Source organism: Chamaea fasciata, unplaced genomic scaffold, assembly GCF_029207755.1.
Source record: "Chamaea fasciata isolate MVZ Bird 193981 ecotype frontalis unplaced genomic scaffold, bChaFas1.0.hap1 SCAF_15, whole genome shotgun sequence".
Classification (NCBI taxonomy): domain Eukaryota; kingdom Metazoa; phylum Chordata; class Aves; order Passeriformes; family Sylviidae; genus Chamaea; species Chamaea fasciata.
This window is the reverse complement of record NW_027094100.1, coordinates 15,010,071-15,065,078: the sequence shown is the minus strand read 5'-3', so window position 1 is coordinate 15,065,078 and position 55,008 is coordinate 15,010,071. Positions and strand designations below refer to the sequence as shown.

The window sequence follows — 55,008 nt, the reverse complement described above, 5'->3', positions numbered from 1 at the left end:
AAGTCCCGGCCCAGCCAGGCCGCACGGGGCTGAGGGGACGGGACGGGCCTGAGGGGACACGGGACGGTTGAGGGCACGGGACGGGGCTGAGACCCCGCCGGCCCCGGCGCGATTTCTCCGCCCTGGCCGCTTGTGGAGCTGCCGCACTCCTCACCCCCCGCGATGGGGCTGGTCGGCCCCGAGGCCCTGTGCTGGGCAGGCCGGCAGTGCGCTTGGGTCAGGCAGAGCCCTCGTGGAGCCCTTCAGTGGCCGCAGGGGTTACTGCCTTGCCTTGATCGAGCCTGTGGCGGCTGCTCCTGGCCCTGGGAACCACAATTAACGTTAAATGGCACTGAAAGCACCGCTGGTGACAGTCTCCCTGCTCCTTCCTGCTGCCCGTGTGCCCAGGTGGGGTTGAGGGTCTCTGGCCCATGGTGGGCTCTTGTCAGGCTGGCTTTGCTGCCAGCCTTCCGCAAGGCTTTAGCGTTTTTGGAGGCTGTAGCACGGGGTGTATTTCGAATTAATTTCTTCTCCCTCCACATTTGTTACGGAGAAAATAAACCACAATTTCGTAAAAATGCCTCTCTTTGTGTTTTTTTTGTTGTTGTTGTTGTTTTGTTTTGTTTTGTTTTTTTTGTTTTGTTTTTCCTCCCAGCTTCTTTGGTTCATTTTGTGGCTTTCCTGCTCTTTTCTTTCCCGTTCATTTTGGAAACCCTTTGATTGCCAAATTCCAGACGGCCCTCCACAACTCATCGATCCGATGGGAACACACCCTTCACCCTGGAAAGGCTCAAACACTGATGCCAGGCAGTCCTGGCTCTTAAAGCCAATCCTGGGTTCGGGTAAAGCTGCTTTTCTTCAGCGTTTTCTGCTTTCCTTTTGTGTGGCCCCGCCAATGCCTGATCCCACCACTGGCAGTGACATCACAGATTCCTTTTCCCTGGGAGCGGCTCCTGTGGTCCCTGAGGGCGGGACAGCCCCTCGCTCAAACCCGGGCAGACAAGCATCATGGCTGGGACCATATTCCGGGGCACAAAAGGCTTCCCACCCCTTGGGAATATCTCTGGAACCAACTTTTTCCCGTTTCTGGGGCAATTTTCTGAGTAGCCTCAAGTCACAGCTCTAAGGACTTCACGACAGCCATGATGAAAGTTTCCTTTTTCTGGTGTTTGCAGGAGGAGTGTGGGATTTTGTCCCCAGAAAGAGAGAGAAAAATGGGTTTGTTGTGGTACCAGGGATGATGATGATCTGCTGTTCGCTGCCAGCTGCATGCAAACTGCTCCACGAGGTAAGAAATGGAAGCAGGAGAGTCATTTTCATAATGGTTTTTCACAAGGTAACACCCAAGACATCCGGGCATGACATTTCATGGAATCTCAGAGTCACGGGCTGGCTGGGCTTGGATGAGATCTTGGAGATCATCCCAGTTCTACCCCCTGCCCTGGGCAGGGACACCTTCCACTGTCCCAGGTTGCTCCAAGCCCTGTCCAACCTGGCCTTGGACACTGCCAGGGATGGGGCAGCCACAGCTTCTCACACAGGCCCTCATGGCATTGGAGGAGATTCCATCTGCAGCTTCCTCCCTTCTGTCTCCCAGGGCCAGAGCTGCTCCTGCAGACACTGTGGGTGTGGCTGTCCCCATCCTGGGGGCACTGCTGTGTCCTGAACTCCTAAGGGAGGTACTGAGGGACCTGCCAGCACCATCCCATGCCAACATCTGCTCCCAAACATCAGATCCCATCAGATCCCATCATCCCAACCAAACTGCTGGAGGAATTCTCTGAGTCCTGCCCTGTCCTCAGATGACTCCTGTCTCCCTCTGCCTTTCCTTCAGCATCTCCCTCTGATCAGCTCTGCTCTGCAGGGTCAAGCTGCAGTGCTGTATTAGGGGAAAAAACCCTTGAAGGGCTTAGGGAAAGGCACGGGAATTTAAAGGAATAAAAACTTCCCAGCCAAGCTGGCTAAATATAGTTATTCCATGCTTTGATAACTTATGAGGCCTTGGTTAGAAGGTGTGAAAAAGTCACTCTAAAGGAGGAAAGACACGACTGGAAAAGGAGAAGCCTCCAACACTGGGCACACAGTGGTGGGTAAGATTCAAAGAAAAAAGAAAACTCCCAGAAAAAGGGACCAGGAGCAGCTCCTGTCCCAAAGATGCTCTGCCCAGCAGTACCCCCCAGTCATGGAATCATGGAATGGTTTGGGTTAGAAGGGACTGGAAGCTCATCATGTTCCAATGCCAGCCTGTGACAGCTTCAAAATAAGCAAAAATAGTTTTTCCACCCAACATGTAAGTGGGGACTCAGTGCCGCAGGACACTGCAGGTGCTGGCAGCTGACAGAAATCACAGATGGATCCACTGACATCTATTAAATTCAAAGTCTCTTTCTCCTGGGAAAACTCTGGTGCTCCAAAAGAAGGCAGAACCTCAGTGGGTGAGGGGTGTGCAGCACTCAGAGCAGCCCCACAATCCAGGGATGGAGGGATGCTCAATTCTGCCACCAGGATTTTAAACTCCCCATTGCTGAGAGGTCCAGGCTGGGGTCAGGGTGAGACAAAGGATCTCCCAAGCTGGGCACATCCCTGGAAAGGCATCATGTCCCCATGAGGCCTTTGTGAGCTGAGATCAGACAGAATCTGGAGGTCAAGGGGGAAATTCCCAAATCCTCAGGCCAGGACACCTCCCTGGCCCCCTTGACTACCACCTCCTTTGTCCCACAGCAAAATGCTTGGACAAGAAGGTTGTCCAAGGAGTATTTGAACGATGCTGTCAGGCACCAGGTGGGATTCCTGGGGCTGTCCTGTGCAGGGCCAGGAGCTGGACTTGATAATCTTTGTTGGTCCCTTCCAGTTCAGGATATTCCATGATTCTGTGGTCTGTGAAAGTGCCTGGCTCAGCAAGTGAGTGGTGATGTGTGTTTAGGAGCTTCAGGAAGCAGCTCTCCTGCTGCCCCCAGATCTCCCGCAGCACACGGTGGCTCCTCTCTGCACCAGACACTCTGGCCTGGTTCACACAGCCCAAGGCCACACAGAATATTGCAGAGCACTTTACTTTTGCTATTTTGTGACAATAACGCAGCCCTATCACACGGGACCTCTGAGGGACACTGCTGGTGCAACTGCAGCACTAAAAACACCGACGGCAGCACTTTTAGTCAAGGGACCAAAGCCACTTTTGACACCAGCCTGGCACTGGAAGCCCATCCCTGCAGGTATCCCTGGTGAAAGCTGTCACTGGGCAGCCTGCCCTCTGCATGAAGCCAGCAGCTCTACCTGCTTTCACAGGGGAATGGAAAAAAAGGGAATTAAAGGAAGGAAGCGCTGCTGCCGTGCCCATCCTGCAGCAGAGCCAGCTCTGTCACAGTGCCATGGCCTGCTCACAGCCCTTCACCCCGGGATGCCAGGGAAAACACCCTGTTCCTGGCCTGGCTTTTGCAGGCAGGTCTGGGCACCACAATATGGGAAAGATCGAAAGTTAGAGACCACCCAAAGGAGGGGCATGGGGATGGTGAAGAGCCCAGAGGGGCCACACGAGGAGCTGCTGAGGGCACTTGGCCTGTCCAGCTGAAGCAGAGGAGACTGAGGTCAGACCTCCCCAGGGGCTGCAGCTCCTCCCGAGGGATAGCTCCCATCTCTGCTCCCTGGGACCAGGGACAGGAGCCAGGGAATGGCTGGAGCTGTGTCAGGGCAGGCTTAGGCTGGGTATGAGGAAAAGGTTCTTCCCCCAGAGGGTACCGATGGGCACTGACCAGGATCCCCAGGGAATGGTCACAGCCCCAAGGCTGCCAGAGCTCCAGGAGTGTTTGGACAACGCTCTCAGGCACGGGATGGGATTGATGGGATGTCTGTGCAGGGCCAGGAGTTGGACTGGATGATCCTTCAAACCCAGGATATTCCATGACTCCTTGGCTCTCCTGATCTCAGCAAGGGCTGCAGGGCTTGTAGGTTGCTGTAGACAGAGCTGATCTCTGTGCCCAGCTCAGCCTCACACAGCCCAGTTGGAGGTGCCATGGTGCTGGTTCACAGAGGTGCCTTGCTGGGGTTTTTTTATGCATCTAAAATCTTCCAGCATCATGTGTGACTTCTTGTTTCCTCTGCTTGAAGGAATAACAGCAAACAGGGACAGAGGGAATGTCAATTAAGGCACGATCTGGAAAAGTGAAGTGTTGGCCAGAGGAAGGCCAGGGAGGGCAATTGGGGCAGTTTCAATCCTGCCACTTCTTGTTGGCTGTGCAGAGCCACAGGGTGGCACTGGGCAGCACTGGGCTCTCTGCAAGATGATGTTGCAGGTGTCCACAGGAGGCCACAGAGATGTTTTGAGGGCTGGAGGCCCTCTGCTCTGGAGCCAGGCTGGGAGAGCTGGGGTGCTCAGCCTGGAGAGGAGAAGGCTCCAGAGAGATTTTAGAGCCCCTGCCAGTGCCTAAAGGGTCTCCAAGAGAAGACTTTGATGCACAAGGGTCTGGAGTGACAGGACAAGGGGCAATGACTTCCCACTGCCAGAGATCGGTGTTAGATGGGATATTGGGAAGAAATTTTTTCCTGTGAAGGTGGGGAGGCTCTGGCACGGGGTGCCCAGAGAAGCTGTGGCTGCCCCATCCCTGGAAGTGTTTAAGGCCAGGTTGGATGGGGCTTGGAGCAACCTGGTCTAGGGAAAGTTGCCCCTGCCCATGGCAGGTGTTGGGAATGAGATGATCCCTTTCCACCCTAACCATTCCATGGTTCAAAATTCCATGAAACCTCATTCCTGGAGTTTAGACTCACCTCTTGTACCATAGCTCTGCTCTGAACAGAATTGAGACAGAAATACTGCAGGTGTTGGTGTGCTGAGGGTAGAACTGAAAGCCAGGCCAGGCTCTGTGGGCTGGAGAGCCACCAACTGCTTGGGGACCTGCAAGAAGGTGTCTGGGGAGCCAGGCAGCCCACCCACCCCACTGAAGAGCCAACCAGAGCAGGTCACTGAAGCCCAGCTGGAAGGGGACAAGCTTTATCCCAGCGCTGGAGGAGGAAGTGATTCACTTGATGTTTTAGCCAGCCTTTGTGCTGACGAAGCAAACATGTTGCCTGTATCCACAGGCTCTCCTGGGGATGGGAATGCTGGCCAGATGGTTTGCTGGGGTTTCTAAGGGACCACTGAAACAAGCAGCTCCCTGCCAGGCACTTCCTCCCACTCTCTGGGTTTGAGGACGCTTGAGTCGTGTCCACAGAAGGGCAGCAGAGCACAGGTCTGATGAGGAGCAGCTGAGGGAGCCTGGGGCGCTCAGCCTGAAGAAAAGGAGACTCGGGGGGATCTTCTCTCTCCACAGCTCTCTGACAGGAGGGTGCAGCCAGCTGGGGGTGGGCACTGCTCCTAGGGAACAGGGACAGGACAAAGAGAAATGGCCTCAAGCCAGCACTTCTGGAGGAGCTTTATGCTGGATGTCAGGGAAAATTTCTTGACCCAAAAGGGCTGTCAAGCACTGGCCCAGGCTTCCCAGGGCAGTGATGGAGTCTCCATTCCTGGAGGGGTTTAAAAGAAGTGTGCACCTGGGGACATGGGTTAGTGGTGGGGGACTTGGCAGTTCTGGGGAAATAGTTGGACTTGATGGTCTCAAGGGTCTTTTCGATCCTAAATGATTCTTTAATTTTAGGATTTTAATTAAATGTGAACTGTGGGCATGTCTGAATGAAGACATGTGCTGTAAGCCTGTGACAGCCTCCAGAGACCCTGGCACTGTGTGGGGACTGTCAGGGTCTCCTGAAACCCTGGGGCATTCCTGGACAGAAAGCAATGGGAGCCTGAGTGTGTTCTGGACAGTCACTCCCTTTCCCAGCCTGTATCTGGTTTCGCTCTACAGAGGCCATGAGTGACCATGCTGAGGGCTTTGCTGAAGTGAAGGTTCTCCCCTCATCCCTACAGCCAGTTTTCTTGCCATTTCAGGTAGCTGGGTCCATCAGATGTATTGTGAAATCCCTGATGGCTGTTCCTGTCTCATCCTTCAAGTGTTTGGCAGGGATTGCCTGGATGATTTGCTCCATCACTTTCCCAGGGTCAGAGGTGACATTGAGCAGGTTGCAGTTCACCTCCTCAAAGCTGGGTGTGAGATTTTCTTCTCCCACTCACCAGGAACCTCCTGATTCCTACAACAATCCAAAGAGATCAGAGAGAAACCTTGCCAGAGCCTCATCCATCTCCCTCAGCATCCTTGAGTGCATCCCACCTGCTCCTATGGGCTTACGTGTGTGTCCCCTCATCCATGTTCTTCCAGGATGGAAATACTTCTCCACTGCTTGGAAAAAGGAGCTGGAAGTCTTGAGGGCCTCACTGGCCGCCAAGAGCCTGGCTGCAGGAAGCCCCTGCTGTGTTGCCAGCACTCATGGGCACTGCTTCCCAACCTGGCATCTCCTGGAAATGTGTGGGGTGGGAGCATCCAGGACACTGTGAGTCACCTTCTGCTTGGTGGAACTTGAGTCTGTTTTGCCCCTGGCAACCTGCTGAGCTGAATCAACGCAATCTTTGAAATTTACTGCCCTTGACAGTTTAAATCTCAATAAATTCTGGTTTCCTTCCTCATTCCACTCAGACCATGTCCTGGTAGATTTGGGGCTTTCCAGGATGTGCAAGCTCGGGATATGGAAATGTGGCCCAGCCACCAGTGCCTGTATTTCCTGTGGGCTGAGAGAGCTCACGGATGCTCTGTGTGGGAGAGCTCTGGCACTCGACAGGCTGCCCGCAGCTGCCTGTGCTTCTTTCATTTTCACTTTTCTGCGCAGCTCCACCCGTGGCTCCAGAAGCCCGCACGTCGCAGAGGCTCCGGGTGTGTGTCCGCAGCAGCCTCTGGAAGGAGCCCCAGCTGCCCAGGCGGGAGCGCAGAGCCCGGGAACCGCAGCGCAGGAAACCCGGGGCTGGCGGCTGGAAACCGCTCCGGTGAGTGCGGCCAGAGCAGTGACAGCCCTGTGGCTGCGGAGCAGCCCTTTGGGAGCGGGGTGACCAGCCAGGCTCTGTTTTGCCGAGCCCATCTGGGCACAGGGGACAGCCCTAAGCGCAGGGGAGCCTCCCCAAAGGGTTGTGTGCTTTGCGGTGTGCAGTGAGCGCTGGTCGCACTCATCCCCCTGATCCGCTCTTATCCGCTCCCACAGTGCTGCCGTGGGTGCTGAGGACAAGCTGCTGCTCTGGGCGCTGGGGAGAAGTTGCTGCTGCCCCCGCTGTCCCCGCAGATGTCCCGGGAGCCGTGGCGGCCGCGGCAGCGCTGTGCCCCGCGGATCCCGCAGCCCCGCGGCGGGCGGGCGCAGCGCGCCGTGTACCTGCTGCTGGCGCTCTGTGCCGGGGCCCTGCTCCTCGCCGGGCAGCCCCTGGTGCCCACCGCCCGCAGCCTCACCTTCCACTTCGCCACCCTGCAGATCGGGGCGCTGCTCAAAGGCACCTGCTACCTGGCCGAGGAGATCTTTCACCTGGAGTCCAGGTGAGGCAGCGGGGCTGGCTGCCTGCGGCGCTCCTGGGACCACCTTGGGGTCAAGGGCGTCGCACCCTCGGGGTGCGGTGGGGTTTGCTCCTGGCCTCTGTGCCCACACGTGCCCTCTGTGGCAATGATGTCCTGTGCCTTCTGTCACCCTCCTGTCCCTCTCATCTCCTGTTCCCTCTCCCCACCCTCTCCCCCATATGTCCATGGATGATTGCTCTCCGTGGTAACTTCCTGGTGTGCCCTTTCCCTCGGGAACAGATCTTGGCCCGCAGCCTTTCCCCACCACCCAGTGCTGGAGGGCAGGGGGCTGTTGTCTCCCTTTGCTGTGCAGGGTGACATTCCATCTGCTCCCTCTGAGTCCCAAGGGTGCTGCAAGGGACCCAAGCCCTCTCCTGGCTGGGGGCACTGGGGTGTGCTGGGCAGGGTCCCACACTGCTCTGTAGTGCTCTGGAGGCTTGGTGGTGCTGGCCAGGAGATGGGAGCAGCCCTGGCCACAGCTGCTGAAGGTGGGTGGGTGACCAGCCTGACTCCTGTCTCCCTGTCCCACCCAGGCACCACGGCAGCTTCTGGAGGGCCCTGAACACCTGCTTCCCCCTGCGCTGGCACGGGGCCATGCTGCTCGTCTGTGGCTCAGCCTACGTGGCTGTCCTGGGTGATGGGCAGCCACTTGGCCTTCACCTCATCCTGGCCAGTCTGTGCCAGCTCCTAATCCTTGCCCTAGGGCTCCAGGTGAGGTTCTCACAGCTCCAGCCTGGTCAGCTGCCCGAGGAGCCCTTCAGCCCTGAGCAGCTGTGGGGGCACATAGCCAGCTCTACATGGCCTCTGTATGTCCAGCCCACCCAGAGTCAGCCTGGTGGGAGGAACACTCTCAGCTCAGCCCTGCAGAGCTGATCTCCCTGGCCCCGTGCTGCCTTCTAATGAGCACAAGCACTCCAGGGGATGGCACAGCCCCCCCGACATGAAAAACAGGGGCATTTTAAATCTGTCAATCAAGCTGGCACTTGGGGGGAAAGCAGAGCCTGTGTGTTCTCAATTATCAGCGTGGTTGGGGGCAGAGCCAAGCCCCAGGTGCCTCTGCAGCATTGGTAGGGCTCTGCTGTGCCCCAGCAGTGCTGGAACGGTCACACAGGCTGCAGAAGGTGCTTCTATCAGGTGCCTGTGGGACAGGACACCCATCTCCACCTAAATGCACACACAGAGCTGGCAGAGGCCATTGGGAATCTCACCCTCAGGCACTGGGGTGCCTCCTCTCCCATGCTGGAAGCACAGGGCAGATGCACAAGTTGCACTGGGACACACGATCCCAGTGGAAGGTGCAGCCAGGGAAATGCCTGGCTCACTGCAGCCCCAGTCCCCTCCTCTGTAGGGGCTTTGGGGGCTGTCAGGGACTCTGCCCCACTGGAAGGGGCTGGTGGGGTTGTTCACTCTCCAGATCTCTTTGGAGTTCTCCAACCCCTTTGGAGAACTGACTGTTGCAGAAGGGCCCAGGTGGCTGCTGGCATCACCTGGTCTGTCTGTCCTTCCCTCCACAGAAGCCCTCAGCAGTGGAGATGTCGGAGATGTCCGAGAGGTCCAAGCAGAACGTCGCTCATGGGCTTGCCTGGTCTTATTACGTTGGGTACCTAAAAATAGTTCTGCCACGTACGTAGCTGTTTCCCTGCATTCTCCTGCCTACAGACAGAAATAGCTCCTAATAACCATCCTCCCACTTTTACAGTGTTAGCAGGGAAATGGGGAGCAAGGCAGAATGCAGCTGTACTCACACCAGGCACCTCTGCCTGGTGCTCTCTTCCACCAGGGATGAAAAAGTCCATGGAGGAATTCAGCAGAGCCAATCCCAACATGGTGGCATGCAGGAAGACCTGGAAACTCCACATCTTGGTCCCTCTGAGCTGTGATGTCTATGATGAGCTGGAGAAAGCTGACAGCAATATCCAGTACGTGACAGACCTCACTGAAACCACCCTGGCCCGAGCTGGCACCAAGAAGAGGGTCTACAAACACAGCCTCTACGCAATCAGGGATGAAGAAAACCAGGTATGCTGAAAGCAGCATTGGGAGCATCATCCCAAAAGTCTTGCTGGCCCCAGAAGTGGCCATAAGGACAGGAGGCTGTCACTTCTCCTATTAGATACTCCCACCTTCCACCAGGCTTCCACGAGATGGAGAGATCCCATTCCTGTACCCCTTCCTGCTGCCTGCCTCCTCCCAGGCTCATATGGTGGGTTTGCTTAACCCCTCCTGGAACTGACTGAAGTCCAGAAAACAATAGAAAACTGAGCAGAAAAAAAACCAGATGTGGACAACAGAGCATCGCTTCCCACAGGAGAATGTTTCCTTGTGTTGTGAAGAGGTGCTTGAAGATGTCTGTGTGAGTCATTATTTGACTCCCTCCTTTCCCCCAGTCACCCCTTTTCTAGGCTGGTGAGCCCTAAATCTCTCCATCTCACATTGCATTAATCTCCTCCCACATCTCGTGGCAGACTGACCCCTGTCCCTTTCCCTTGGAGGAGGGAACACCCCGGTGCCAGGGCAGTGCAGGGAGACACTGGCAGAGCTCTGCTCCTCACCTGGGTCCCCTGATTTGCCCTTTGGCAGTGGCTGAGCTCTGGGCTGCAGTTTTTAAAGCCCTGCCTGCAGGGACACTCCTAGCCCTGCTCCGGGGGAAGCACAGTCGGCGGGTTTTCCCTGCACGCACTGATGCCGTGTTCCATCTGCCAGCCTCCTGCTGAGTCACTCTGCTCCCCGGAGCTCCAGCAACTCTCAGCCCGCACCTGGCCTTCCAGTGAGATCTGCCCCTCAGCGGCCTGCCCAGTCCCTCGCAGTAACACAGTGATGGCACCTGCCCCAGGGCGCAGCAGTACCTGCCTGCCGAGGCCGGGAACTTCCTGCTCCTCTGCATTTACCTGGGACCACATCCCTCTTCCTTCTACTTCACTCCATTAAACTTTCCAGTTTACCCAGTGTAAGACATACTGGTAACACTGCTCCTCCTTGGCACGTTTATGGCTTTATCAGATCTCTCCTTGTTTCTTTGCTCAGCCTCCCTCCAGCTGTGCCTCCACCTTTCTAATGCTTATGCTCTGCCCTCCTGCTCTCTGTTAGGATGCTCAGACTTGGAATAATGGAATCACAAAATATGCTGGGTTGCAGGGGACCCACGGAGATTATCAAGTCTAAGCCCTGGCCCTGCAGGGGCACCCCAACAATCCCACCCTGTGCTGTGTGTTCAAATGCTCCTGGAGCTCTGGCAGCCTTGGGGCTGTGACCATTCCCTAGGGAGTCTGTTCAGTGCCCCCCAGTACCCTCTGGGGGAAGAATCTTTTCCTGCTTTCCAACCTAAGCCTGCCCTGACACGGCTCCAGCCATTCCCTGGGTCCTATCACTGGTCACAGTGAGCAAAGATTGGTGCTGTCCCTCCACTTTCCTTTGTATAGCAGAAAGCCACCAAGCAGGTGGGATCACAGGGAAGGGATGTCTCCCTAGGGGACCAAATTCCATGGGGACAAGCTGCTCTTGGGAGCACTGACAAAGCCAGTGGCTGCCCCCCATGGACAAAGGCAGAGCCCACCTGGCAGAGGGGACACCTGGACCTGTCAGGCCAGCTGCTCTTTCCCTGCTCTGCAAGGAGGCAGGAGACACTGGGGCCAGACCCAGTATCCCTGTCCCAGTGTTCCCAGTGCAAGGCAGGCCAAGGAGCCACCAAGAGGTCCTGAGTGCTCTGCCCGGTGCCAGGGTCTCCCAGCAGCCCTTTGCCCAGTCCTCCTGTCCCCATGTCTTCTCCTTCCGTCCCTGCAGCTCTGGCACTGTGTTGTGGAATACGCCACCCCACTACAGTCCCTCTATGCCATGTCCCAGGATGAGTGTGCTGCCTTCAGCCGGGAGGAGCGCCTGGAGCAGGCCAAGCTTTTCTACAGGACCTTGGAGGAGATCCTGAAAGGCTCCAAGGAATGTGCAGATACCTACCGGCTCATTGCCTATGAGGGTGAGTGAGGGGAAAGGGGTTGAGGTGCCCAGGACAGTGGCTGTGCTCTTCTAGCCCCAAGTGACCTCAGATCAGTGTCTGTGCAGGGCTCAGCTGATGTCCCCAGTTAGGGGACCATGGTGACCCCTGCTGCCATAGGAGGAAGGGAGGGGCTGCATTCTCACATGAAATAGGAATGTCACTGAGCATGGCATCACTGGCTAGGTGAGCGAGGGCATTGTCTCACTCTGCTCTGGGCTGGGGCGGCCTCACCTTGAGCCCTGGGGCAGTTCTGGGCACCACAATATGGGAAAGATCGAAAGCTGTTAGGGAGTTTCCAAACAAGGGACATGGGGGTGGTGAAGAGCCCAGAGGGGCCACATGAGGAGCTGCTGAGGGCACTTGGCCTGTCCAGCTGGAGCAGAGGAGACTGAGGTCAGACCTCCCCAGGGGCTGCAGCTCCTCCCGAGGGGCAGCTTCCATCTCTGCTCCCTGGGACCAGGGACAGGACCCAGGGAATGGCTGGAGCTGTGTCAGGGCAGGCTTAGGCTGGGTATCAGGAAAAGGTTCTTCCCCCAGAGGGTGCTGGGGGGCACTGCCCAGGCTCCCCAAGGAATGGTCCCAAGGCTGCCAGAGCTCCAGGACCATTTGGACAATGCTCTGGGACACGGTGTCCGTGTGGAGCCAGGAGCTGGACTGGATGATCCTTGTGGATCTTTTCCAACTCAGGGTATTCCATGATTCCATAATTCTAAGGACTTCTTTCTGTGGGCCTGAGGAGCAGGGGCAGTGGTGGCTGTACTGGTTGTCCCAGCTGAAGTCCCCAGGGGGACAAACCTGAGACAAGCTGTCTACTGCAAGGAGTAAGTATAACAGCAGGCATGCAGGGGAAGCAGCAGCTCCCCTCACTGTTGATGTTCCTGGAAGGAGTTGCTGGGGCTGTCAAGCCCTCCCCAGCAGTGGGATGAGTGTGTGCTGGCTTGGTGCCATTCCTGCTGACAGAGGAGGGAGGGAGTGAGGCTTTCCCTCATTCCCATTATCTTTTCATCTCCCATCTCCTCACCTCCACGAGATGAAATCAGCATCTTGCTGTAATGAATGTTGTTTTTTCAGAGGAAACTCAGCACTCTCCCTAAGGGGGAGAAGCATTTCCATCCAGTGAGGCAGTTTGCATCACAAGCACTACTGGGAATCCAGCACATAGCGCCTGTAATTTTAAACTCCTCCCTGCACTTTGTGTTTGAACTTTTTCCCTCTGCCATGCTGAAAGTGGGAAGTAAAAGCTGTATTTTGACTGTGCAGGAAATTCTGCGTATTTTGGGGCATCTCACAGAGACTTTGCTCCCTGCCCAGAGCTCTGCCTCAGGACAACCAGCAAAGGAAGGTTTTGTCTTTCTTCTGTTCCAGAGCCAGAAGAAGCAGAGAGACACTTCTTGTCCAGAGAGATCGTGTGGCACTTGCGGCAGGAGCATCACGAGGAGGTCGCCGTGCTGGAGGGGAGCCACCCGCACACCCCGTGCACAGCCCTGGACTCAGCAGAGCTCAACCTCCAGATCAGCGTGTCAGACCTGCCACAGCCACTGCGCACTGATGGCTTCTAACACACAGCCCCCCACTGCCCCTTGGGGCTCGGGTCACCTTGCCACAACCCCCTTCCCCTCGGAGCATGTGACACGCATGGCTGCAACCCCCAGCTCCCACCCAAACCTCCTGTGCACCACAGTTACTGGAGGAGCTGACTCAGCCCACAGCCCTGTGACATGCTTCCCATTTTCTTTGTTATGTTCAGCTCGTATGTTCTTCTGTGGGTGTCTTGCTTTTTTTAATCTACTTTCATTTGTGTCATGGAAAGCACTTTCCTCTCTGGGACAAGTTGCAGTGTCCTAAATTTTGGGCACAATGTGCAGTCTGCCCCACATGGGATAGGAAAAGGTTTTTCCCTCAGAGGGTGGTCGGGCACTGAACAGGCTCCCCAGGGAACGGTCACAGCTCTAAGGCTGCCAGAGCTCCAGGAGTGCTTGGATGATGCTCTCAGGGACAGGGTGGGATTGTTGGGGTGTCTTTGCAGGGCCGGGAGTTGAACTGGATGATCCTTGTGGGTCCCTTCCTACCCGGGATATTCCATGATTCTGTGATACACTGTGGTGTTAGATGGGGCTTTGGAAACGCCAGCCACAAGTGTGCCTGTGTGTGCTGGGACAAACACACCCAGCCCACGTGGGCAGACTCCTGGGGCCGCTTCTGCGGGCACAGGGAGCGTGTGCAGGACTTCCAGGGGAGCCTCCAGCCTTTCAGCCTGCCAGCCTGAAAGTGCTGGTGGCAGAGCAGGCTCACCGAGGATGGGAAGATGCTGGGCAGGTGCAGGCTGGAGCTGAGACAACAGCCTTGCTCCTGCCTTTGGCTGCCCAGCTCCTTTTAAAATAATGGAACCCTGGAATCACCAAGGCTGGAAAAGTCCTCTAAGGTCTTAAAGTCCAACCATTAACCCAGCACTGCCAAGGCCATCACTAACCCATGTCCCCAGGTGCCACATCCTGTGTTTTTTAATATTTCCAGGGGACAGTGACTGTCCTGCACAGCCCATTCTCATGCCTGACAATGCTTTCAGTGAATAAATTCTTCCTGATGTCCAAACTGAACCTCCCTTGGGGCAGTTTGAGGCCTTTTCCTCTGGTGCTGTCCCCTGTTGTCTGGGAGCAGAGCCCCACCTGGCTGTCAAGGAGTTGTAGAGAGGGAGATGGTGCCACCTGAGCCTCCATTTCTCCAGGCTGAGCCCTCCCTCAGCTCCCTCAGCTGCTCCCCATCTTGTGCTCCAGACCTTTCCCTAGCTCCATTCCCTTCTCTGGACATGCTCCAGCCCCTCAATGTCTTTCTTGTCGTGAGGGACCCAGAACTGGACACAGAATTCCAGGTGCCTCATCTAGGCTATAGATGTAGAACTCCACCTTTCATGGGAGAACATGGTAGGAGATTTCTCCCCAGCTCCAGCCCAGCGAGCTTTCAGGAGAGATTCGGCTGCATGTTGGCCCTGCTGGCACTGGGAATTGGAACCCATTTCAGGATGCAGTAAAACCTTAATCTGCAGCCTAATCTCTGGGTACTGCATCTGTGCAAAAATGGCAAAAACGGCAGATGACAGGGCTGTGAAGGGAGGGTTGGGACAGCAAAGGCCACTGCAGAGACAGCTGGTTTGCAGAGGTATCAGCAATCTGCCAAGGCCTCTGGGATGTGCCAAGTGCCTGGTGCTGGACTGGCTGGAGAGGGAAGACAGCAGGTGAGGGACCTGGTAGGAGACACCCTGAGTGCAGGGAGCAGAGTGGGGGTCTGCCCCTGGGGTGTGGGCAGGATGTGGGTCCTGGTCACCTGAGCAGCATTCCCAACAGCACAGAGCAAATGCTGTGGGCACCTGCTGAGATGCAAGGGGAATGCATCAGGGCTGATCTCAGCAACATGGGAACAGCCAGCACAGCTGTGTGAGCAGCAACGCCGCTGCAGCCCCCGAAGGCTCACACCTTCAAACCCATCCTTGTGGGGCACAACTCTGTGTCCTTGATGCCCCGCTCCTTTCTCATGTGGCAGCTCCTTATCTCGCCCATCACTGCAGCCAGGCTGGGCTGGAGATGCCGATAAGCTCAGGCCATATTAGAAGGGGACAGGTTGAAAGACAGGCACAAGCCCAGAGGAAATCTGACAGCACAGGCTTGTTCCAGCAGCAGCTGTGCTGCCAGCCAAAGGCTCAGCTCCCGCCCCTGCTCAAGGGCACAGCCAGGGCCAAGGTGAAAGCCTTTGCTGGCAGCAGGAACCGGAGGCAGGGCTGGATCAGAGGCAGGAAAATCAAACCTCAGAAGTGGCAGCTTGCTGCTAAGATGGCAAACACAGGATAACCAGTTTCCCCTTGAGCTCTCCAACAGCACAAATAGCTCCGTTTTAGTGCATCCCACAGCAGGTCTGACTCAGACTCGGGACTCTCCGGCTTGGAGGCAGACCCATCCTGATCCACGGGGAGCAGCAATGCCACCATACCTCAGCAAGGTGAGCTGAGTGGGTCCAGGGGCCACCACAGTCCAGCAGGTCCCAGGTGCAGCAGCCAGGATCCTGCTGAGCAAGGCACAGAATGGCTGCATCCTCCCTTCAGCCAGGGCTGGGGCCAGGGCTCAGCTTAGATGCAGCAAGGACAGGGCTTCTCCCAGCCCTCCCTTACACCCCAGCTGTTTTCCCACCAGAAATCCCAGGAACCACCAGCAGTGACCCATTTGTGCTGCTCCACGCAGCACAGAGCCTTAGAGTGCAACCCTGGGGGGCTCAGAGCTGAGTTCCCTCCCAGACCCCCGAGGGCAGGTGCTCAGCTTCTGCCATGGCCTAGATAAACTGACCTTCAAGGAATCCCAGAATGGGTTGCTTTGAAAGGGACCTTAAATCTCATCTCATTCCCACTCCCTGCCATGGGCAGGGACACCTTCCACTATCCCAGGTTGCTTCAAGCCCCATCCAACCTGGCCTTGGGCACTACCAGAGATGGGGCAGCCACAGCTTCTCTGAGCACCCTGTGCCAGAGCCTCAGCACCCTCACAGGGAACAATTCCTTCCCAGGAGCCAACATAAACCTACTCTCTGCCTGTTGTCCTGCAGCTGGTGAGGCTGGCAATGGGCTCACCTCTCTGGAGGTGAGAGCAGTGACTGATCACAGGGCTCTGCTGCCCTCACATGTTTTTGACCAACACCCGCATTTTCCAACTCAGTCTTGCACTAAGTGGCACTTTCCAAGTGTTGTGATTGTGTTCCAAGAAAGGCCCTTGCACTCACCCACATAGATTTTATTTTATTTTATTTTATTTTATTTTATTTTATTTTATTTTATTTTATTTTATTTTATTTTATTTTATTTTATTTTATTTTATTTTATTTTATCCTTTCATGAAGTAAAAGTCCTGCTTGAAGAGTGGCTGGTTTGAGGTGGCTGAGGAAAATTTCAGGTTCACGAAGTCCACACCTGGCTCTGGACAAAGTCTGGAATCCTGCAAAGCAAGGAAACAGCAGCTCAGTACTCAGCCTTCAGCAACGGTTGGACTTAAACTTGCTATTAATATTAATAACAATATTAATGCTGCTTCTTTGGGCTGCACCTGCCACTGCTTCCCAAGTCCCTTTCCTTTCCCTTTCCCAAGGCTCAGTGGAAGCAGTGTAATATGCACTGGGAACGGATCAAAATTAACTTGGAGAGCAGCAGCCCCACAGCCCAGAAGGCTTCACGGAGGGAGTAACACCCACGAGAGCAACACATACACAACCCCCAGCACCACAGGCTTTAATTAAATTGTGCCGAGCACCTGAGAGCAACATTTCCCACAGCTCTCAGCCTTGCCTGCAGTTGTGCATCGCCTCTTTTCCAAGCTGGATGTGCTGCAGTCGGGGTTTCACTGGCAACTTCAGTGGCCCCAGCACAGCTCTGTGGGGCTTTGGGCTCACACAGGAGGTGGAACAGCCCCAGGTTGTGCCAGGGACTGGATATTCAGGAAAAATTCTCCACTGAAAGGGGGGTGAAGCGCTGACAGGCTGCCCGGGGCAGTGCTGGACTCACCGTCCCTGCAAGTGTCCAAAAAACGTGTGGGTGTGGCTCGGGGGAGTTGGTGGCTTTTCGATGTTCTTTTGGCTTGGCACGGCTGCGTTGGTGGTTGGATTGGAGTGGATGATCGCAGAATGGTTTAGGTTGGAAAAGAACTCCAAAGTCATTTTTGTTCTTTCCGTATTCTGTTATTTCTGGGCGTGGATGTGGAAATCCCTCCCTGGAGCTGAGGAGTGCCCATCCGAGTGATTCCTCAAGGCTGAGAGATTGGCCCCAGGCTCTGAGATGAAAAGCATCAATGTCTGTTCACTCATTACTTTATTACCTTTACTATCAGTATCAATATTGCTTCAAAAATATTGCACTGCTCTAGTACCTAGAACTACCTACACTGTGCAGTAAATAACCCTGAATAAGATCTTTTAGCGTAACCCTTACAATCATTAATTTAAATATTTTATTAATATAAATATTTTTTGAGTTCCTATCCTTAATCCTGAAGGTTAAAGTCGTATAAAGGCTCAGTTGGCACTGCTTTAGACATAGAGCACTGGCCAAGCCTGGGACTGGCTCAGACTCCTCACGGAGGAAGAGCCGCGGGAAGCTGCGGAGTTTGGGACTCCTATCCATCCTGCCCCGAGGGGCGGGACGGTGGCTGTGTCGTGGAAGCCCTGACGGCGCTGAGGAGCGGGCATGGGCTGTGTCAGCCCCGGAGGTGCCGGAGCCCCGCGGGGCCGGTACCGGGCCACAGCCGCGCCACAGGAGGACACACCGCCCTCCACAAGATGGCGCCGGCCGGGCGGCGTGAGGGAGCAGGGGCCGTCACGTGACTGAGCTCCACCCAATCAGCGTCGGGTGACGCCTCTGGCGGGAAAGGGCGCGCGGGCGGAGTCGCTGCCTCCATGACAACCAATCAGCGGCGGCTTGGGGCGGGGCTAAGGGGGCGCTGTCACGTGCCTCTCCGCCAGCCAATCAGCGCGCGGCGGCGGCGGCGCCAAGATGGCGGACGATAAGGTGAGTGAGGAGGGCCGGGGCTGTGGGGGGGTCGTGTCGGTTCCTCCCGCGGGGACGGACGGGAATCACCTCCGTGTCTCCCGCAGGACTCGCCGCCTAAGCTGAAGGACCTCGCCTTCCTGAAGGGGCAGCTGGAGAGCCTGCAGCGCAGGGTGGAGGGCGAGGTGCAGGCCGGCGTGGGGCAGGTAACGTGCGGGCCCGGGGCGGGCCGGCCGACCGCCCCCTCTGCTGGGGGGACAAACTATTCCCCGGGGGAAAATAACCCACAACTCACCCTTGGGGCTCGTCCTGTGCGGCCCCCGCCCCGATGCCGCCCGCAGTGCCTCAGTGTGCTCTCCCCTCAGGACGGATCGCTGCTGGCATCGCCCTTACTCAAAGGCTTCCTGGCGGGATACCTGGTGGCCAAGCTCCGCTTCTCCGCCGTCCTGGGCTTCGTGGCCGGCACCTGCACGGGGATTTACGCCGCCCAGAACTACGCCGTGCCCAACGTTGAGAAGACGATTCGAGACTATGTGAATTCGCTGAAAAAAGGTCGGGACTAGCGTGGAGGAGCCCGGAGGCAGCAGGGACTGCAGGAACGGTGCTCCTTAGGTAGCAGGCACAGAGCACCCCCAGGGCTCTGGGAGGCACAGCGGCTGCACCCTTCTTTTCCCTGGAAAAGGGCTTTGCACCACAGCACTGCGACACGCCAGGGGGCTGGTGATGGGTGTTTGCTGGGCGTCGTGGCAGCAGTGATCACTGCACTAACCCACAGCAGCCTGAGAGCACTGAGGAGCTGCCAGCTGCCTTTTCCCCTCACCTTTCCCTGTGCCCCTGTGGACAGAGGGGCTGCTGTGCCCAGTCACCTGTGTGCGCTGTGACCCGTGTGCCCTGCCACCCAGCCCACGGTGTGCCCTGGTAATGTGCTTTGTGTGGCTTCTCAGGAAGGCTTCTAGTTCACCTCCTAACGAGAGACAGCACCCTGCTCTCCTGCTGCACCACAAGTGTTGCAGGGAACATCCTGCTTGAATCAGGCTCATTAAATTCTTAGTATTTGGTCTCTTCAGTGTAGCAGGGTGAGAGTCTGTCTGGCCTCTCTGCACTGGCAGCAGCTCACTGGAAATGGGGATGTCTGGGAATGCTGCTGGCTCTGCCAACAGGCTGCTCCAGAGGGGGCGGTGGGCGCTGCTGCTGCTGCTGTCCGTGCTCATCTACGGCTCCCACGCCCCGCTGCTGACCCTCTGCAAGGTGGACGGGGCCATCCCCTTCAGCTCCACGTCCGTGGTGGTGCTGGTGGAGCTGAGCAAGCTGCTGCTGTCGCTGCTGTCGCTGCTCTGGGGGCGGCGGGAGGCGCTGGGCGGGGCCGTGTCCTGGCGCCACGCCGCGCCCTTCGCGCTCTCGGCGCTGCTCTACGCCGCCAACAACAACCTGGTGGTGCACATGCAGCTCTTCATGGACCCCAGCACGTTCCAGGTGCTCAGCAACCTGAAGACGGTCAGCACGGCGCTGCTGTACAGCCTGCTGCTGCGCCGGCGCCTGGGCCCGCGCCGCTGGCTGGCGCTGCTGCTGCTGCTGGCCGCCGGCGTCTCCTACAGCTGCGGCGGCCTGCGGGGCCGCGGGGGCGGCGGCGGGATGCGCCTGCACGTCACGCCCCCGGGGCTGCTGCTGCTCGCCGTCTACTGCCTCATCTCCGGCCTCTCCGCCGTGTACACGGAAGCCGTCCTGAAAAGCCAGGCGCTGCCCCTCAGCCTCCAGAACGTCTTCTTGTACTTCTTCGGGGTCCTGCTCAACCTGCTGGGCTCCGTGTGGAGCGGCACGGAGGGCGGGTTCCTGCAGGGCTTCTCCCCGTGGGTGCTGCTGGTGGTGCTCAGCCAGGCTCTGAACGGCCTCATCATGTCCGTGGTGATGAAGCACAGCAGCAACATCACCAGGCTCTTCATCATCTCCTGCTCCATCCTGGTCAACGCTCTCCTCTCTGTTGCCCTCTTCAACCTGCAGCTCACCCTCCTCTTCTTTGTGGCTGTGGCGTGCATTGGCCTGGCTGTGCACCTGTACTATGGAGTCACGTAGTCACTGCCTTCCTGCCACGTGTCTGGGCAGCCCCAGCCCTTCCTCAGGGCTGGAATCACTCCTGATGGGTGCCTGCACAGCTCCAAGGATCCCTTAAGAGGAGTACTGAGGGGGAGAGCACCCTGTCCCTGCTGCCACAGGGAAACTGCGCTCTGCTGCACTCCAGCCAGGCTCTGTGCCGTGGGGTTCCCATGGGATCAGGCATGCCCAGCCTTAGGGGGGGTCCTGAACCCCTTGTGCATGTCTCATAGCCTCAAGATGTGCCAGGGGAGGTTTCAGGTTGTACCTTGGGAGTAATCTCTTCACAGAAGGGGTGATTAAACATTGGAAGGGGCTGCCCAGGAAGGTGGTACAGTCACCATCACGAGAGGTGTTGAAGACTGGACATGGCACTTCATGCCATGGTCGAGTTGACAGGGTGATGGTGGGTTACAGGTTTGACTAAATGATCTCTGAGGTCTTTTCTCACCTAAATGATTCTGGGACTCTGTGTCCCAAGTCTTCAAGCTGCTTCCCCATACCACAGTGGCCTGAGTGTGCTCTGGCAGTAATTGGCCTTGCTGTACCTCCTGCCAGCCCAGCGTGGCACTGGTGCTGTTTCAGCTCCCATGGATGCTGCTTGATCCCTGCCATTCCTGGTGCTGCTTCCCTGGGCCTCTCCCACCTCCACGGTTTTCCAGCCTAGCCCCTGCCTGGAGCCCTGCAGTCCTCAGGCCCCGTTTCCCCTTCCTGGGCACGGTGTCTCTGCAGAGCAGACAGGGACTGGGGCATATGGCAACTTTCACCCAGCCCCCAAATTTGTACCAAGTTTGTGGCAGGCAGAGGCCACCCTGGGTATTAAAGCTGCGGTTCAACAACATCTGTGTGTCTGTCCTGTGTGTGCCTGCCCCGTGGGATGGTGGCTGTGCCCCTTGGGACAGCTTTGGGGGCCAGGGGTGTCTCTGAGCCTGAAGCACTCATGGGTGGGGGGCACCCACTTTATTCCATGTGGCCGCAGCTGGGGGCTGCCAGCCCTCCCACCAGGCTGAGCCTGCGCTCCCACAGGCAGGTGCCCAGCACACAGCAGGGTGTTCCCTTGGGGGGGAGGCTGTTCCTGGGGTAACTCCTGGCACCGCAGGCGTGGCTCAGGGGCTCTGTGTGCTGGCATCGGCCGTGCCTGCCCGGCGGGAGTCCCGCAGGCGCTGGTTGTTCTCGGCGAGTTCCACGGCGTCCCGGAGCAGCTCCTGCAGCAGCGCCCGGTGCCGGCGCTCCAGGGCCGCCCGCTGCTCCTCTGCCAGGCGCTGCTGGTCCCGGAGCACCTGCGGGATGCCGGGGCCGCTCTGGCACAGCCCTGGCACAGCCACGAGAGGTGTCCCGAGCCCTGCCTGCCCACCTGCAGCAGGTGCTGTCTGCAAGCCTGCATCTCCTGCTGGTGCCTGTGCCGCAGGGCCTCCAGGTCCCCCTCGGCCGCCTCCCGCTCCCGCAGCGCTGCCTCCAGGCTCAGGCCCAGCGTGGTCACCTCCTGCTGCCAGCGCTCTGTGTCCCACTGTGGGGACAGGGACGCGGTCAGGACAGCCGCAGGGTGTCCCTGCTCCCTTGGGCTGCACTAGGGAGAGCAGTGCCAGGCGAGGAGAGGCGAGAGCTCACGGTTCTGTGCCCAACTCCCCACTGTGCTCCGGGGCTGGCCCGGCGCCGGCCCCGAGCTCTCACTGGAGCTGCCGGCAGTGCAGGGCCCTGGCCGGGGCGCGCTGCACCTCCGGGAATGGGCACGGCTGGCACCGCCTCCCGGCCTGCGGGAGAGCAGGACGGGCTGGGGTGGCACAGAGACCTGGCAGAGACCCTGCGGGCTCCCACTCACGCTGTCACATGCGGGCCGTGGCTGTGACACTTTGCTCTGGGATGGCTCCTCCAGCAGCCCCTGCCCTGCGCTGGCCAGAGCTCGGCTGTCCCCTCCCTGGCTTGTGCTGTCACTCCATCTTGCTGTGTGGGGACAGGGCAGGAGGATGAGTGTGACATGGGGGGCTGAAGAAGGACGTTCAGATGGAGAGTGAGGCCTTTCCCACCGCGTAAAGCCGTGCTCTGTGCCCACGTGTCCTTCACCCAGCTGTGGGATGCGTGCCTGGCCCCACGCCCTGGCTCTGCTGGCTCCAGGCTGGCACTGGTCAGGGGTGTCTGGGTCCCAGGCTGCTGGCCTGGCACCGCATTCCCTGCAGAAACCTGGTCCTGTCGGAGAAGGAGATGTTACAGGGACACAGTTGGGATTCAGGGCTTTTCCTGCACCAGACTGCCCCTGGATGAGGGGGCCTGGCCTGACCTCTGCCTACCTCGGCACTGGGCTGGTGCATCTCACTTGTCCCAAGTACCTTGGCCACCGCCTGCTTTTTCTCCCACCTTTGATTCTTCAGCACCTGGAAAAGGGGAACTGGAGGTCCTTGTTGGGGTGTTTCAGACCTCCAGGCCTGGCATGGCTCCAGGGACACATCTCACTCCTGGAGCAGCTTCAGGCCCTGCCCTCAGAACTGGACAAGGGTCTTGACACCAGGATGAGTCAAGAGCCTGCACCTTACCCAGCCCAGGGAAGGAGTGCCATCCCTGTCCCATGGATCCGGGGACATTCCCCACCTGCAGCTCCCTCAGGGCCCTCTGCATCTGGGCCACAGCTGTCCTCTGCTCAGGGAGGCCGGATCCAGCCAGCAGCTCCATCCGCAGCCCTCGGATCTCCCTCCGGCGTGCCAGGATCTCCTCCTCAGGGTCCCAGAGTGTGGCAGAGATGGTCTTGGCCACCCCCTTCACTCTCTCAGCCAGTCCCAGAGCTCCCAGGATCTCCTCTCTGGAGGTGTCTGGGAGAAGAGCAAGCCCTGGGCAGGGGCCGTGGGGGGCCACCAGCACAGGGGGTCCCAGTGTGATGGAGATGAGTGGAGCTGGTGTCCAGCTTCCAATGACTGCAGGTGTCCCTGGGCAGCAGCCAGGGAGCGAGTGCCAGGTGTGGGGCAGGATGGGGGGAATCCTCAGGGAGGGGGCATCCACAATGTGTCCCAGTCCCAGGGGCTACCTGGCAGTGACACACAGAGCAGCAGGAAGGTCAGGCTGTTCCCCTCCAGCAGTCGCTCCACGATCCAGGGCAGGCACACAGCGCTGGGTTTCCTGCACTCCCTGCACATGGGGAGAAACATCCCAGGGGGATGCACATGGGGCTGGTTCTCGCAGTGCCAGCCAGGCTGAACCCCGACCCACAGAATCCCAAGGATGTCCCCAGGCCCGTGTCCCCAAGGAGTGATGACACCGCCTTGGCTCCCAGCCACGGGCTCCCACTGGCATGTCCCTCCTGCTTCACCTCCAGGAATGGAATTCCCTGACCCAGAGCAGGCACACAGCTGTGCTGCAGTGGGAACACAGCCCAGCCCCGTACGTACAGCCTGGGGCAGGGCCCGGTGGCCCCTGGGGACACCAGGATCCTGAGGGCCGAGCGCTGGCGCCTGCCACCCTCCAGCCCTCGCTCCACGGTGAGAGTGAAGAGGCTGCCGGCCCTGGGGAGAGGCCGGTGTGGGAGAGGGGCTGCAGCAGAGCCAGCCCCAGCACCCCATGGCCCAAGCCTTCCCAGGCTGTGGGGTCTGGGCCAAATCCCTCACCCCTGCACAGCTGAGCGCCCGTCTGCGAGGGGCTGCTGATCACAGCCCTGGAACAACGCTGGGATGGCACCCAGCCCCCTGGCATAGGCACTGATGGCAGCCTGCGCATCGGGCACAGCCATTTCTGTTGCCTCCTCCACCATCCTGGAAGCAGAGGGAGACAAGAGCAAGCGAGGAGGGTCACATCCAGCCCCTGGACTCGCTGTGGCTGGGCACCATGCTCCCTGCCCAGCCCCACTCCTGATGCTGGGGATCCAGCCCCCAGGAGTGTCTGCTCAGCCATGGGGCACCAGGTACCTACAGGCCCAGGGGTGCCACATCCATCACTTGCAGGGCTCGGCCGTCAGGACGGAGCAGGTCCCAGGCTTTGTCGTGGGTGCTGACCTGGAATGAGGGGGCTGCATTAGGCAGGGGGGCAGGAAAGGGGGCTGGCACCCCACACTCACCAGGGGCTTGGACTGCTTGTGGCTATGCACAGGTGAGGGTTAAGAAAGGCTGATTTTGGGGTAACTCTCAGCTTTTCCAGCCCTGGCACAGGGAAGGGCAGAGCCCTGGGAACGCCCGAGCCCTATGTGGACATTATCAGATCCCTGGCACCATCCCAGAGCCAAAGGGCAGGACCCAGCCCAGTGGCAGGAGCTGGCATCACTCCTGTGCCGATCAAGGCCACGCTGGAGAGACCTTGAGGCCGCAGGGAGCAATGACTGGCCTGGAAAGCCCAGCTGTGATGGGTGCAGGAAGGGGTTAAAGAGCTCCCCTGATTCCACCGTGCTGCTGGGGCCCCGGAGGTGCTCTGTGGGCAGCTAAGGCTTCCAACATCTGGGAAGTTCTGGAAAGAGGTGAGAACACCTGGGATCCAAAGGTCTCCAGTCCCTAGTCACCCTCTGGTTGAGGGGACTGGATGCCAGTACAGGGCAACATGTTTTCCTGGCACAGCAGGGTCTGGGCAGTGGCAGAGAGGGAATGGAACCCTCATCCCAGGACATCCTGCCCTGCTCCTGCCTTACCTGGACCAGACTGACCACCTGCAGGCTCTGTGTGTCATCCCCCAAGGCCTCCAGTTCTTGGAAGACGGTGTCAATCACCTGTGGACAAGCTGGGAGCTGTTGATTCCCCAGACCCCTTGGCTGGATCTCCTCCCCACCTCGGTGGGATCAGGGTCTGTTGGGTGACCCAGGAGCCCAGCACTGCACAGCTGTGCTGTCCCCTCTCCCTGCCACCTGTCCCCTGTGCCCTCACCTGCCAGATGACACTCTGGAAGGGCAGTTGTGTCCCAGGGCCACGGGGGTCCCACAGCAGCAGGGACATGCTGTAGCCAAGGGGAACCAGGGCCAGCTGGGGTCTTGCCAACTCCAGGACCTTCTCCTGGTAGGAGAGACAAATCCAGCAGGGCAGGTGCAGCCGGGCACAGCCAAGGAACAGCAAGGCACAGCCATGGCACAGCAGGGCACAGCCAGCATGGTGCAGATGGCCCTGGCTCATGTGGCTGGGCACTGGCTACAGAGAAGGACTTGGGGCTCTTGGTACCTGTCCTGCATCCAAGTGGAAGACACCATCGACAGTCAGGGAGCTCTCCTAGTGCCAGGGAGGGAGATAATGTTCAGCTTTCCCCTATCCCAGCATGACCAGAGCAGGACAAAGGATGGACTGGGCACACTGGGATAGAGATGGCAGGGGTGGCACAGAGGGCCTGGCATGGGCAGGGTTGAGGAGAGACCCTCTCCCTTCCCCTGCTCTCTGGGAACCCCCAGGAGTCCCCTACAAGGGAGGGGTCCATAGGAGTGTAGGGCAGGATCAGCCCAGGACCTCAGCTCCCATCAGGGTCCCGGGCATGGCAGGTGGTGGGACAGAGCCCCTGCTCCCTCCTGGTTCCCAGGGACCCTCATACCCTGGATGTCCCTGCCCTGCAGCTCTCACCTGAGGCTCCTTCCCAGCAAACAGGAGCTGTAGGGGGTCCTTGCTTCTTTCTCCTGGCCCTGAAAACACCGAGTGTGGGGTGGTGTGGGGGGTCACCCCCACCTGTCCCAGCCCTGTCCTGCCCCCTTCGCAGCCTGGAGGCACATCCCAGGGATCCACATCATTCCCGAGCCCTCCAGCTCTGACTCAGAGCCACCAGGCTGGGGAGGACACCCTGTCCCTGCCAGCACTGCCCAGACCAGCTTGGCCACTGGTCCCAGTGCCACCACAGCTGTGGCTGCCAGCCTGTCCCCTTGTTCCCTGGTGTGGGGGTTCAGGTGAAGGCTCTGCCATGTCCTGAGCTCTACCTGCTGCCTGGTGGAGTCCCAGAGCTGCTCGAACGCTGACATCCTGCTCAGCCTGCCGGGATAGAGGGGCAAGGAGCCACACACTCAGCACCACCAGGAGCTGGATCAGACCCCAGGGCGCTGGGCAGCCCCTGACAGGTCCCTCCAAGCCCACCTGGGCTACCCCCCACCACAACACTCACCTCATCCATGGGCAGTGAGGCAGCAGTGCCCCCGGGCTGCTGTTTGAGGGCAGGGATGGGGTTACCCGGGAGATCCAGTTCTGCTGCATTATTGATGGATGTGGGCAGGGACAGACTCAGCCTGGAGGCACTGTCAGGGGCTGGCCAAGGAATCAGCTGGCATCACAGAGGGCAGGTGGGTGCCTGGAGCCACTCACGCCACTGGGGTGCTCCCAGCTCCAAGAGGGACATCTCTGTCAGCCATGGCTGGGCAATGAGGGGCCTTGGACTGCCATGGAGTGATCACAAACCACAGAATCACCGGAGATCAGTCATGGCCAGAGAGCACAGAAGTAAATGCCAGTGCTGAGGGTCCCCGTTGTCTGTGGAAATGCAAATGGTGGGGGCCAGGAGAGAGGGCCCAGGACAGCCCCTGCCCTGCTCTGGACAGGACCAGGAGGAGCACATGCACACGTGTCCCTCTGACTATCTGTTCTCTGTATAGAACGAGCTCAATGCCCCTGCCCACCCAAAACCCTCACCTGTGCCTCAGGTGTGAGGCTGATGCCACCTGGGCACAGATGGAACAGGCAGCTCCATCAGGAGCAGGGCAGGTCACATGACAGGGACAGCAGGGCATGGTGGGGCTTGGGGAGTTGGAGGAGGCCAGAAGGAAAACCCCCTGGGAGGGTGGAGCCCTGGGACAGAGCAGGGCACGGGGCTTTGAGGGGCTCCCCAGCACGTGGCTGGGCAAAGCCACAGTGCGATAAAGCTGGGGGAAAGCCCTGCTCCATAGAGGACTCCAGGAGCTCCTCAGGAGGACTTGGGGGTCCTGTGAGCCTTCCCAGGGAGTCCCTATGGGGATCATTCCACATCCCCCTCATGCTCTGTGGCAGGGCCTGGCCCTGACCAGGCACACGGCTCCCAGGGATAGCAAAGCCCAGGATTCAGGAGACAGGGATTTCTCCTTCCACATCCATCAGCCAGCGGCTGCTGCTCCCTGTTCCATGTCCAGGCAGCCCAGCATTCCCAGGGTGCAGGGCGTTGTACACCCGGGTTGACACCAGCAGATGCCCAACACCCTTGGCCACCAACCACCCTCCCACAGCCCAGGGCACGGCCCCACCCTCCCCTCGGGCTGCTCAGGCTGGTGGCACAGCCCCACTGCCCCTCCACCCCGGGCAGGGACACACCCTGGACAGGCAGCAGACCCCAAGTCCCATTGGGATCCACTCCTGGACCTGTTCAGCCGCTCTCCAGCTCCAGCCTCGGTCCTTCCCACACTCCACTTTCCCCCAGCCCCAGGCAGCCCGGGCTGTGTTTGCCTGCAGGTCATGTGTACCTGTGCCCAAACAGAGACAGGGAGGGACACAGGAACACCCAGGCACAGACTTTAATGTACGGGCAGGACAGGCCCTGGGGGAGAAGAGCAGGGCTGGGCCAGGTGAGCGATGCCTGCCTGACACCAGCCCCTTCTTTGTGCAAGGATACGGAGTGAGGGGACAAGGGAATGGCTTCTCACTGCAGAGAGCAGGCTTAGATGGGATATTGGGAAGAAATTCCTTCCTGTGAGGGTGCTGAGGCCCTGGCACAGGTTGCCCAGAGAAGCTGTGGCTGCCCCATCCCTGGCAGTGTCCAAGGCCAGGTTGGATGGGGCTTGGAGCACCTGGGATAGTAGAAGGTGTCCCTGCCCATGACAGGGGGTGGAATGAGATGGGCTTTAAGGTACCTTTCAACTGAGGCTACCCGGTGATTCTGTGATTCTCCCCCATCCCCATTTTCCCATGCCTGTCCTTTCCCCACCCACCCCTTTCCTCTGAATATTCCCCAGCCCTGCATTCCCGGGCTGTCCCTCGGCATCCCATAATCCATTTTCTCCTCGATATGAGATATTCTCTGAATAACCCAGAACCCAGAATAAAGCTATTTTCCCCTTACCACCTAAAAAGTTTCTGGTTGAACCTCCTCAAGGTCCCACTTGGACTCATCAGGTCGAGGTACAAGGAGCTGCTCCAGCTCATTAGCATTTGTCTGCAGGGGTGTTTAATTTAGTCAATTTCCTCTTTTGTGGTTTTTTGGTTTTTCTCTCAGGCTGAGGAGCAGCCAAGCAGCATCCTGCCAAAGGTGACATCTGACATCCTGGCCTCAGCTGAGGAGAGGGAGGATCAGCACAGGGAGGCTCCAGGGATGGCTGGACTGCTGGGGCTGAAAGGTTTGGGGGGGCTCTGGGCAGGGACCAGCAGACCCCAGCAAGGCTTGGGGCACCTGATGCTACCAACGGGAACATGATGGGGCTGAACTCCTCTAGTCCAGGGCAGGTGACATGGCAGGGACAGTGGGGCCGTGCTGGGGCTTGGGGAATTGGAGTTGGCCCCAGGGAAACCCCCCGTGGGAGGGTGTTGGCTCTGGGTCAGAGCAGGGCACAGGGCTTGAAGCGAGGGGTGCCCCAAAACCTGGCTGGGCACAGGCAGAGCAGGATAACCCTGTGGACAGCCCTGCTCCACGGGGCAGCCCAGACTGGGGACACCAAGAGCCCCTCACCAGAACAGGGAGCTGGGAGCCTTCCCACGGAGCCCCTGTGGGGCAGCACCATGGGGAGGGCCCCGGTGGCCCTCAGGCTCTGCGGCAGGGCCTGGCCCTGACCACAAACACACCCACGGCCGCAGCCAGCAGGGCCAGGGCCACGCACAGCGGGGCCGCCACGGCGGCCGGGTCACAGCGCGGCACTGACACCGGCACCTGGGCCACCAGCCAGCCCTGGTACTCAGCCGGGGAGTGGCACCTGTAGCCCCCGGGCCAGCCCTGCCCCAGGTGCCCCGTGGCCGCCAGGGCCTGCAGCCCCCCGGCCCCCGAGCACGAGCAGCTGAAGGGGTTGTCAGCCACGGCCACGTCCTGCAGCCGCCCCAGGAGCTTCACCTCAGCCCTCGGCAGCTCCCAAATGGAGTTGTTGTCCAGGTGAAGGGTGTCCAGCATGGGGTAATTCCTGAGGGAGGGGACGGCCTGCAGCAGGTTTTGGTTCAGGAAGAGCTTCTTCAGGGAGCTGAAGGAGACGTCTACAGCGCGGAGATGGTTGTGGCTCATGTCCAGCACCTCGAGGTTGGGAGGCAGCGGTGTCGGCACTTCGTCCAAGCCAGTGTTGGACAGGTTAAAATGCCGGAGGGATGCTGGCCACTGGCAGGAGGAGGACGGGTCTGCCATGAGCTCGTTGTGGCTGAGATCGAGGTGCCAGAGCTCCTGCAGCAGCTCCAGGCCCTCACACACACCGTGGTAGGAGCTCAGGTTGTTGTGGTGCAGGCTCAGCTCCTGGAGCTGAGGGAAGGCTCCCTGGCAGAAGGCAGGGCTGAGGCTCCCATCGCTGAGGCTGTTCTGTGCCAGGTTCAGGGAGCGCAGAGCCCCGAACACCTTCCCAATGTCACAGGGCAGGCTGGTGACACGGGAGCCGGTGACAGCCAGCTCCTCCAGGGTCTCCAGCCACCTGCTCAGGCTGGAGAAGGCCTGTTCATGGCCTGTCAGTGGGGCAGAGGTCACGTTGTGGAAGCTCAGGGAGCGGATGGGCAAGTTCTGCCCATCCATGTCGCTCCAGTCACCTGTCCCCTGGAAAATGCAGCTCTCAAAGGCCAGATCCTGCACATGGGTGTAGGAGAAGAACCTCAGCACACGGGCGAGGAGTATCTCAGGCACCTGGACATTTGCAATAATTACTTTCTGGATGATAAGGGAGCCCAGAGTTTCAATGGCGGAGTCGTCCAGGTCCCTGATGGGGAAGGCTATGTATTTCTCCACATCTCCACCCTGGAACTCCACCACGGTGGCTGGGAGGCACTGGATGATGCTGCCGATGGTTTCCTCGGACAGGTTGTAGCACACACAGTATTCCTCAGTGCGGTTGAAGTAACACCTGTTCCTTCTGCCTCTTGCTGCCTGCAGCCCCAGCCCCAGGAACAACAGCACAGCCACACTCAAGGTGAACAACCTAAAAACTGGAGGAGAAAAGGTGAATGGCAGCACTGTGACCCAGACTGGAGGGGTGGCTTGGGCAGGTTCAGCCCTGCAGAGAACCCTCGGGGACAGGGCACTGCCCTCACCCCTCCTGCACCCGCCCAGCCCCTGAGCCGGGACTGGGGCAAGGCTCGGGCCAGCAGCCAAACACCCCGGAGCTGCACCTGTGCCACCCTTCCCTCAGCAGGGAATCTCCCGAGGCTCTGCACTGTCCTGCCCGGGCTGCCTTGCTGCAGGCTCCCATTCCTAAACGACCAGGAAACGGCTGCAGAAACTACACACGTGGAGTTACAGACAGTGAAGCCAAAGGGATCGGTCTGACCAGAGAGAGAGCCCCAGTTCTGTTTGTTCCTCTGTAATCTGGGGCAGGAAATTGCAACAGAGGTCTTCATGTTTTCTCCTTCCTCACCCAGCAATTTGATTTATCATCAGCCCCCAAAGCGGTGGTAGAAAATGACCCCTGAAGGTGTGAACACATCCCTGTCAGCACCAGAAGCTGGTCTGCTGACAGAGTCTGATCCCAGATCACAAAAGAAAGGGCAAGCAAAGATTAAAGGCTCCTAAATATGTGCTGACTCAGCTCAAAGGGGGTCTTTGAGGGTCCCCGGTCCAGTCTCCTGCTCTGAGCACTTCTGTCGCTGGCACCAGCCCTGATCAGCCACAGCTTTCCTTGGCCACATCCCAGAGCCCACCGAGACCGGAGCTCTCCCTGCCTGTCCTTGCCGTGGCGGGGCTGCAGCCCCTCCCGAGGGGCAGCTCTGCCCCGGCACCTGCACCGAGCGCCCCTCGCTGCGGGGCTTGTCCAGTGACTCACCAGCCAGCTCACACCGACACATTTCCTTGGCCATTTCTGCTTCCTCCAGCTGCTGCCAAATCCCGGGCTGAGGCGCCAAAGGCTCCAAGTGCTCAGCTCCGTCCGGCACCCGGTCCTGCCCAGCCTCCCGCCGGAGGAGCCCTCGGTGCTCCAGGTGTGTTCCAGCTGTGTTCCAGGTGTGATCCAGCTGCGCTGGCGCTCCCGCAGCTGGGGCTGCCCGGGCCGGCTCCCCACTCCCGGGGCTGGGCAGACACCTCGTGCCTGACTCCCGGGCACAGCCCTCGCTCCCCCAGTGACTTCCTGAACAGCACAGAGCCACCCAAGTCACTTCTGCTTGGCTTCCCTGTGCCTGCGGGCTGGGAAAGGTTGTGGCTGGAGTGGCAGCACCGCTCAGTTTCCTAGGAAGGCTGATGGAACAGAGTGCAGGCAAGACTCCCCAAATGCACTTTCGGGAGCAGCCCTTCCTGATGCTCTGGTGTTGCTGTGCCTCAAGGCTCAGCGGGTGCTGGGCAATGCAGAAGGGCACAGGGGTGTCATACCTGGCACCCAGACCATGCCCAGGTGCCTGTGTTCCATGTCGGATGGGGATGACACAATTCCCATCCATAGTCCGGGCAGCCCGAGGCTGCACAGGGCACCCCTTCGCCAGAGGTGTCCCAGAAACAGCTGGATGTGGCACTGAGTGCTCTGGCCTGCCTGACGAGGTGGTGATCAAAGGTTGACTTGATGGTCTTGGAGATCTTTTCCAACCTAAATGGTTCTGTGATTGTATGACCTCTCAAGGATTTTTTTCTTTCCCAGAGATTTCTCTGGCTATGTTGGATTCAGAGGGGGCTTCAGAAAGGTAATGAATCTGCATGGCTGGACAATGCAACTCCCAGTTTGCTGTTGTTACTGTGGCACTACACGTTTGTCCCTTGCTTTCTGGGACTCTTGTGCAGAGGTGCTCAGCAATTCCATGATTCCTCTTCTACATCCTCGGGTTACGTGAAATTCCTCAGCACAAGAAGGACGTGGAGCTGCTGGAGCAAGTCCAGAAGAGAGCACAGAAATGTTCCAAGGGCTGGAGCCCCTCTGCTGTGTAGACAGGCTGGGAGATGAGGCTCTTCAGCCTGGAGAAGGCTCAGGGGAGACCTCAGAGCCCCTTCCAGTGCCTAAAGGGAGTCCAGGAGAGGGACTTTGGACAAGGGCCTGGAGTGACGGGACACAAGGAATGGCTTCCCACTGCAGAGGGCAGGCTTAGATGGGATAGTGGGAAGAAATTCCTCCTGGGGAGGGGGGGGGGGGGGGGTGGGTGGTGCTGGCACAGGTTGCCCAGAGAAGCTGGGGCTGCCCCACCGCTGGAAGTGTCCAGGGCCGAGTTGGACAGGGCTTGGAGCAACCTGGGATAGTGGAAGGTGTCCCTGCCATGGTGGAGGGGTTGGAATGGGATGAACTTTAAAGTCTCTTCCCATCCAAATGGGTCTGGAATTCCATGAAACTGCTGCTGAGTGCATGATGGAAAAGTGTCACCTGCCCCCTGAGCTCCCTCCGGCCCTTCAGACGAGCCCGGCAGCTCTGCCCGGGGCTGGTACCTTTAATTTCTGCCCTCCAGCTGCAAATTCCCCAAACCCCTCCCTGCGGGAGCACCAACTCCTCTGCCCCTCGGTCCCCATCACCACGGTGGAAGGTCACGGGGCACCGAGCCGCCTGTTTCATCTTTCTGGTGAATCTCTGGGTTGTTTTTTGGGTTGGTTTTTTTTTTCTTTTTGGCCTCAGCGCAACCAGCACCCCTCCCGGCGGGCGCACAGCGCCCCATGCCCGCAGCAGCCTGAACGCTCCGCTTGCTAAGGGAGGCCGGGATTGTGTTTTCCCCGCCCCGAGCCCGCCCCAGGACCGGCCTTTTCCTCCTCCTCCTCCTCCTCCTCCCGTCCCCTCCCGGCCCCGCTCCGCCATGTGGGGCCGGCGGCGGGCCCGGCGCGGCGGGCGCAGCGCGGAGGAGCTGCGGGTGCGGCGGCGGGAGCGAGAGGCAGGTCCGGCCGGGGACAGCGGGCACAGCCGGGGGTTTGTGGGGTCCCCCGTGGGTGGGAGGGACCCCCCAGCCCAGCCCATCCCTTGCCGTGCCCATCCCTTGCCGTGCCCATCCCTTGCCGTGCCCATCCCTTGCCGTGCCCATCCCCGTCCCGCATCGCGGGGTGATGGGCGCCGCTGCCCGCTCGTGGAAGCGCGTTACGGCCTCGCGGTTTAACCCACCGGGTTTCTGCCGTGATTTCCCCGTTCCTTCGACAACCCCGCCGCTGTTTGGGTGTTCCAAGGTCTCGCCTGCGTCTTAGCCTGGAGAAAAGGAGGCTCAGGGGGAATTTCTGGCTCTGCACAAGTCCCTGACAGGAGGGGACAGCCGGGGGGGTCGGGCTCTGCTCCCAGGGAACGGGGACAGGAGGAGAGGGAACGGCTTCAGGCTGGGCCAGGTGATGTTTAGAGTGGATATTAGGGAAAAATTCTTCATCAAAAGGGTGGTCAGGCGTTGGAACAGGCGGCCCGGGGCAGTGGTGGGGTCACCATTCCTGGAGGTGTTCTCCAGGACAAGTAGGTGGGGCACTTGGGGCATGGCTTAGTGGCCGTGGTGGAGTTCAGCTGAAGGCTGGAGTTGGTGGTCTTGCAGGTCTTTTCCAACTTTAATGATTTGATGATCCTGTGTGAAATCCAGCCTCAGGTCCCTCCAGCTGCTCCTCGGGCCTCTGTCCTGTGTTCCTCCTGTCCATTATCCCAGCAGCGGCTTCACACTTTGTGTACCTGACCCTCAAGTGCAGTCCCTGCTCATGCATCCCTTCCAGGCTTGCCCACGGAGGAACGGGCAGTTCCTGGATTAAGGGAGGAATGAGGCTTGTGGGTGGGGTGGGGTGGGATGTCCTGCCCCGGGCAGGGGTGACGTGTCCGTGTCCCATCCCATGGCAGCTCTCAGGAAGGCGCGGCGGGAGGAGCAGCTGGTCAGCAAGCGCCTCCTGCGAGAGGACAGCGCGGCCGAGGAGGGGGCGCAGGATGGAGCAGACGTCGTGCCAGAGCCTCTCTCAGAGGATGAGGTGAAGAACCTGATGTTCTCCATGACAATGGGGGTCCCGGGGGTCTTTGCCAGACTCAGCATATGAAGGAGGCTGGTTGGGGGTGGGTTTGGGAATGGTTCTGATTCACTGCCGGACACAGTTAAGGTGCCTTGTGCCCATCTTTATGCCCTGGGTTCCTTTCCCTCGAGGATTAACGGGATGGTATCTTATTGCTGGCAGTGCTGGAAGCTCACCCAGCTTTTCATTCCCTGGCCAGGTTCTGGAGCTGCTCAGGGGCGTGCAGAGGGGCTCAGAGGACAGGAAGCGATCGCTCGGCCGCCTCCGCTGGGCTCTGCAGAACGAGGAGACTCAGCAGAAGTTTGTCAGGTCAGCCCAGGCCTGCTGTGGCCGTTTTCACGTCCCCAGGGGCCTGTGTCCCTGTGGGTGAGCTGGCGTGTGGCCCTGGGTGGGAGCTGACAGCACCTTTGACTCCCCCAGGCTGGACGGCAGCATCCGGACGCTCACCGGGCTCTTCACCAGCAGCCTGGCCCAGCTGCAGCTGGAGGCTGCCCGCTGTCTGCACGAGCTGTCCCACTCCAGTGTCCCCTCGGTGGCCGAGGCGTGTCTGCCTGTCACCTCCTACCTGCTCACCTACCTGTCGGGACACAGCCTGGAGCTCACGGTGAGATCCATGTGCACCTTTGCCGGGGCTCTGGCCCCTGGGAATCCTCTGGTGTGGTTGGTATTGACTCTTCTGGGCACATTGACGTGGCAGTGCTGGTGAGAAGGGGCCCTCTGGAAGCCTCTGGAAGCAAAACTCTTGGCTTCACAGCCTTGCCCTTGGAGCAGGACTGTTCCCAGGTGTTACGACCTGCCCGTGACAGTGGAGTTCTTGTTAATCACAGATCCCTTGGGCTGGATTAGAGTGGAACCACACTGAATGACCCATGTTTGTGTGAATATATATGTGTATATATTTATACATGTACATATATATACAAATATATACGTGTACATATATATGTGTATATATACACATACCTATATATATATGTGTGTATATATGTACATATATATATACATAAACCTACCAGATATATATATGGTAGGTTTTTGTCTATATATAATACATGGTAGGTTTATTTTAGAACAGTTTGGTTGCAATAGAAAGGAGGTATTTTGGTTGTTACCTATAGAAATGGAACAGTATAAAAGTATAAAGAAATCTCGTAAGAAAATAAGTAAGGAAAAGAAAGAAAGGGTAAGGCTAGGTAGTAGAGTGCCTGTGACTCCATGCTGTGCAACTTGATCTGGGAAAGGAGCAAACGTTTGGATGCCCACGTTTTCCAGCTGCTCCATTGGGAAGCAGACAGGCTCAGAGCTAAGGAGCGAGGTGGGCGGTGACCCAAGGTGCTGATCCTATTTGAATGCAGCACACAGGCAGGCTCCAGGAGAACCAGAGGGGGCTCAGGGAAATGTCATCCTGAAAATTAGAAGCCTGAAAAACCTCCAGAGTGGGGCTGATCAGATCCCAGCTTCAACCAGACAGCAGAAGAATGAACTGAAGCTGATTGAGCCGGGAATGGGGTGGCTGAGGGGTCCAGCAGATCCATCTGTGTTTCCCCCTCCCAGGCCAGCTCCTGCCCTGCTCAGGGCAGTGTGTGGGACCTGAGGCTTTGCTGGCTGCCCACGGGGTCACCTCGTGCTCTGCTGTGTTGTTGCAGGAGCTGTGTTTGTACACACTGGGGAACCTTGTGGTAGAAAGTGAGGCTGTGAGGAGGCAGCTGCTGCCTCAGGGCATTATCCCGGTGCTGGCATCCTGCATCCAGGTGGGTGAAACAGCTCAGCCACATTTCTGCTGTGCCCTAGAGAGACTTTTGCGGCTGACAGCCCTGAGTCACCAGCCCTCCTTCCAGCTGTGGGGAAGCTCTGCAAGGAGCTGTTTTCACAAGCATGGGGGTCATTTGTGGGCTCCCCTGTGCTCATTTTCAGAGCACACTTTGTCCTTTTCTCCAGCTCAATCTCCCCCATCCAGTGGCTGCTTAGCACAGTCTGTAGCACAGGGAGCCCTGTCCCCTCTGCCTGGCCTGGGTCCAGCAGAGCTGTGGTTTGCAGGTCTGCATGCTCAAACCAGGACTTTTACTGCATTTGGGCTAAGCCCAGTGAATGAAGCTCAGCTCTGGTGTGGCCACAGGCTCCTGTGTCCCTCCTGGTCCCCTCTGTGCCCCCTGTTCTCCAGGCCCAGCTGGGTTTGGCTGGCACCCTGCAGCCCTGGCTGTGTCTGGGGGCTCAGCTCTGCTCTCTCTGATTGCAGTCCCCACACGAGGCGGTGCTGGAAGGTGTGGGCTATGTCCTCTCACAGCTCCTGCAAGCCAAGGAAGCGCCCACAGAGATCATCCCGTGAGTCTGAGCCTCTGAACCCTGCTCAGGGTGGGCCCGGGGGCCTCCAGTGGGATTTGTGTGCTTCCCCATCCCAGTGACATGAATAGCTCAGGGCAGAATCCTGCCACAACTGGGGAAGTTTTGCTGCAGATCAGGGAGCGGGGCTTGGCTCCTTTCCCTCGGCCTCATCTGAGCACACAGCTCTGCTATTTCAGTAAAGGCCAGCATGGAGCAGGGAAGGCTCGCAGAGAATTCTGGCTGTGTTCCTCTTGCAAAGGAAAAGATTGACTTGACAGCCCCCAGTGCCAAAAATATGACCCCAGACAAAGTGTCCTGAGTGTCCCCAGGCCCTGCCCTGGACAGGGAGAGCCCAAGGTTGCAGCCCTTGGCCCAGAGTCCCTTCCAGGTGTGTGTTTGGGCCCTGTGGCCCCCAGGATGGGCTCTAGCAGCTCCCTGCTCAGTGGTCTTGTGTCTTTCTGTTGGTGTCCTGCCTGTGCTGCAGCCCGTGCCTGCATTAACTGTGCTCTCTGCCCCCAGCCTGGTCCTGGACTCCCTTCTCCCGCAGCACATGCTCCCACTGGTGTGCTCCGGCCTCAAGGCTGGGATGGGAGCGGCCGTGGAGTTTGCCTGGTGTCTCCACTACATCATTTGTAGGTAAATGCATTTTTCTCCTCTTTTGGAGTTCCCTGGGGGCAGCCAGAGGCAGGAAGGCTCATGGGCCTGCGAGGGGATCTGGATTGCCTCTCCTTTTCCCTGGGAGAGCAATTCTCCAGCCATCCTGGGTATCCCAGCTCTCCTATCTAAGCACATGTGCTGTTTGCAGGATCGCTGAGCTCTTTCACAGGTTGGTAATGAGTGATAAACCTGAGGAGGCTGTTTCTGGTCCTCTGAAACATTGCTTCCCCATGCCTGGAGTTGTCCCCCACACTTGCCAAGGCAAGCTCCCTGAATCCTCACACTTGTGGGGCTGGCTCAGGGCCACCCATCTGGCCAGTGCCAGCAATCCCTGCCTGCCACTGGAGCCAAGGAATGTGTCAGGGTCAGGGCTGTCGTTTCCAGACCCATGCAGATAATTCCAGTGAATCTGTTCTTCATGGGCTTTTAAATTTTCTCATAAGCTCAGAAAAAAATTCTGCTATTCCAGCGTGAAAGAAGGCACTGTTCCAACATGAAATAAGCCCTGTGGGGGTTCAGGAGGGCACTCTGAATTTCCAGGCCCTGTTGTTTGGTGAGGGAATGTGGCAGTTTGCCCACTCCAAGCTCCAAGGCCACCGCAGTGTCCCTCCCTTTGCAGGCACGAAGACAACACGGTGCTGCTGGCGCTGGGGGCCGTGCCTGCCCTCACCTCCCTCCTGCTCGACCTGGCTTCCCAAATCCTCCAGGGAACTCCCGAAGGCCTGGAGCTGGTGAGAGGTGGGCAGGGTGCTGGCTGCTCCCGGGATTGCTGTGGGGACCCTGCTCAGCTGAAGGGGTTGGTGTGTCCCTCTGTCACAGCTGGTGTGCCCCGTGCTGCGGTGTCTCGGTAACCTGCTGGCACAGACAGGCTGCCAGGGCCAGGACGGGCGCCTGCTCATCGCCCTCTTCCTCATCCTGCAGTGCTTCCTGCAGCAGCACCCCTTCCTGCTCCAGGAGTGCCTGTGGCTGCTAAACAACCTCACTGGTGAGTGTCCCGTGGGGCTGGGGGCACAGCTGGACACTGCTGGGACCCGCCCTGCTTTTATTCACATGTTCCCTCTCTGCCCACCCCAGCGGATGATCCCTTCTTCTGCTCTGCTCTGCTGTCCCTGGAGCTGCTCCCGGCCCTGCTGCAGCTCCTGACGTGTTCCCAGATGGCCACTGTGCTGGTAAACCTTGCCCCATGCGTTGGGTATGGTGGGGAAGTGCTGGAGTTTCAGGAATGTGAATCCCCCACTGACAGTGCTGGAGTTGGAGGGTGGATGGGGCAGCAGTGACAGATTGGCAGAGGGTCTTGTGTGGTGGCAGTCATCAGCCACCTCCCCTGACACCACTCCAGCTGTATTTACCCTTGGCAGAGCCTTGTCCCAGTATAAGAATGGTCCCAAGGGAGATGTTAACTGGGGCCAGCCCCTGGAGCAGGCCTGGGAAGGCTCCTGCCACTTCCCTTTGAAAGACCCCAAAGCTTTAGGAGACTGGGGATGCTGCCAGGGGTGTGTGGCACAGGGATGAACAGTGCCCTAGGGTAGGTGTGGAGAAGGCATTCTAAATCCAGTGGTTTGGTGGACACTTCACCTGGCAGGACAAGAAAAATTTGGACTTTGGGCAAGGGCACGAGTGACGAGACAACAGGGAATGGTTTCACATTGACAGAGGGCAGGGTTGGATGGGATACTGGGAAGATTCTTCCCTGTTGGAGTGGTGGGGCCCTGGCACAGGCTGCCCGGAGAAGGGACAGGGCTTGGAGCAGCCTGGGATAGTGGAAGGTGTCCCTGGCCATGGCAGGGGTTGGACTGGATGAGCTTTAAGGACCCTTCCAACCCAAACCATTCCACAATTCCATGAGCTGGGGAGCGGTTGGGAGCCCTCCCAAGGCTGTCAGGAATGTGCCCATGGAGCATTCACTGCTCGCTCCCTGTCCCTCCCCCAGGTCCTGACTGTGCTGTGCAATGTGGCAGAGAAGGGAGCACTGCAGTGCCAGCAGCTGCTCCAGCAGCCCCTCCTGGCCCAGCTCCTGCCCCTCCTCACAGTGCCCGAGCCCGAGGCCGTGGGGCAGTGCCTGGAGCTGCTGCACCTCCTCTTCCTGCACTGCCCGGAGGTGAGAGCTGGGAGAGCTCAGGGTTGTAACGGGGATGGGGAATGGTTATTGTGGGGGTTGTTACTGGGGGACGATTTTTATTATCTGAGTAACAGTGCCCTCTGTGACTGCCACACTACCCTCCACCCCTCAGCACCCAGGCCCCTGCCCAAAGGGACACTGATCAGAGGGTGGAGGCCCTTCTTGTATCTGCAGGGAGTTCCTTTTTTTATTGGCAAGGGCTGCTGTTTGGGCACGTTTTTCTACCCCAAGTTTTCTTTTGGTGCTGCTGAGGTTGCTGCCCTTGCTGCAGATCACAGGAATGAATTGTTCCCTGTGAGGGTGATGGGAGGATCACAGGGTCCCCAGGGGAGCTGTGGCTGCCCCAGCCCTGGATGTCCAAGGCCAGGCAGGATGGGGCTCGGAGCTGCTCTGGTGGAAGGTGTCCCTGCCCATGGCAGGGGTGGAATGAGATGGGCTTTAAAGTCCTTGCCAACCACCCACCAGCATGGTGGGACTCACCTGGATGGGAATGCAGTGTCTGGGAGGGCTCTGGGAATCCCTTCAGCCCCGTTCTCTGGGATGGGGTGGCTTGGGCAGAGGTGATCAGCTGTAGCACCAAGCCAGCTCTCACCCTCTCCTCTCACACAGGCTGCTGCTGATTTCTCCAGGCAAGGTGGGCACCAGGCCCTGGAGCAGCACCAGAGCAGCCCAGAGCTGCAGGAGCGGGCACAGGCACTGCTGGGCATGGTCAGGCAGCCCCCTGGAGCCAGTGCCTGCCAGGCCACACTGGCTGTCCTCTCCTAGGCCTGGCCCCCTCCCCTGAACTGCCAGGGGAGGAATAAACTGTTCACCCCATGCCTGGCTTCCCAGGGCTGCTCAGGGCTCTGATGTGCCCAGTGCTGGCTGCACAGGGGGCTGCTCCTTGTCACCAGCTGGCAGCCACCAGCCCAGCACCCCCCAGAGCCTGGGCTGAGCTGCAGCCTGGGCAGACTCTCCTGTGCCAGGGAGGGGTGTGAAGGGCTGCATCAGCCATTCCTTGGGCCCTCAGCCACCACCAAGCTCAAGGTAAGCACACTGTGTTTATGAATTGATAAATTAAAGATACATCTTTGACATTAAAGATAATCAGTCAAGTCTCCAGCACGTGCATATTTCCTGTCTGTTGTCACACTTGGCTTTTCACAACTCTCTCCAGGGCCTTGCCCACTTCATCCACACTCAGGTTGTTCAGTGGGACGCTCTTCTCCTTCCCAAACTCTGTGGGAAAACAGACAGGGTGAGAGGGGGCAGGTGTGTGGGTCCTTTCCTGGTGCAGGGGCACTGATGTCACAGCCCAGGCTGCCATCACCCATCACCCCTTCACACTCCCCACGTCCCAGTGTCCCTCCATGCCCCTCAGTTACCATTTCCACCTTCTTATTCTCCTCCATTCCCTTGGAAAGAACTCAAAGCTGCTCAGCACCTTTCCCAGTCTCCTTTTGTTAGCTCTGGCTGGGCAGAGACACATCCAAGAGCAACCCTGTGGCCTTCAGCCTCATCCCAGCAAGGTGCTCCCCTGAGGAAGGCAGCCTGAAAACTGATCCCACAGCTGCCCCAGCCTGGGCCGACCCGGAGCTCCATTTCCCTGCCAGTCCCAACCCAGACACAGAGACTCCCCCTGGTCCGTGTGCTCATGCGGGGAAGCTTCTGCTTAAAGAGTCATTGCATCTTTTTAAAAGTTTCTAAATTAGTTTTTTCCAGCCCAGATGACCTTTGAGGAAAAGAAATCCTTTCCAGAGGGGCTTTTCTGCTCCCTCCTTTTGTTTCACCGAGAACGCAGTGAAAATAAAGGACAAATCACCACGTTTTTGTGTGGTGAACGGGGTGGGAGATGAGGGCCAGAGGCCGGGACGCCCCTGCTGAGCCCCGGGCCCCGCTCGGCTCCCCCGGGTCACTGAAGTGCCGCACACCGTGCCCGGGGGCAGCCGCTCCCTCCGCACCCCCATCGCTGCTGTCAGCCCTGGGCGGCCGGTGCAGCAGCGCACAGCCGGGATCCCTCCCGGGCACGGCGCTGCGGCCCTGGCGCGGCTTTGCAGAGGGGCCGTGGCTGCCGCTGGCCCTGGCGCGGCTTTGCAGAGGGGCCGTGGCTGCCGCTGGCCCTGGCGCGGCTTTGCAGAGGGGCCGTGGCTGCCGCTGGCCCTGGCGCGGCTTTGCAGAGGGGCCGTGGCTGCCGCTGGCCCTGGCGCGGCTTTGCAGAGGGGCCGTGGCTGCCGCTGGCCCTGGCGCGGCTTTGCAGAGGGGCCGTGGCTGCCGCTGGCCCTGGCGCGGCTTTGCAGAGGGGCCGTGGCTGCCCCGGCCCGGCAGTGTCCCGGACGGGGCTGGAGCAGTCGGCTCCCGCGGAAGGCGCCCCTGCCCGCGGCAGGAGGCGGCAGCGGATGAGCTTTAACATCGCTTCTAACCCACGCCTGTGATTCTCCCAGCGCCGCCTGCCCTTGCCTGTCCTTGCCCACCCACGCCCTCCCTCTGACCCTCCCCAGAAATGCTGATGGTCCCTCGAGTCCCTTCCAGCCCCAAGCATTCCGTAACTCCATGGCGTTTCCCGGCGGGCACCCCCGACTTACCGTACCGAGCCCAGAGCTTGGGCTGGATGCCGGAGCACTCGCGGATCAGGATGGGGAAGTTGGGATTTGCCTTCTTCAGAGTCACATAGTGCTTCTCGATGAATTCCCTGCGGAGGAAGGGGGAGCGGCGAGGCCCCGAGGGTCAGCCCGGGGGTGTCTCGCTCCCCTGGAGGAGCGGCCCCGGCCCGTCCCCGCGCTGACCTGACCCCGCGGCTGCCGGCGGAGCTCTGGCACAGGTGGATGCGCAGCTCCCTCAGCCCGTTGCCCAGCCCGGCCCCGATGCTCTTCACAGCGGCCGCCGCCATCTTCCCTGCCCGGACAACAGCGCGGGGGCGGGACCGCGCCGCCTCCGCCAATGAGAGCGCCCGCCGTGATGGCATCCACCAATGGGAGCGCCCGCGGTTATCGCACCCGCCAATGGGAGCGGTCTCCATGATGGCGCCCGCCAATGGGAGCGCCGGCCGCGGGGTGCGCTGGGAGGGCAGCGCTGAGCGGAAGGGGCGCGCAGCGGAGCTGGGAGCGCAGCGATGCCGGACCGCGACAGTGAGTTTGGGGACACGGGACAAGGGACGCGAGGCACGGGGCTCTCCCGGACACCCCCGGGGCCGCCGCACTTGCCCGCGCGGGGCTGTCGCGGCGCTTGGCGCGGGTGGCAGCGGCCCGGCGTGCGGTGATGTAGGCCCAAGGTGCGCTGGGGAGCGGGGACACCCCCGGGCCGGTGCTCGGGACAGCGCTGCGGGGCGACGGGGCGCGGCCACAGCCCGCGGGCCGGGGAAGGTCCGACCTCGCGGGCTGGGACCCCGCGGCAGCCCAGGGGCGAGGAGCTACGCGGGGCCGCGGTGGGGCCGAGCCTCAGCTCGGGGATTGACACCCGGTGCGCCCCGGAGTGCGGCCGTCGGTGTTCCGGGCCGCTGAGAGGGTGCAGGGACAGTGCCGGGGTGTGGGGACGGGACGCCCTCGGGGAGGCGCTGGGACAGCCCCTGGAAGGGACAGAGCCGCGGGGCTTGGGGTCGGTGGGTCTCGCAGTGGCCCCGGGACCCCCGTGTCCGGTGCGAGGCCGGCCCGGGCTGGGATCCACCCGGGAGCTGCGGGCGGACCCTGTTCCCTCCGTGTCTCCCGGGAGCGGGTGGGGCTGTGCCGGCAGGGTCTGAGCTCTCCCTCCTGTCCCCCAGATGAGCCGTTCTCCAACCCCCTGGCCCCCGATGGGCACGATGTGGACGACTCGCACTCCTTCCACCAGTGAGTAGAACACGGGGGCCCTGGGGTGGGAGCCCAGGCTGATTCCCACGGAGAAGCTGAAGTCACTGGTGCCCTCCAGCCTTTGGGCCCCCTCCACGGGCACCTGGTGCCCATCTCGGGCACACAGGACCTGCTTCTCCTCCACAGCTCTTAGGGAATGATGATTTCTGTTCCTTCCCTCCCTTGTAGGTCCAAGCTGACCAATGAAGACTTCAGGAAGCTTCTTATGACCCCGCGGGCTGCGCCAACATCTGCGCCACCCTCCAAATCTCGCCACCATGAGTGAGTAGCGCTCTGTTTCACAGGTTCAGGGGACAGTCCATGGCCCCTTTCCCTCCGGGGCTCTGTGCCCAGCTGACCCTCTCCCCTGCACTCTGCTTTTACCAATGAGTGTGGGAAGGGGAGAAGCAGGTGGGTCAGGGCTGCTGTGAATAAAAGAGCGCGGCTTCATGGCTGTTAAGACACTTTGTGCAGAAGGCAGATTTGGTTTACTGAAAATTAGTCTGACACCCTGCTGACGGTGTGGAATTAGGGGGGAAATTAAGGATGAGAGACTGTTCTGTTCCATCTCTGAGCGCCTCAGTGCTCTGCTGTGTCTGAGGGACTGTTCTGTCCACCTGTCACCCATGTGGCTCTGCAGACTGTCCATGTGCTTTTTCACCCTTTTCCAGGATGCCCCGGGAGTACAACGAGGATGAAGATCCAGCTGCTCGCAGGAGGAAGAAGAAAAGGTAAGTGGGGAAAGGGGTGCAGCAGGACTTGTCATTATACATCATGTCCTGCCCATGGAAGCAGTTCTGATCTCTTGGGCTCCCAAAGAGGGCCTCGAGTGGATTATTTAAGAGCTCTGGAGAAGAGCACAGGCTGAGGAACTGTCACTGCTTGTGGGAGCAGCTGTGGAAGGGCAGCAGTAGGATGGGGCTGAAGCTTCACCTCCAGAAGAAGCAGGAGAGGCCTTGTGGGTGTGTGGGAGGGCAGGGCAGTGGTGGGACATTGCACTGATCACTGTGTGCTTTGGGGCACGCCTGCACAGCAGGACTGTGCTGGACCCTTCCCTTTGGAAGGGAGGACAGAGCTCCTTAGCTGGCCTCAGTGCAGCCGTTTCCTCCAGGCCTGTTGTGTCCCACAGTACTCTAGTGTGTTTTTGGGGAAGGGACTGGGAGCAGAATGGGTGTGTGTGAGCCCTCAGGGGCTGTTACCTGCCCCAAAGCCATGAACAGTCACTCCTAACCCTGCGCTGGTTTCCTCCCCAGTTACTACGCGAAGCTGCGGCAGCAGGAGATCGAGCGCGAGAGGGAACTGGCCGAGAAGTACCGGGACCGAGCCAAGGAGAGGAGAGATGGAGTCAACAAGGACTACGAGGAGACAGAGCTGATCAGCACCACTGCCAACTACAGGGCTGTGGGGCCCACGGCTGAGGCGTACGTGGGCTGTGCTGGGGCCTCGGCTCAGCGGGCTCATCCGGGGGGGCTGGCCCTTATCTGGCTCCGTTCTCATTGCACAGGGATAAATCTGCTGCAGAGAAGAGGAGACAGTTGATCCAGGAGTCCAAGTTCTTGGGTGGTGACATGGAGCACACTCACTTGGTGAAGGGTCTGGACTTTGCGCTGTTGCAGAAGGTGAGTGCAGGTATCACCGTGCTGCTCTTGCCCTGTCCTCTCCCATGGGCACACAGGGTGGGTGTCACTACTTGGTCTTGGCAGCGTGGATTTCCCTTCTTGGGAAAGGTTGTGCAGGGCTGGGGATCTGATGGGGCTCACAGCTGGGCAGCAATGGCATGGCTTGGGCTGTAATGTGTGGGTTTATTCTGCATCCAGGTACGGGCTGAGATTGCCAGCAAGGAGAAGGAAGAGGAGGAAATGATGGAGAAGCCCCAGAAAGAAACTAAGTGAGTGACTGAGTATTTTGCATTCCTGAGTGCAGCTGCTTACCAGAGAGAAGGATGCAGAGGAGCTGTTCACTTGGCTCTAATACTTCTGGTTTCTCTTTTTGTTTAGGAAAGATGAAGATCCTGAGAACAAAATTGAATTTAAGACCCGGCTGGGTAAGACTGTGTGGATGTGGCTGTTCCCCACCTTGTCTGTGCTGTGAATGTGGGAGGAATCCTGGAGGGTGAATGGAGGAATGAAAACCATTGGAGGGGGAGAGTCCTGAATTTGAGGACTGGAGGAAGTATGTCCTTAGGAGGGGATTCTCATGTTGCTGATAAGCTAAACGTGCTTCACTTTGGCCTTGTCCTCTGCTTTCCCACACTTTCCCTCGTGTCCAGGCCGCAACATTTACCGCATCCTGTTCAAGAACAAGACCTACGAGCGGAACGAGCTGTTCCTGCCGGGCAGGATGGCCTACGTGGTGGATCTGGACGATGAATATGCCGACACCGATATCCCCACCACGCTGATCCGCAGCAAGGCTGACTGCCCCACCATGGAGGTACCCAGCTGCTCTCCAGCCTCCTTCACCTCGCTGCTCTGAATTGGCCAGAGCAGGTTTTTCTGGGAGGGCTTCCCTGTCAAGGGAGCGGGAATATTCCTCGTGGATTTCCGTTTCAGGCACAGACCACGCTGACCACCAACGACATCGTCATCAGCAAGCTCACGCAGATCCTCTCCTATCTCAGGCAGGGCACCCGCAACAAGAAGCTCAAGAAGAAAGACAAAGGTAGGAGGTGAAAGGAATCAAGTAATAGGATGTTAGTGCTTGGAGCATATCCCAAGGGAATGGGATGTGTTTTGGTTTGCAGTATTCTCTTGTGCCATGAGACAGCTTGGAGGACGGTGATTTCCTGAGCTCTGTGTCCTGAAGGCAGGAGCACGTGGGACAGGCTACTGGGAAATTAGAGCTGTGAGGGTACCTTGTGGTGCTCTGCTCTTCTGATGAAGGCCCAGTTCCTTGGGGAAATGCCCCACCTTGGGCAGGGACACAATGACTTCCTGGGAGGGCTGGGTATGATGTGACATCCCTTGCCACTCGTGGAGCTTGGAACCCAGACAGGGACGGGGGAGCAGCACAGGGGGCAGGGTGCATGATGTGTCACTCAATGCTGTTGTGTCCTTGCAGGGAAGCTGGATGAGAAGAAGCCTCCTGAAGCTGATATGAAGTAAGTGCCTCCCTGCCCTCAGGCTGTGGGGTCACACCTCTGTCCCTTAGGGAATGGCTTTTTGGCCCACCACATTTAGAGAGGGCTGAGTTTGGAGCTGCTGGACCTGCGGTTCGTAGGACAAGGCTGGAGGCAAGCTCTGGTTTGGATTTCAGGCTTGAGGCAGGTGAGGGCTCACTGTTGCCCTGGACCACAAGACTCAGGTCCTGCAGCAGAAGGGAGCAGAAGTGCAGTGATACCTCTGACAGATGTGGAAACCACTTCCATATCTGGTGTCCTTAGCTCTCGGTGCTGGTCCTGTGTGCTCCAAGTCACAAGGAGGTGGTTTTAGCCTCACTTCCTGTAGCACACTCCAGGCTCTTCCACTTACAGCATCTTTGAAGACATTGGGGATTATGTGCCCTCCACTGCCAAGATGCCACGGGACAAGGAACGGGAGCGGTACCGGGAGAGAGAGCGGGACCGGGAGCGGGACCGAGAACGTGACAGGGACCGGGAGCGCGAGAGGGACAGGGAGCGGGACCGGGAGCGTGAGGAGGAGAAGAAAAGGCACAGCTACTTTGAGAAGCCCAAAGCTGATGATGAGGTGAGTTTTTACTCATGAAGGAGTGTCCCACCTGAGCTCTGCCCTTTGTGGGGCTGGGGGGCTTTGGTATCTCTGGTTGTGCCCCAGTGTCAGCTCTTGCTGGGCTCTGCCTGTCCCCAGGGCTTGCTGGGTGGCTGGGAGCTTGTCCTGTCCCTCAGCAAGTGGGGTAGCACCAACAGCCTGTTGTGTTTGTGGTTCAGCTCTGTGTGAGTGACACTGCCTCTCCCTCTTCTTTGCAGCCCACAGACATCGACAAAGGTGAGTCGAGTGGTGTGGGTACCTGAGAGGGAGAGGACAAGGGGGAATGGTTTTAAGCTAAAAGAGGAGAGATATAGATTTGATATTAAAAAGAAATTTTTCCCTGTGAGGGTGGGGAGGCCCTGGCAGAGGGAATTGTGGCTGTCCCATCCAAGGCCAGGTTGGACAGGGCTTGGAGGATAGTGGAAGGTGTCCTTGCCCATGGCAGGGAGTTGGAACAAGGCAGGCTTCAAGATCCCTTCCAACACAAACTGTTAAAAGATTCCAGGTCTCCTAGGATCAGCTGACCCCATCAGTGCCAAACTGGTTTCCTCCTCCTCTCATACCTCACCTGAGCTTATCCTGCCTGTTACTGTGTCCCAGAGAGACTCTGCCCAGCCCCAGTGTTTTGCAGTGAGCTGTTCTTCCCCCCAAATTTAACCTGCTGCTTTCCCTACCCCAGGACCCGGCTCAGCCAAGGAGCTCATCAAGTCCATCAACGAGAAGTTTGCTGGAGCTGCTGGCTGGGAGGGAACAGAGGCATATCCTTTACTGTCAGTGCCAGCCTGGCTGTGGGGCTGGGCTGCCCTTGCAGGCACCAGCACGTCTGGGGGGCTGTCCTGCCTTACCTGGTAGCAGGGAAATGCTGCCCAAGCCTTGCTTCTCCCACACCAAATGAAAGCTTCACCCCCCAGTTCGGTTGTGTTGGGGCAGGAGGACGTTTTCCAGCTGTCTGTGCCCAGCTTGCAGCTGTAAGGCTCAGCTCATGTGGTGCTTTCCTTAACTGCTGCCACTTTGAAGAAGCCAGAAGACAAGAAGCAGCTGGGAGATTTCTTTGGCATGTCCAACAGCTATGCCGAGTGCTACCCTGCCACGTAAGGAGCAGTGGGAAGCTGTGGGATGGGAGCAGGGTGTGCTGGGGGCAGCAGGAACTTGAACATCAGCCCCACTGCTTGTTGGGGGAACAGGCCTGGCCTTGTTCATGGGAACAGCTGACTGGTAAAACCATCCCAAGCTCTTCTTAGCTGCTCTCTGCTGTAAGTGGCTCTCAGGAGCCTGCTGCCCCTCAGAGCCAGGGGGAGGCTGAGATGGCTGGGAATCTGCTGCATTCCATGTTAATCCATGTGGTTGTGAAGCTCTGGCTTCCCTCAGTGGAAGAGAAACATCTTTCAGCCTGCAGCGTCCTCCTGGAAGCATTTCCAACCTTGGATGCCCTGTGGTGCAGGTCACCTGTGGGGCCACTTCCCTCTGGTCCAGGATTCTGAGTGTGTTTGGTCTGAGGCCATGAGACATGACTCCCACTGGCTTCATGTTCCTCATCCATCTCCTGGACCCACTTTGAACCCTTTCCTTGCTTTTTTCTCCCCAGAATGGATGATATGGCTGTGGACAGCGATGAGGAGGTGGACTACAGCAAAATGGATCAGGTATGTTGGCACCAGCCTTTAGGAGCAGCCAGCAAAGTAGGCACTAGTGCCAGCTGAGAGGATCCCATGGGAAAGAAGCAGCACTGGAGCTGGGTGCTGGATGAGCTTTGGGGTTTGCTGATCAGCTCCCTTTTGTGTCAGGGAGCAAACAGGTATCACTGGCACTTGACCCAGAGGTGTTGGCAGGTGTGCAACTCTGTTCCCACTCCCCTTTCCATGAAATCTCCTGTGTGGAGCTTCCTGGAGAGGGGATCTGCAGCCAAGGCCATTCATTGATCTGGGGCTGGTGGGAGATGGTGGGGCTTGTGGCTGGGTGTGCAGGGCTGTGTGAGAAGCCCTCCCTACAGCACCTGAGGAGCTGCTCTGAGTTGTTCTCTCCCTGCAGGGTAACAAGAAGGGGCCTCTGGGCCGCTGGGACTTTGACACACAGGAGGAGTACAGCGAGTATATGAACAACAAAGAGGCTCTGCCCAAGTGAGTGCAGCCCTCAGGAAGGGCCAAGGGTTTTGGGTGGGATGGCCGTGCTGGCCAAGCCTGGGTGCTGGGGCAGCTTAAAGCAAGCTGAGGACTCCCTTGTGAGAACGTGAGGAGGAGCTGAGTCCTGGGCCTGGTGCTTTGCTCTTAGTGTCACTCTTGAGGACTACAGCCCAGGCGCTGCCTTCAGGGGCTCAGGCCAACTCTGGAGCTTGTGCTCATGGCTGGGGAGACGTGTCCCTTCCTCTGGAAGGCTGTGGATCCCCTGTGAGTGCTGAGCCATGTCTTGCTCCTTCTCCAGGGCAGCCTTCCAGTACGGCATCAAGATGTCAGAGGGGCGTAAGACACGCCGCTTCAAGGAGACCAATGACAAGGCGGAGCTGGACCGGCAGTGGAAGAAGATCAGCGCCGTGAGTGCCCGAGCTGGGCTGGGGCTGCTCAGCCTGGAGCTGCCAGCCTGGCCCAGGACAGCTCCCGCCCACTCCTGTCCTTGCTGTCCCAGCCATGGCCAGTGTGTGTGTGTGAGCACCAGAGCTGGCTCTGCTCGCTGGATTTGCTCCTTGCAAGAGCATCAGCCAAGTGCTTGGGGCTTCAGTACTGCAGAGGAGTCTGGAACTCTGTTTGGAGCTGTTGTCCTGGGAGCAGCCCCAGTCAGGGGCTTTTTGCTCTGGGCTGTGCAGCAGATGAACGTGTCCAAAACCATTAGTTTGGAGCCATCCTAAGGGGATTGGAGGGGACAGGACATGTTTAGTGGCTTCATTTGTCAGCTGGCAGAGCTGGGAGTTGTCCTGGCAGGGTGAGCAGTCTGGGATGGGCTGGAGAAGGTGAGAACAAATGTTCTGTGGTGGCCAGAAAGGAGCAAAGGGCAAACCGGCCAAGCTTCTCCAACTGTAGCTCACCCCAGCTCACTGGCCTGGGTGCAGCTCTCCCCAGGTGTATCTGGCACCCTCCAGCTCCTCTGCTAGTTTTGAGCAGGCAGATTCCCTGAGGGTGACAGGACTTTGTGCTTTCTCTGCAGATCATCGAGAAGAGGAAGAAGTTGGAGGCTGATGGGTAGGTACAGTAGTCTCTGCTTGTGGCTCAGCTGCACGGGCTGTGTTGGGGCCCCCCCACCTTCTGTGGTGTGAAGGGGTGGATGTCAGTGCTGAGCTCTGGGTGGGAGGGTGCTGGAGCTGCCTGCCCTGCATCCTCACCACTCTGCTGTCCCTCTCTCTCTTCCAGGGTTGAGGTGAAACGTCCCAAGTACTGATCCCTCCCCTGTTCCTTCCTCCCTCTCCTGGAAGCCTGGCCTGCTGGGAGCTGCCTTCCTGGAGCGTTATGGTGTGTTCTCCTTGCCCCACACACCGTCCACTCTCTGCTCAGGCCTGGGGGCTCTTCCCTCCCTCTGTTCTTTGCTGTAGAGCCTGTGCTGTGTAAATGTTGTAGCCTTAATAAATCACATTGAATTTGTGTGTGGACATCTGTTTGTGCAGAGAGGAGGGGCCTGGGCACATTCTGGCCTCCTTTGGAGCAGCAGCGATGCTGGGACTCTTCTACTTTCCAGGCATGCTTGGAGCTGACAGGACAAACTGTGGCTCAGTGTATTTATTGTGGGAGCCTTTTGGGCTGGGGGCAGCATCCCTGCATAAAATTAACAATTCTGTCTGGGGACAATAATCCCAGCTGAATATTCTGTGCCTCAGGGCAGGGGGAAGAAATGGGGCCCTGAGCTTGGGTACAGCCAGTGTAACGACCTGAAGCAGAGGAAGTGCAAGCTGCTCTGGGTGTGTGTGATGGAAGCTCGTTCCCTCAGGGCAGGGCCAGCAGGGAGCTGGGATGGCCCCTGGGGCAGGGGCGCTGGTGGTCCCTGGCTGGGCTGGGGTCTCTAGGGGGGCCCTGCAGGCCCCAGACCCTGCAAGGGGCCGGGGTGCCACCTGATCCCTGGCCGCTCCCTCCCCTGGGAGCAGAGAGGAGGTGATGGGGTGTGAAGTTGCGAGCCCGTGGTGCGAATTAAGGAGCCTGTGGAGCTCCCAGCGGTGAAGAACTAAAGAACAGGAAAACATGAAGCGGCTGGGGAGCGACCTGGTGAAATGGGGCCAGGGGCGCCCGCGGGCTGCAACCCCGAGGCGCTGCCACCCCGAGGCGGGCCGGGCCGGGCCGGGCCGGGCCGGGCGGTCCCATGTAAACAAGGGGGCGGGGTTTATGCAAACGAGAGGCGTGGCCATACAAAACAGCAGGGCGCCATGGCGGCCGCCATGGAGGAGGTGAGCACGCGTGCGGCTGCGGGAGCCGGGAGCCCCCGGCCCCGGTCCCACGGCCCCGCTGTCCCCAGGAGCCCCAGGAGTCCCCGGAGCCGGCGGCGCGGCAGCCGCGAGTGTGGGACACCCCCGAGGACATCTGTCTGGAGGCCACGGCCAACGCCATCGCGCTGCACCCGGCGCGGCCGCTGCTGGCCGCGGGGGACGTGGACGGCGACGTGTACCTGTGAGTGGGGCCGGGGCTGGGGTGGGGGTCCCGGCTCTGGGACCCGCTGGGGACCGCCGGCGGGGCTCCTGGCCGCCCGCGAGTCCCGGCGAGCACTCCCGGTGCTGGCAGGTACTCGTACTCCTGCACCGAGGGGGAGAACCGGCAGCTCTGGTCCTCGGGACATCACCTCAAGTCGTGCCGGGACGTGGCGTTCTCCCAGGACGGGCAGAGTGAGTGCGGGGGACGTGGGGTGGCACCGGGGGACGCCGGGCGGGGGGCGCTAACGCGGCTCTCCAGAGCTTTTCACTGTGTCCAAGGATAAGTCCATCCACATCCTGACAGCGGAGGAGGGACGGCTGGAAACGCGCTTCCCCAAGGCCCACGAGTAAGTCCATACAGGCGGCTCATTCCGGCCAGGACGGCCGGGGCATTGTCCCCTTCCCTCCCACGGCAGGGCCACAGAGCCGTGGGCCGGGCAGGGAGAGCCGTGACCGTGGGGGCGTGGGGCCGGGGTCTCTGCAGGTCGGCCCTCAACTGCGTGCTGCCCATCGACAACCACATCTTTGCCACGGGGGACGACGGCGGGGCAGTGAAGGTGTGGGACCTGCGCAGGGGCAGTGCCATCCTGGAGGCACGGCAGCAGGAGGAATACATCAGTGCCATGGCTGTGGATAGCAACGGGAAGATCTTACTGACAGCCAGGTACTGAAGGGGCTTCATGGTCTTGGGGTCGGGCTCCCCATGTCCGTTCATGGCCGGAGTGCTCTGTGCTATGTCCCTTCCACCTACCACAGTGGTGATGGCACCCTGGGCGTCTTCAACGTGAAGAGACGGCGCTTTGACCTGCTCTCGGAGCCGCAGAACGGGGACCTGACGTCTGTGGTGCTGATGAAGGTTGGCACTGCTCCCCTGTTCTCGCTCCGAGTTTTTTGTTCTGCCTCTGCCTCACTGCCCTCTCTCGTGCCTAGAGGGGGAGGAAGGTGGCGTGTGGCTCCAGCGAAGGCACCATCTACCTCTTCAACTGGGATGGCTTTGGGGCTGCCAGCGACCGCTTTGCACTCAGGGCAGAGACCATTGACTGCATGGTGCCCATCACGGACAACATCGTGTGTGTGGGGTCCCTGGACGGAGTCATCAGGTCAGGGGCTGCGGTGGGGAGGGATGGGGTGAGGGGGAATGGAGAGGGATGGAAGGGCGTGGGATCAGGAGGGATTGTGGGGGGTGAGATGGGATAGGGAGGAGAGGGAATGGGGAGGTGTGGGATGGGGAAGGGGTGGATTGAGGAGGGTGTGGGACGGTCTCAGCCTTGCTCAGGACACAGGGCGGGAGGGCAGACGGTCCCCGGGCGCCGCTGCAGGGCGCTCAGTGCCCCCGTGCCGTACCCAGGGCGGTGAACGTGCTGCCGAACCGCGTGCTGGGCTCCGTGGGGCAGCACCTGGGCGAGCCCATCGAGCAGCTGGCCGTGGCCGCGGACGGGAAGCTCCTGGCCAGCAGCGGCCACGACCAGAAGGTGAAGTTCTGGGACGTGTCGGCGCTCGGGACGATGGTGGTCGATGATTACCGCCGGAAGAAGAAGAAGGGCGGGCCGCTGCGCGCCCTCAGCAGCAAGGCGCTGGGTAGCGGGGAGGATTTCTTCGCTGACCTGCGGGACGAGGCCGAGCCGGAGGCGGCGGCGGGGGAGGGCGGTGACGGCGGCGACAGCGACAGCGACTGAGCGGCCGCGCGGGGCCGGGGGCGCCGCCCCCTCAGCGCTGCCGCCCGGCGCGGGGCCGTGGCCAATCAGAGCCGCAGCCCCTGGTACTGCCCGCCCAGGGGGCGCGGCCTCACGGAACACTTCTACTGTCGGCGAGCGGGACGCTGGCGTTCTGATTGGCTCCTGGGGCTGCCACTCAAGCTGGGCTGGAGGCGCGGCCTAAAGGGGCAGCGCGTGTCGGAGCGAGTGGGGGTCTCGTAGGGGGCAGCGGTTATGGGGGGCCGGAGGAGCCGGGGGTGGCCCAGGGCCGGGGATGCTGAGACACCTGCCGGAGGGGGTGGCCCTGACATCGGAGGGGGCTGGAGCGGGCGGGCAGTGGGGGAGGCCCTCAAGGGTGGGGGAATATGGCTGGGGCGAGAGGGACTGGGAAGGGTCCGCGACTGGGGCCAGTGATGGATGGAGTGGCTCTGAGACGGGGAACAGGGCTGGGGGCTCTGGTCAGGGGTTACCACTGAGAGCCCCTGGTGTGGGCACTGCAGGGATGGGGGGACACGGCTGAGGGCCCCTGGTGGAGGGGTTATGGGGAAAGGGGTCGTGAGTGAACATCCCTGGTGAACGAGGGCCCTGATATGGGGGGACATAGCTGGGGGTCCCTGGTAGGACAGGGCTGGGGGGCTCTGGTGGGGGATGTAGGGCTGGGAGGGGGTAATGCTGGCGTTTGCTGGTGTATTTTGGGGAGGCAGGACATTTCTCAGATGGGGTGAGGGGGTGACATGGGGTCCTGGGGTGCCTGGCCAGGGCACACAAGCTCATCGCTGTCCTGCCCTGCTGTTCCAGCAGGTCAATTACTGTTTGTTAATTAAGATTTTAGCTCTGTTAGAAATAAACCCAGTGCCTTTCACTTCCCAGCCCCTTGTGCTGATGGTTTGGCTCCTCCTCATGACTCCTGGTGTGCCCCAGGAGGGACAGACAGACTTCCAGGGAATGCAAGAAAGAACCTAAAGAGTGCACCAAAAGGTTCTAGGAGGATCCTGGGGATCTCTGAAAGGAAGAGGGATGGGACTTGCGTGCTGCCCAAGGGACTTTGCAGGTCCAGATGTGCATGACAGTGTGCCTTGCGTGGGGAGGGGGAGGGGGAGAGGGACAGGGAGTCCTCCTGGGATGGGTCCTTCCCTGGGGATGAGCAGAGTGGGCAGCAGCTGCAGGGCCTGGAACAGCATCAGATATGGCCAGACACTGCAGCCAAGGCCCCTGGAGGACCCCGTGCACCTGCTGGAGAACAGGGAGGATCTGGTGCAAGTTCTGCCACGATTTCTACTCCTGGCTGTGGCTCACAACCCCCAGTCAATTCCAGGCACTGCCTGGGACCCCTTGGACCACCCACTGCCCCTCCCAGGTGCTGCTGGCCCAGGAGTTGGTGCTGCACCTGCTGGGGTGGGACAGGACACGGCCAGAGGCATTCCTGGAGCTGGAGCTGGGCCATCTACACAACTGGGACACTGGAGTCTCTGGAGAGCATAAAGGGGTGTCTTGGTTTGAAAGACAGGTGTCTGCTAAGGAAGGCAGGAGCCTCGCTGTGGATGGTTATTGTTCCTTAGCAACAAACCTTGGGGAAAATTCCCTAAGACAGAGAAAAACAAAAGGAAAAACCTTAACCTCCAACAAGGTGCTACCAGATGTCCCAGAGGTCCACCAAAAGACACCGGGTAGGACATCAGGAGGTGCTCAGAGGAGCCTGAGGGGTATCAAAAGCTGGTCAGAAAGAGCCAGTGAGTAGAAGGCAACAAAGATCAGAGTGCCAGGGAATGCTGCTCCCCACACAATGGGCCCATCAGGCTCTGAAGGCTCCAAATCCCACCCTGTCCCTTCGCCTGCCTTTCCTGGTGTGTGGGGAGAGCACCGAGATGCACTGGACATGCAGGGAGCTGAGCATGCAGGAGGAAAAGATGACATGACACAGCTGGTGCTTTCAGAACTCCTTGATCCCAAAAGAACATCATGAAGCCTCACTTTTCACTCATGAGGAATCATTTATGGACAGGTGGGAACCCCACAGCTGCCTCCTCACTGGACTCATTACAGGCACTGCTCTCCCCACACACCAGCTCCACCAGCCCAACAAACTGTAACCCCTGGGACACTGAACTGCACGTGTCCCAAAATTTCCCACTTGTGAGGACTTCTACTCACGAGGAA

The 55,008-nt window shown here is 59.3% G+C and overlaps 9 protein-coding genes and 1 long non-coding RNA gene across 12 annotated transcripts; 6 read left to right on the top strand and 4 right to left on the bottom strand.

Moving 5' to 3' along the window:
* Nucleotides 1-7,173: 7,173 nt before the first annotated feature.
* On the top strand, nt 7,174-14,021 carry STING1 (stimulator of interferon response cGAMP interactor 1). Its single transcript, XM_066197086.1, has 6 exons — nt 7,174-7,418; nt 7,970-8,147; nt 8,951-9,059; nt 9,217-9,455; nt 11,217-11,403; nt 12,790-14,021. Exons 1-6 carry the CDS (start codon nt 7,174-7,176, stop codon nt 12,981-12,983), a joined length of 1,152 nt encoding a protein of 383 aa, XP_066053183.1. The 3' UTR covers nt 12,984-14,021.
* Nucleotides 14,022-16,176: 2,155 nt separating this feature from the next.
* Nucleotides 16,177-18,319, bottom strand: LOC136297394 (uncharacterized). The gene is made up of 3 exons (XR_010723150.1): nt 18,234-18,319; nt 16,961-17,225; nt 16,177-16,397 (listed from the first exon to the last, which is right to left on the bottom strand). It is a non-coding gene; the product is annotated as an uncharacterized lncRNA (long non-coding RNA).
* On the top strand, nt 17,897-19,001 carry LOC136297393 (SLC35A4 upstream open reading frame protein). The gene is made up of 3 exons (XM_066197269.1): nt 17,897-17,959; nt 18,046-18,144; nt 18,304-19,001. Exons 1-3 carry the CDS (start codon nt 17,945-17,947, stop codon nt 18,499-18,501), a joined length of 312 nt encoding a protein of 103 aa, XP_066053366.1. The 5' UTR covers nt 17,897-17,944; the 3' UTR covers nt 18,502-19,001.
* A 57-nt stretch (nt 19,002-19,058) lies between these two features.
* SLC35A4 (solute carrier family 35 member A4) lies at nt 19,059-20,867 on the top strand. The gene has a single exon (XM_066197267.1). The coding sequence runs from the start codon at nt 19,061-19,063 to the stop codon at nt 20,006-20,008; it is 948 nt and encodes a 315-aa protein (XP_066053364.1). The 5' UTR covers nt 19,059-19,060; the 3' UTR covers nt 20,009-20,867.
* A 265-nt stretch (nt 20,868-21,132) lies between these two features.
* Nucleotides 21,133-23,571, bottom strand: LOC136297513 (uncharacterized). Its single transcript, XM_066197456.1, has 9 exons — nt 23,567-23,571; nt 23,401-23,514; nt 23,040-23,140; nt 22,610-22,827; nt 22,312-22,395; nt 22,051-22,210; nt 21,846-21,967; nt 21,381-21,533; nt 21,133-21,306 (listed from the first exon to the last, which is right to left on the bottom strand). The coding sequence occupies exons 1-9, from the start codon at nt 23,569-23,571 to the stop codon at nt 21,133-21,135; spliced, it is 1,131 nt and encodes a 376-aa protein (XP_066053553.1).
* Nucleotides 23,572-27,794: 4,223 nt separating this feature from the next.
* On the bottom strand, nt 27,795-31,430 carry CD14 (CD14 molecule). The gene is made up of 2 exons (XM_066197455.1): nt 31,394-31,430; nt 27,795-30,021 (listed from the first exon to the last, which is right to left on the bottom strand). Exons 1-2 carry the CDS (start codon nt 31,428-31,430, stop codon nt 28,655-28,657), a joined length of 1,404 nt encoding a protein of 467 aa, XP_066053552.1. The 3' UTR covers nt 27,795-28,654.
* A 1,346-nt stretch (nt 31,431-32,776) lies between these two features.
* TMCO6 (transmembrane and coiled-coil domains 6) lies at nt 32,777-40,151 on the top strand. Of its 3 annotated transcripts, none has more exons than XM_066196846.1 (12): nt 32,777-32,866; nt 33,789-33,913; nt 34,152-34,261; nt 34,373-34,556; nt 35,599-35,703; nt 36,189-36,274; nt 36,794-36,910; nt 37,551-37,662; nt 37,853-37,916; nt 38,006-38,100; nt 38,862-39,029; nt 39,660-40,151. In XM_066196846.1, exons 1-12 carry the CDS (start codon nt 32,788-32,790, stop codon nt 39,813-39,815), a joined length of 1,401 nt encoding a protein of 466 aa, XP_066052943.1. In that variant the 5' UTR covers nt 32,777-32,787; the 3' UTR covers nt 39,816-40,151. The 3 variants fall into 3 exon arrangements, with proteins under 3 accessions (XP_066052943.1, XP_066052942.1, XP_066052944.1); XM_066196845.1 differs by having other exon boundaries at nt 37,751-37,916; XM_066196847.1 differs by lacking the exons at nt 37,853-37,916; nt 38,006-38,100.
* NDUFA2 (NADH:ubiquinone oxidoreductase subunit A2) lies at nt 40,078-41,932 on the bottom strand. The gene is made up of 3 exons (XM_066196848.1): nt 41,813-41,932; nt 41,612-41,718; nt 40,078-40,268 (listed from the first exon to the last, which is right to left on the bottom strand). The coding sequence occupies exons 1-3, from the start codon at nt 41,914-41,916 to the stop codon at nt 40,177-40,179; spliced, it is 303 nt and encodes a 100-aa protein (XP_066052945.1). The 5' UTR covers nt 41,917-41,932; the 3' UTR covers nt 40,078-40,176.
* Nucleotides 41,933-42,077: 145 nt separating this feature from the next.
* Nucleotides 42,078-50,131, top strand: IK (IK cytokine). Its single transcript, XM_066196844.1, has 20 exons — nt 42,078-42,154; nt 42,784-42,850; nt 43,040-43,132; nt 43,522-43,581; nt 44,104-44,271; nt 44,355-44,469; nt 44,668-44,738; nt 44,848-44,894; nt 45,120-45,283; nt 45,403-45,511; nt 45,911-45,950; nt 46,323-46,536; nt 46,776-46,794; nt 47,237-47,315; nt 47,568-47,648; nt 48,143-48,200; nt 48,586-48,674; nt 48,976-49,084; nt 49,693-49,727; nt 49,896-50,131. Exons 1-20 carry the CDS (start codon nt 42,139-42,141, stop codon nt 49,921-49,923), a joined length of 1,662 nt encoding a protein of 553 aa, XP_066052941.1. The 5' UTR covers nt 42,078-42,138; the 3' UTR covers nt 49,924-50,131.
* Nucleotides 50,132-50,882: 751 nt separating this feature from the next.
* WDR55 (WD repeat domain 55) lies at nt 50,883-53,096 on the top strand. The gene is made up of 8 exons (XM_066197232.1): nt 50,883-50,917; nt 50,986-51,137; nt 51,249-51,349; nt 51,417-51,504; nt 51,642-51,821; nt 51,914-52,013; nt 52,088-52,257; nt 52,506-53,096. Exons 1-8 carry the CDS (start codon nt 50,897-50,899, stop codon nt 52,831-52,833), a joined length of 1,140 nt encoding a protein of 379 aa, XP_066053329.1. The 5' UTR covers nt 50,883-50,896; the 3' UTR covers nt 52,834-53,096.
* Nucleotides 53,097-55,008: the final 1,912 nt, after the last annotated feature.

Bases quoted from the DNA above. Each gene is read 5' to 3' on its own strand.
- CD14 (XM_066197455.1), bottom strand. From the start codon at position 31,430: ATGGAACACAGGCACCTGGGCATGGTCTGGGTGCCAG. The intron at 30,022-31,393 runs GTATGACACCCC...TTTCTCCTCCAG, and splicing joins GGGCATGGTCTGGGTGCCAG to TTTTTAGGTTGTTCACCTTG.
- STING1 (XM_066197086.1), top strand. From the start codon at position 7,174: ATGTCCCGGGAGCCGTGGCGGCCGCGGCAGCGCTGTGCCCCGCGGATC. The intron at 7,419-7,969 runs GTGAGGCAGCGG...TGTCCCACCCAG, and splicing joins ATCTTTCACCTGGAGTCCAG to GCACCACGGCAGCTTCTGGA. The intron at 9,060-9,216 runs GTACGTAGCTGT...CTCTTCCACCAG, and splicing joins CCTAAAAATAGTTCTGCCAC to GGATGAAAAAGTCCATGGAG.
- IK (XM_066196844.1), top strand. The intron at 48,675-48,975 runs GTGAGTGCAGCC...CTCCTTCTCCAG, and splicing joins AACAAAGAGGCTCTGCCCAA to GGCAGCCTTCCAGTACGGCA. The intron at 49,728-49,895 runs GTAGGTACAGTA...TCTCTCTTCCAG, and splicing joins AAGAAGTTGGAGGCTGATGG to GGTTGAGGTGAAACGTCCCA.
- NDUFA2 (XM_066196848.1), bottom strand. From the start codon at position 41,916: ATGGCGGCGGCCGCTGTGAAGAGCATCGGGGCCGGGCTGGGCAACGGG. The intron at 41,719-41,812 runs GTCAGCGCGGGG...CTTCCTCCGCAG, and splicing joins GCCGGCAGCCGCGGGGTCAG to GGAATTCATCGAGAAGCACT. The intron at 40,269-41,611 runs GTAAGTCGGGGG...GTTTTCCCACAG, and splicing joins CAAGCTCTGGGCTCGGTACG to AGTTTGGGAAGGAGAAGAGC.
- WDR55 (XM_066197232.1), top strand. From the start codon at position 50,897: ATGGCGGCCGCCATGGAGGAG. The intron at 50,918-50,985 runs GTGAGCACGCGT...CGCTGTCCCCAG, and splicing joins TGGCGGCCGCCATGGAGGAG to GAGCCCCAGGAGTCCCCGGA. The intron at 51,138-51,248 runs GTGAGTGGGGCC...CGGTGCTGGCAG, and splicing joins GTGGACGGCGACGTGTACCT to GTACTCGTACTCCTGCACCG.
- LOC136297393 (XM_066197269.1), top strand. The intron at 18,145-18,303 runs GTAACGTGCGGG...CTCTCCCCTCAG, and splicing joins TGCAGGCCGGCGTGGGGCAG to GACGGATCGCTGCTGGCATC.
- LOC136297513 (XM_066197456.1), bottom strand. The intron at 22,828-23,039 runs GTAGCCCCTGGG...CTCTTCTCCCAG, and splicing joins GCTCTGTGTGTCACTGCCAG to ACACCTCCAGAGAGGAGATC. The intron at 22,396-22,609 runs GTGGGGAATGTC...CCCCTTTTCCAG, and splicing joins GGGCCCTGAGGGAGCTGCAG to GTGCTGAAGAATCAAAGGTG.
- SLC35A4 (XM_066197267.1), top strand. From the start codon at position 19,061: ATGGGGATGTCTGGGAATGCTGCTGGCTCTGCCAACAGGCTGCTCCAG.
- TMCO6 (XM_066196845.1), top strand. From the start codon at position 32,788: ATGTGGGGCCGGCGGCGGGCCCGGCGCGGCGGGCGCAGCGCGGAGGAG. The intron at 37,663-37,750 runs GTGAGAGGTGGG...CCTCTGTCACAG, and splicing joins CTCCCGAAGGCCTGGAGCTG to CTGGTGTGCCCCGTGCTGCG. The intron at 38,101-38,861 runs GTAAACCTTGCC...TCCCTCCCCCAG, and splicing joins CCCAGATGGCCACTGTGCTG to GTCCTGACTGTGCTGTGCAA.